Here is a 72,089-nt window from a genome sequence, read left to right as displayed (position 1 = left end):
TTCTAACCTAAGGAGACTAAAAACAAATCATTCTGTAACATTACAGAACCAAAGACAACCAGCACCCATAGTAAATTAGGAGAATATATTATAAAATACTCAATTTGATTCATAACTTAACTAAATAATTTGTGTAATTCTTGTAAATTGCTAATACTGTTTCTCCAGTTAAAAGTACTGTTCAGAAGTACTTGCTTGCTTTTCATCCTAAGTAGTGGCTACATGTCTTGAGCAATGTGTGAGAGTTGGAGATGTTGTTAATCTCAGGTACCACCATCCTCCTGCCCACTCCAATGTCCCCAGTCTCTGAAGGAGTATTGTGTCCATATCATGTTAATCTTGGATGCCTGTACCTCCTGTTTCTTGGATGGGACAGCACACATTGTGACTTTTCTGACAACACAAGGAGACATTTGTGGTGAGATCAGTCAATGAATGATTGTCTCAGCTTAGTTTCCAACAGCATGGTGGACCTCTTACCAGGATCACTAGTTTCCATCTGGGCTCCACCTAGTGATATATCCTGTGTCTCTTTGTTTGAAACAACCTTGTCCCTCCTTGCCAAAACTAGGCCATATTCCAAACTTCATACCAGATTCCCAACCATTTCCATGATTTTTTTTAATGCTATGTAGCAACCAAAGATAAGTTAGGAAAGTTAATTTGAGGGTTTTATTTGAATTGAAATGATCACACATTGGCCTGGAAGATTGAGGTTCAAGATCTGGAAAACTTTGAGATTTTGGTCTGTTGTTAACAGTCATCTCTTTCTTTCTTTCTTTCTTTCTTTCTTTCTTTCTTTCTTTCTTTCTTTCTTTCTTTCTTTCTTTCTCCCTTCCTTTCTTTCCTCTTTCCTTCTTTCCTACCTTCCTTTTTTCCTTCCTTTCCTCTTTCTCCTTTTTCTAATTTTTCTACCTACTTGTCTTAATTTGCTTTCTGTTGCTTTGATAAAACTCCATGTCCAAAAACAGCTTGGGGGAGTGGTATCCCATCTTATAACTCTCTGGCCAGAGATCATTACTGATGGTTGCTAAGGCAGGAACTCAAGCAAGAACCTGGAGGCAGGAACCAGAGTAAAGACCACAGAGGAAGACTGCTTCCTGGTTTGCTCCTTGTGGCCTGCTTTCTTAAATACACAGAAACACCTGCCCAGTGGTGGCACTGTTCACAGTGGACTGGGACTGCCCACATTAATCACTATTCAAGAAAATGCCTCTCCCATCGAGGAGCCCTTTGTTGGCTATTCAATAAGAAGTGGTCAGCCCTGAAGTCATATACACAGAAGAAAGCAAAAACAGACTCAGTAAGTTGTATGTATATGTTCATTCGCATATACATATAAGTATCCAACAATAATAATCAAATAAATAAGCCAGGCATGATGGCACACACCTGTAAGCCCATAACTCAGGGAGGCAGGGGCAGGTTGATCTCTGTGAGTTTGAGGCCAGCCTGGTCTACAAAGAGAGTCCAGGACAGCCAAGGTTACATGGTGAAACACCATCTCTAAAACAAAAACAAACAAACAAAGACAAATCAAAAAATTAGAGATTACAAGATTGAGAGTAGAGAAACTTGTGAGGAGTTAGGGAGACAGCTTGGAAGGGGCTATTGGGGAAAATGCGGAAGGGTAAGTAAAGTAATTCTGTTTTTATTAAAAATGTATAAAGCTTTTTTGAAAAAGTAAAAAAGTAATTTAAAAAAATACAAAGAAAATGCAAAAATAAAACATTGATATTACATAGTTAAAAATTAAATAGGAAAGTGGAAAAAAGGAAAAGTTCTATATAATTTCCTGTAGGCAGTAGGATGGAGGCATATTCTTTATAAAGGTTTCTTTTCCCAGATAATGCTAACCTGTGTCAAGGTGACAAAAAAGAATCAGGCCACTACTGTCTCTCCACCATCTCCTTTTTCCCACCCTCTTTTATGACTCTGACCTCTTTGCAAACCTTAATGGACCTAGGATATTTTCTATTCACTGGAAGAAAATGCTGGTACTAATCCTCTAGGTTTTCTTATTAAGATGCAAAAGGCTGAGGAAGAAAGATGAGGGAAGTTTCACTGACCATTTTTCAAGACCATATCCTGGTTTATAAGGCAGTTATCTTGCTGCATTATCCTATTTGCATATCACAAATGGAATATCTCCTTCCTTTTTTCATTCCAACTGTAATAAATGGTTTCCTTTTGTCATAAATCCCAATCTTCCTTCAGCAGATGGTTACTTTATGTCTATTATAGGCAAGCTTATGAGTTCATGTATTTAGAAAGGCAAAAATGGAAAGCAAGTTAATGATTCCAAGAGGCAAGGTGCTCCCTCTACATTCCCTTCTTCTAGCCTTGATGCTGAGACAGCAGCAAGCGTGAAAAATGATGATGCATTGAGGTCTCTGGACTCTTGTCTGGCTTCCCTTCTTGTACCCAGTGATTAAACTAATGTATAGGGTGTTATACAGCCACACACATGTGCAGTCAGACCATCAGTGGGGAAAGAGTGCTGTGACTAAACCCAGAGAATTTCTGTACTCATTCCACAGCCTTTTTCTTTTCCCATATTTGGTATGAACTGATTAGAAAGCACAGGTGATGGGTCCCTTCCTGACTAGGAATGCTAGGAGGTTTTTGCTAGTATGCGGAAATTGGAGAATAAGTCTTTATTCAGTTAGAGGAGAGAAAAAAACAAAAAAACAAAAAAAACCTGAAGTTGAAAATATAGCATGTTTCATTTTAGCCAAAGAAAACGAACCATGAGCTAAATAACTATAAACTGTGATTCTAGAATCCTGAGATATATTCAACTCATAGGAAGTAAGACAGATATGTGAAACCCAAATATGTCAGTACTATGTATCATGAACCCAGGTAAACACATTTCTCTGTAAAAGTTATTGAATCACCCAAGTATATATTTCTTCTTTAAATAGCATTATCCCTGAAGAGACGGCTGAGGTATCCTGTCAGAGGAGTCCTCTGAGAGGCCTTATCCAGGAAGCACCTCAAAAACAGATGCTGAGACTCACAGCCAAACATTGCATGGTGTGTAGAGATTCTTGTGAAAAAGTGGGAGGAAAGAGAAAAGGAGCCAGAAGTGACAGGGGTTCCTAGATAAGACCAACAGAGCCAAGGAACCAGGGCCCAGAGAGGCTTGCTGTGACTGACACATCAACAAAGGACAATCTTGACATAGGCCCCTTACAAAGATGTAGCAGACGAGCAGCTTAGGCCTCATGTGGGTCCTCTAGTAAAGGAAGTGAGGATTGCATTGGACACGAACTCACCAGCTTTTTGATCACTTTGCCCTGGAGGAACTGCCTTGCCAGGTCACAGGAGAAGAGGACATGCTGAGTCCTGATGCAGTTTGATGAGCCTGGGGTAGATGGGAAAGGGAGCTTCCTTTTTCTGACATTTTCACATTCACTAGCAAAAAGAGTCATTTTAAAAGTGTTTATCTTGAGAACTTTATATCTAGCACAGACCAGTTATATTCCTATGGTTAAGGTAGTTAAAATTCAATTTTAAAGAAATGTCACATGCTGATATGAAGCTGAAAGTCTTTCCCTTCTAATGTGTCTAGATCATAGGTTTTTCAGAAGGAGAAATCAATGACAATTTATGCTTAATTCCAAGTTCAAAATACCTTCTCTTCTGAAGCCATTTTTTTTTTAAATTTAAATATTGCCCACTATATGTATCTGCAAGCTCTTTTGCATAGAACTTGACAAGCCTTCTTGAACCAAGAACCAGGGTTGTTAAAAATTATTTGCACCCTTTTCATGCAAACATAACAGCTTCTTCAAGAACATTTTTTTTTCTCATCTTGGAATGATTCATAAAGCCTCTAATCCCTTAGTGTAATAGGATACTGCTCACTTACGTATCCCTAAGATCAGTAATGTCACAAGCCAGAGAAAGAGATAAATATATTAAAATGATTCTGCAAAACAAATTTCAAGGGGAGCAAGGATAAAAATGGAAGTGAATGTCGAAATTGAAGACTTTTTTCTTCGCGAAGAAAAGTATATTAGCTCTGTCTGTCAGAACACTTAATGCATAAATCCGCACAAGCAGTTCTGGCGATCACCCTGCCGGAATCCTTCCTAGTGTGCACATACCTACAATGTTCAGTTTTATTTCTGTTAACTGCAAAGTGAGAATTACATAATAATCATCTTGTACTGCACCATGGGCCAGCGAATCAGTAAGAAATCTGACATGAACTCAGTGATCTCATTGATCACCTCCCCCTGAGCGGGGAGCAGCCTTACCAGGCCACATAGGAAGACAATGCAGACAGTCCTGATGAGACCTGATAGGCTAGGGTCAGATGGAAGGGGAGGAGGACCCTCCCTATCAGTGTACTGGGGAAGGGACATGGGAGGAGAAGAGGGAGGGTGGATGGGGTTGGGAGGGGATGAGGGAGGAGGCTATAGCTGGGATACAAAGTGAATGAATTGTAATAAATTAAAAAAAAGAATAAAAAAAGAAATCTTATCATCTTTTCCTTCGGGGTCACTTCTTTTCGGAGGCACAGTGTCTGGCTTCTCTTAAAACTTGAAGCCTTGTCATTCCTCGCTGTATACTGAGCCCCTGCTGTCTGAGAGGCAGACTGTAGCCAGGTGTCAGCTGGGTGAGGACATCACATGGGACAGATTTTTTTTTTTAAGAAATAAAACCTTCATAGTTAAATAATGTCCTTTGTCCTGAAGGAGGAAAGTGAAAGGTAGGCAGAAGTTGGCACAGACAGATTGTTTAAGTAATTACATAAGGCCTCCTAGATGAACAGATGAATTGAACCTTAAAAGACAATCTAGATAAGCAGAGATGGAGAAAGATAATGAGATTTAGACATTATCTCATGAAGGAAAAATAATATCATAAATGGCTAGGGACTGGCATGCTTAAGACCAGTTTGCAGCTAGGCTTAATTCTATGAAGCTGTCAAATTTTTAGGAAAGAATCAAGGATTAGCACTTTCATAAAGCTCAGAGTTTGCATTCTAGAAGACAAGAATGGATATTTGCATAGGTCTAGTTAATGAAGGCAGTGGGATTGGCAAGATACTTGGCAAAAGGATTTTTCTTCAAAATCTTTTCCTTCAAAACCTTCTCAGAATATGACATCGGAAGCTCAATGGTATGTTTGTAACTTTTGTCTTATTATTGCTTTGTTTAGATATTTCTGGTCTTACTGGTCTTTTGTAGGTATATTATTGTTTCCAATTGTGGGTTTTGTTTGTGTCTTGTTCTCAATGATGTTTTTTTCTTTTTCTTTATTCTTTTGTTTGTTTGCCTGTTTACTTGTTAAAATAAGAAAGAAAGGAAGGAAGAGAGAAAAGGTGTGGTATTGAGTGGATAGGAAGAATTTGGGTGGAGTTAGGGGTAGGAAACCATGATGAGAATATATTATATGAAATTTTTTTTCAATAACATGTGTGTATGTGTGTGTGTGTGTGTGTGTGTGTGTGTTACAATAATGAATGGAAAGGGGGCTGTGAATTGAAGGAAGAGAAAATGTGTTACAAGGGAAGGACTAAAGAAACAAAATAATGGCATTCTGAAACTTAGACTATTCTAAGACCTCAGAAAAAAATGTTTAAAATTTGCCTTTTAAAGAGTCTTTATCATTATAGATTTTATGGGTTTGGTGACCATGAGCATATACCTAACTAAACACGGTCCTGGCTTTTATTACATTGAATTTTTTAAAAAAAGGAAGAATTTAATTCATATGAAAAAGACAAAACTATGATTAAATTATAATTATGATTAAATACCTGGTAGCCTGTGATACTTTGAGGCTATGTGGTTTTCATTATCCTTTTCCTTAAGATCTTTTTTGTTGTTTTTGGTAGGTCATACTATGATGTGGCCACACATAGACTTGTCAAATGGCTTAGTGAAAAGAGTTATTTGAATTAGTGAATTCATCTCTGTTCTTCAACCTCTCCTCAACTCTGTTCACCACCAACTGTCCTTGCCTCTGAACCAACACTCTGGAGTCCTATGAGAACATGTTATGCATTCCAAAAATAAATGAGGTCACATAGTATTTGTATTCCTGCTGATTCTCTTTTTATCAATTTTAATTGTTTATTTATTGTTGATCCAAAGATTGTTGTTACAAACCAGCTAAAAAGCAGCCTTATTCTTGGAACTCCTTGTTTTCAATTTGTTAAAAAAATATTTTTCTTTTATTGAAAATAGTTTTTTTTTTTTCTCATCTACTATATCCTGACTATAGTTTCCTCTTCCCTCTACTCCTCCTAATTTTTCCCACCTCCCCTCTCCTCTGGTTCCACCTCTTTCTGTCTCCCACTAGAAAACATTATTCTAAGAGATAAGAACCAACATGACAAAACAAAGTATAAAATGAGGGGGCTAATATCCAGTATATATAAAAAACTAAAGAAGCTGAAAAGCAACAAAACAAGTAATCCAATTAAAAAATGGGGAACAGAGCTAAACAGAGAATTCTCTGTAGAGGAATATAGAATGGCAGAGAAACACTTAAAGAAATGCTCAATGTCATTAGCCATTAGGGAAATGAAAATCAAAACGACCCTGAGATTTCACCTTACACCCATCAGAATGGCCAAGATGAAAAACTCAAGTGACAACACATGCTGGAGAGGTTGTGGAGAAAGGGGAACCCTCCTCCATTTCTGGTGGGAATGTAAACTGGTACAACCACTTTGGAAGTCAATCTGGCTCTTTCTCAGACAACTAGGAATAGTGCTTCCTCAAGACCCAGCTATTCCACTGCTAGGCATATACCCAAAAGATTCTCAAGTACACAATAAGGACATTTGCTCAACCATGTTTGTAGCAGCTTTATTTGTAATAGCCAGAACCTGGAAACAACCCAGATCTCCATCAACGGAGGAATAGGTACAGAAATTGTGGTATTTTTACACAATGGAATACTACTCAGCAATCAAAAAAAGAGGAAATCATGAAATTTGCAGGCAAATGGTGGGATCTAGAAAAGATCATTCTGAGTGAAGTATCCCAGAAGGAGAAAGACAAACATGGAATATACTCGCTTATATAGACCTATAAGATATGATAAACATAATGAAATCTATACACCTAAAGAAGATAATCAAGAAAGCAGACACAGGGTATGATGATCAATCCTCATTTAGAAAGACAAATGGGATATGCATTGAACTTATGACAGGAGTCTACCGCAGAAAGCATCTGAAAGACTCTACCTAGCAGTGCTCCAAAGTAGATACTAAGACTCATAACCAAACCCTCTGCAGTTTTCAGGGAATCATATGAAAGAAGGGGAGTTTGATGTGGAAAGGATAGGAGCTCCACACGGACCAAACATATCTGAGCACAGGGTCTTTTCTGAGATGGACACTCCACCAAAGTCCATGAGAGGATAAAACCTAGAACCTCTGCTTGGATGTGACCCGTGATAGTTCAGTAATCAATTGGTTTTTCATAGTAAGGGGAACAAGGACTATTTCTAACAGAAACTCAATGACTGGCTCTTTGACCTCCCCACCTACCAAGGAAGGAGCAGTACTGTTAGGCCACAGAGGAGGACTTTGCAGCTAGTCCTGAAAATACCTGACAAAAGGGAGTCATATGAAAGGGGAGGAGGTCCTCCCCTATTAGTGGACTTGGAAAGGGGCAGGGAGGAGATGAGGGAAGAAAGGTGGGATTGGGGAGGGAATGAGGGATACAGCTGGGATACAGAATTAACAAAATGTAACTAATGAGAAAAATAAAATTAAAAAAAAAAGTTTAGACAGGAGTCAACACAGAGACCCACAGCTGAATAATGTACAGAGAGTGAGAGACTTTGGAACACTCAGCCCCAGTATGTCTTTACTAAACCCTTCCTTTCAAGGCTCACGGATTTTGCAGAAAATGCAGAAAGATTGTAAGAGCCAGAGGTAGTTAAGGACTCCAAGAAAATTGTGTCTCCAAAGCATGACAGAACTAACACACATATGAACCCACAGAGACTGTGGCAGCATGAACAAAACCCGGGTTCAAGTCATCATTGAGAAGAGGAAGTGGACATGGTGTCCCACCCCTAACCAAGAAGCCATTTGCAGCTGACACCTGCTGGCAAAGGGGAAAGTTTTCTCCAATGGAGTGTCACGAGTATACCAACCAAATTGCAGGGTCGGTGCCATACACGGTGCAGGTAGCCAACAGGAAGTGAACGCACATTTTTTTTTATGGGTATCTTGTTCCATTTTATTTCTTTGGCAATTTTGTTTTATTATTCTTTGTTTGTTTTGTTCTTCGTGTTTTGTTTGATTTTTATTTATTTTGAGAGGTAGGCAGAGAAAGAGAGAGAGAAAGTGAGCATTAGGTTGGGTGGGCAGGGAGGTAAGGAAGATTTAGGAGCAGCTGGAGGACAGAAAATGTCTTACTCCTGGAGTTAGAAGGTTTTTTTTTTTATCATATGATATGTTGGACTCTTTATGACCAAGAGCAAACAGAAGTACAGCCATCACTCAGTGTCCAAGTATGATAAAAAGAGAAGAGTGAACGAGAAACTAAAATTAAATCTAATGCAATGGTTACTTCCACCACAGACCCTCTAAATTCAAGACAAAACGAAGAGCCCATTTTAATCAGCCCCACCCTTCTTTTTTAATACCACATTTTATTTTTTAAAGCAACTTTATATTTTAGTACAGCATAGGCACTTTCTAATTTTAAGAATGGTCTGGATGGTGTTTGCATAAAGAAGTGGTGACATGACAGCCAAGGGGTGAGCTTAAGACTTGTGACCCAGGACAAGCGAGATGGCCTGCCGGCAGGACAAGGTCTTCAGTGAGCTACTCAGCTAGGGGAATCAATCCCTGTGTTTGATTTCCCTTTTTATTTCTTTCCTTGTGTGCTGTTTTAAAATTCTGTGCAGCTCCCTCCTGATGTATATTCAGCAGGATAAAGACCTGTAGAATCTTTCTCTCATTTTTCTTACTATTCTCATTTTATATATCTAGAGACATTTGTTATCAAGGCCTAAGAGTGGTATACAAAACAAAAATCATTCAAATGAGTTTTTGAATGGATATTTTGAGCACATGACACAGACAGCGTTTCTATAGGTCAAAAAAAAAAACAGCAAAGTATAAAATGAAACATTTTTTTTTATATCGAAGTTGGACATTATAACCTAAGAGGAGGAAGTTGCAAGTCCCAGGAGCATGCACAAGAGTCAGAGATCCACTCATTTTGTTCTCACAGTCAGGAGTTCCATAAAATTGCTAAGCTTATAGCTTTAATACACACACAGAAGACCTGGTCTAGACTCATGTAGGCCTTGTTCTTGCTGCTTCAGCCTCTGTGAGTTCATATGTGCCTTGTTTAACTGATTCAGAGGGCCTTGTTTTCTTGGTGTCCTCCATCGGCACTGATTTTTATAATCTTTCCACCTCCTCTTCTGCAGGATTCCCTTTGCCAAGAGGACAGATTTGAATATAAATTAGACTCTCTTTCTGAATAACGCCTGGCTGTGAGACACTGTATCTGTTCCCATCTGCTGCAGGAGGAAGCCTCTGATGACTGGATAAGGCACTGATCTATGAGTATAGCAGAATATCTTTAGCAACCCTGAGTCGGACATAGTGGTGAACACTCTGTGTAGGCTCCAGCTTGACTTCTCCATGTTCAATGAGTTTTATGGGTGTTGTCCTTGACAAGGGGGCTCTGCTGTCAGTTTTTGGAGACCAACCCTTAGCCTTAGCAACAGCCTGTATTGTTTGGGAATTTCCATGGAACCTTGTTGGCCAACAACTCAATTAAGTGCAATCCAGTCTCTTCACTGGAGGCCTAGCCTGACAACAAGAGATGCCAGACTTATGTAGAAGAGTTAATGCTAATACTCCTTAAATTATTTCACAGAATATAAACAGACAGAACATTATACAGTTTGTTTTATGAAGCCACAGTTAACCTCATACCCAAACCACATACAGACTCAGCAAAGAGAATTATAGACCAATTATCTAAACGTAGATGCAGAATTATTCAATAAAATACTTGCAAACTGAATCCAAGAACACATCAAAAAGGTCATGTACCATGATCAAGTAGGTTTCATCTCAGAGATGCAGAGATGGTTCAATATATGAAAATCAATTAATACAATCTACCATAAATAAACTGAAAGAAAAAACATGATCATCTCATTACATGCTGAACATGCCTTTAACAAAATCCAACACACCTTCATCATTAAAGTCCTCGGGAGATTAGGGATACAAGGAACATACCTAAACACAATAAAGGCAATTTAAAGTAGTCTTATAGCCAATAGCAATTTAAATGGAAAGATACTAAAAGCAATTCTTTTCTTTCAGTTTTACCTCAAGCTCCATACCACCTTAGTTATTCTTCTTCAGAGAAGTTCCCATTTGTGAAAAGTTCTGTAAAAGTTTAAATTCAGTACCACACAAATGAAAGCTGGCAATTAAAACCAGACACATTTAAGTAAACATGTATGTACTTAAGTTTTGAAGTCATATTATATCGATACTATTTCATTTCCTCCTTTCATAGTCTCCCATGTATCTCTCTAAATTTCATGGCTTATTTTTCTCTAATTGTTGTTACAAACACACACACACACACACACACATTCATAAGTACAATTTGTTCATGCTATATAATGTTACCTGTATGTATATTATCTCAGGATAATAAATCAGGAGCAAATTTTTTAAACCTTTTTTATTTTTAATTTTTATTAATTATAGTTTATTCACTTTGTATCCCACCTGTAGCTCCCCCTCCTCCCCTCCCAATTCTACCCTCCCACTCTCTTCTCCACTTGTGCCCCTCCCCCAGTCCACTGGTAGGGGCGGTCTTCCTCCCCTTCCTTCTGATCCTAGTCTATCAGGTCTCATCAGGAGTGGCTACATTGTCTTACCCTAGGGCCTGGTAAGGCTGCTCCCCACTGAGGGGGAGGAGATCAAAGAGCAGGCAAATCATTTCATAACAGGAACTGTCCCTGACATGTTCCCTTTACTAGGGAACCCACTTGGACACTGAACCGCCATGGGCTACATCTGTGCAGGTTATCTCCATGAATCATCCTTGATTAGAGAATCAGTCTCAGAAAAGACCACTGAGCCCAGATTTTTTGGTTCTGCTGCTCTCCTTGTGGAGCTCCTGTCCTCTCCAGAGCAAAATTTATAACCAGTCAAAATGCAAACAACAAGAGACTGTGTGACTCCCAATCAACTAATGCATGTACAACATAATTCCTGCACCTAGGGCTCAGGGATCATTGTCAAAGGGGGCATTGCAAGGTTGTAAGAGCCAGAGGAATAGAAAGTTTGTTAGGAGACTGTGTCTCCTAGAAACGTCATTTGGATTTTGTATTACCATACCTTCCCTCCATCTGGAAAGATATTCTAATTAATGCATAATAACATAATCAAATTTTGGCAACTGCCATTGTAAGGGAAATCATATCAAACAGGTCTGCTAATTCCCAACACTGATAGTCTATTAGGTTGTGAAGTTATGAGACCCAAATGTATGGTTTGTGGACTTTCAATTCAGTTCATGTTAAATGATATTTGGATGTAACTAGCTTCTTGTTTCATCTGTTGAGATAACTATTATTTTAGTCAACATATTATCCATTGATCTCCATTTTTTCTTTTGTACATTTGATTGTATATTTGTACATATAACAAATAGTGTTTAATACAACGTTGAATGGTAAGACTCAAAAGTAGACCCTTACATAAATGTGTTCTGTGTTTCTGCAAACATTTTGGAAAACACCAGTTGTGAAATTAATTTAATTGTGCTATGATCAAAAGTTATCAATCTAAATTGAATGATGTCAGATATCATGATAATTACTAGATATTGATGCTTTGAGCACTTACCATTTAAGAACCTCATCTTAATATTTTCACAAGATTAAGCTATATTTTTGTCTACAATTTTCTTGTTAAGCAAATATTTTATAGCTTACCTACAATGTACATATTAATTTTTGATTAATATGTAATTTTTGATTCATATGTACATTGTAGGTAAAACAACTCTGTCAAATAAATCATGAACTGAATTAGTTTTTAGTTTTTTAATACTCTAACACAAATGATATCATAAATATAGGCTAGCAATTTTTTTTAGAACAGACTTTTTTAAATTTTTTATTTAACTTTTATTAATTACACGTTATTCATTTTGTATCCCCCCATAAGCCCCTCCCTCCTCCCCTCCCAATCCCACCCTCCCTCCCCTTTCTGCATGCATGCCCCTCCCCAAGTCCACTGATAGGGGAGGTCCTCCACAAGGACCAAATATATCTGGGCACAGGGTCTTTTCTGAGACTGACATTCAACCAAGGACCATGCATGAATATAACCTAGAACCTCCACTCAGATGTAGCCTGTGGTAGGTCAGTAACCAATTGGTTTCCCAAAGTGAGAGGAACAAGGACTATTTCTAACAGGAACTCAATGACTGGCTCTTTGGTCTCCCCACCCCCGAAGGGAGGAGCAGTCCTGTTAGGCCACAGAGGAGGGCTTTGCAGCCAGTCCTGAAGATACCTGATAAAACAGGATCAGATGAATGGGGAGGAGGTCCCCCCCATCAGTGGACTTGGAAAGGGGCACGGTGGAGATGAGGGAGGGAGGGAGGGACTGGGAGGGAATGAGGGATCAGGACACGGCTGGGATACAGAGTTAATAAAATGTAACTGATAAAAAAATAAAAAATAAAAAAAATTTAAAACAAAATCTAATAACATGGTAGTTTTGCTAGTTTACTTAAATATGTTAATGTGTTAGCAGTAGCTTCTTGTTGTCTTCATAAATCTTGTATGTGTAGAGAGATCTCTAAAACAATGGGAATGACACATAGGAAAACCTGGTGAGGAAATCTGAAGAGCAACATTTTCTCTGAAGAAACTATATGAAGACATTTATACTTCTGAAGGACATTGGGAAGCTGGAACATAACTGGCTGTGAGAGAGGGCTGTGTGCTGAATGTCTTCTCCGTTTCCCAAGCCATTTTCTGAACTTCTAATTCATAAATGTGACGGTATTTGAGGGTAAGGCGAAGGATGAGTAGCCATCATGAATAAGACTGGTGCTTGCTTAAACTGTCGAGGAAGCTTTCTTTCTGTTGGCTCTCCACAGTGTGAGAAGAAGGCCATGCATATGAATACAGTTGTCTTCCCAGAACACCTGATCTACTGGCACCTTGATATTGACTTTCCGAGACTCTAGCATAGAATTAGTATACAATATTAAATACACATTTCACATATTTCATACTTTCGTTGAGCTTCAGGACAGGGTTCAGTACTGATATTATCCCTATATACATCTCCGTTGTCGTAAGGTTTAGAATACTCCTTTGACTCATTTTATTTTTTAACTCCGCGAGTGACTATGTTAGAAAAGGTATATAAACACAATGTTCAAAACTGTCCTCAGTGAACCTTGACATATATCTTAGACAGTGTAGTTCTGCATATAAAAATAACAGAGGAAACTTCACTCTTGGAGGAGAGGAAGCCTGAAATCCTATGGAGTTCACATACTAACTTTCTTCAAGTATAAAGCAGTAATAATAACAACTTTTCAAGGAATAAACTGAAGTAAGTTAAACAAAAACTCTACTGTATTAAGAATTCCCATTAACTGTTTAATATAGCCTGAATTAGATATTAAAAGTGGAAAAAATCACATCATAGAAAGGAAAAAGTTTCCACATCATTGTTTCTAGCAGCCCACACATTCTTCCCCAACATAAACATTTTGACTTAAAAAAATACAAACCAGCAACGACCCAATACTCCTTTGGATAACTTGTAAGTTTGCCATTTGTATTGTTTTTTTAAGTTAATATAATTTATTTTAAAGTCCTTAAAGAGATTAGAGAGATGCTTTAGAGCCATGATTCTCAACCTGTGAGTGGTGACCCGTCTAGGGGTCTAATGACATTTTCACAGTGGTTGCCTGCCAGATCTCCTGAGCATCAGATATTTGCATTGCAATTCATAACAGTAGCAAAATTATAGGTATGAAGTAGCAACAAAAATAATTTTATGATTGGGATTTATCGCAACATGAATAACTGTATTGAAGTATCAAAGCATTAGGAAGGTTGAGAGCCACTGGCTGAGAGGTGACAGTAATTGTTCTTATTGAAGACTGAAGTTCACGCAGCAACCGTATGTTGCTAACAACTACATTTGGCAACAGCTAGAGGAAATTCAATATCCTCTTCCGTTCTCCATGAGCACCAGGCACCTTGGTGTTTACCACCTCTGTGGTAAACATAGATGCACGCAGGTAAAACGCTCACACCCACAAAAATAAAAATTACTTTTTACAGCGAATGCCCTCTTCCTCTGGCTCTTACGGTCTTTGCAACCATCTTCCATAGTGATTCTTTCTTTCTTTCTTTCTTTCTTTCTTTCTTTCTTTCTTTTCAGAAATGTACATGAATTCAATACATGCTGATACACTGTATTCCCTTAATGTTTATAGCATCAGTTGTGAAACAAAATGATTTAAAGAAAATATATTTATCTTTATATTTGAGATACACTGTATTGATACACTGTATTCCCTTAATGTTTATAGCATCATTTGTGAAACAAAATGATTTAAATAAAATATATTTATCTTTATATTTGAGATATAAAGACACATAACATTTAAAAAGCAAGTCCTACTTATTTAGAAACTGCAACATGTGATAACAAATACTTCTTTTTTAATTAAATTTTTATTTTTTATATTAATTAACAGTTTATTCTCTCTGTATCCCAGCTGTAGCCTCATCCCTCATTCCCCACCCTCCATCCCAATCTCCCTCCTTCTTCTCCTCCCATGTCCCTCTCCAGTCCACTGATAGGGGAGGTCCTCCTCCCCTTCCATCTGACCCATCTCACCAAGACTGGCTGCATTGTCTTCCTCTGTGGCCTGATAAGGATGATTTCCCCCTTGGGAGGGGGGGCTCAAAGAGACAGCCACTGAGTTCATGTCATAGATAGTCTCTGTTCCCCTTACTAGGGACCCAACAAGTACTTCTTATTGGAAGGGAATACGATATACTTTATACAAACATATATGAATTTTATTTTTATTAAATTTTTATTTTTTATATTAATTATAGTTTATTCACTTTGTATCCCAGCTGTAGCCCTTCCTTCATTTTGGGATAGGCCAACTCAAAGCCCTGAATCAGGGCCTGGAAGGTATGTGAGCTGGTCAGCCTGCCAGCTCTCCAGCACACCAGGAGGCGCTCTCCAGCCATGCCCTGGCTAGCTCTCCCAATGACACAGCCCGCTGAGGGCAGAGTCAGCTCTGTGTCTTTCATGTTTTTAGGGGTGGCTCATCAGTGCCTGTGCCAGCAAGGCCAGCACTACTGTGCTGTGTAGTAGATGTGCAGAATCCTCTCTCCTGATTGCTGAAGCAGGCAAAGGGCTGGACCAGCCTTCCCACTCTCACACTCTTGGGACTAGATCACTGGCAACACCTGCAACCAAGGACAAGTCTACTTTGCTGCTCATGGAAGGTGCAGAACCTGTGTTCCTCTGGAACAGGGACAGATCTCCCACTTTCATGACCCATAAGTGGCCACAGATGAAGTTCGGGATGTGGAAGGCATCTCTCCCTTGTCCGTGCTACGTCACAGCAGACAGGTTACAAGGCCAGTTCTCCCAACTTGGGCCAGATCAACTGTGCTCCCACCCCAGCTGCTAGGATCAGCACTATGTGCTGTCCAGGTGTGGTACAGGGCCCACTCAGGTGTTGCAGCTCATGAGGGGCAGGGCCAGCTCTGCTCTTTCATGACCCTGGGGCCAGCTCTCCCATTTACTGCAGGTGGAAATGGGAGAGGGGGAAAGAGCTTCTTTCTCTCATCCTGGTTCATTCCACCACATTACAGAAGAGTGGCACATCCTCAGGGCCAGCTTATCGTTAACTACTGTTACCAAGGCCATCTCTACTGTGCTTCCTGGGTGAGGTACAGGCCTGATCTCCACAGTACTATAGCTGTCAAGGTGTAGGACCAACTCTCTTGCTCTCTTGCATTCAAAGGCCAGATCTCCCATGATGCCCTGGAAAAGTGGTGGGGCCTGTTCTGCAGAGCTCTCAGAAATCAAAATGCCTCTAAACAGCCCAGCATAGGAACATCTGCTGGACTTTGGAAGGAACCAACCACTGCTACTGTAGGCCCATTGATACAAACATGGCCTTCAGTGGCAGCACAGGCCAGGACCTCTCCACGGCCTTTGCTGACAGCACAGTTACCTAAATCAGGCTGTTCTTCATTACTCTGGAGTCTTCACTTGTGCCTGTCTTTTTGTGTCTCTCTTCCATTTCACTCCCACAAACTTGCTCATCTTATTAATACCTAGGGTCTCTGGTTGCCTAGGTTTGTCTCAGGGGTAGTCTCAGGAGTGCTATGTCCTGCCTATGTCATGTGACACTGGGGAGGGGTCATCTTGGGCATGCTCTGTCTGCCCAGACCTGGGTGGTGCTAGACAGGTTGTCTACCTAAGCTTGTTGCCTGCCTGGGCCCATGGCACTGGACTCGTGGTCGTCTTGGTTTTGCTTCCTTCCTCAGGCAGTTGTGGCTGCAAAGTTTTCTTTAAGAAAGGTCATTTAGAATGAAGTTAGGAATTATGCTGGTTTAGTAAAATGATGTTTATAAGTTCTCCTCTACTGTTCAGGATGTGACTAGCCCTAGGTCGTTGGCTAAGCTTCCAGTACCTGACATTATTTTGTTCTTGTTGATTAGTACAATTAATTAAAGTCCAATTAGAGAACTATTACTGTCATATCATACCGCCACCACACCATTAGGTTTATCCTGCTTGGAAATTCAGAAGCTACATCAATAAAGTCTCACCATCATAACTGCCTAAACATGAGCTGAACAAGAACAGCAAAAATATACATGTTAACATTAATAGAGAAGAGTCCATGAGGTCTCAAACCTCCACAGAGAACTACAGCAATTTCAAAACCAGGAGAAAGTCTTTCCCAGGGAAGAACACATTTATTGGTTACTGAATACTGAAAGGTTAGCCCCGAAAACACATACAAGTAGCATACCTACTGAGTATGTTTTATTTAGGAACAATAACTAATGAAAGCAGAAGTCATGAGCTTGAAACAGAGAAAGGAAAGGCAGATATAGGAAGGAGTGAATGGAGGAAAGGAAGGTTGAAATTATGCAATATTATAATCTCATAAAAGAAAAAATAATTAAACTAAAATTCTAAACAAATTAAACAATAAATAATTAAAAACATGTATTTCAGTAGAAATTTATGCTCACAGAATTAATGCCGAGGTAGTATAGTTTTAGTTCTCTGCACTCAATTTCAAAATTCAGCCACTTGTGGCCATGCTGCTGTTGAGTGCAAACATTACTTGTGTATTTTAGGCACAGATATTTTATCAGATACATGGTTTGTAAACATTTTCTTCAGGTTTGTACCTTATCTTTATTTTTGAAAGCTGTGTTCTTGTTATCTTCCTGTGATCCAGGAACTGTTTGGAATATATATTACACATAAAAGCCTTGAGTCCTCAGGCGACTGTGATTTTCAGTTTCTTAGACCTTTTGTGTTCTAGATGGCCTTGACAGTATTGCACACTGCTGGACATGATACCTGAGGTGGTGAGTTTTAGGAGGAACCTCACCGAGGCAAAAGCCATTCTCATACACATTTGAAAGCACATGAACTATCAGTCCCTATATGACTTATTCTTGACACTGGGCTTCATCAATGGGCTTGAGGGCTGACGTGCTTTCCTATCATGAAATCACTCCTTCTTTCTTTGTAATCTTTGGAGCAGTCACAAGTATAGTCTACATTAAAGCAAAGAGAATAAGTTCTACTTATTTAAGATGAATTATCTACAGAGCATTCATTTGAAGCTCTTTCCCGTTAGACATTCCTAAATCCTTCCCCACTTATTTATACATTTATTTATATCAATACAGTCATACACACACACACACATACATATATGTCTGTATGTATACACATACACACACACACTCACACAATTCTCCAAGGAAATGACACGTTTTATTCCATTCTAAAAGTATTAGATATTAAGAACTGAGCACCAGGTACACCTCGTTGTTTCTTCCTACTTGGCTATCATAGTAGGCAGAATAATTAGTTACAGTGTGTATTAAAATACACACACAAATATGTATACAAATATGTATATATATATTTGCACTGTATGATATATTGTCATACATTTATATGTACACATATGTACATATATACATAAAAATCTACAACAAGCATTCAGTTTGATAACTCTAGCTCAAATTTACTACCACGTGGATTGTTTTAGCTTCCTCTCTTGCTTATTTGAAAGTTTTGCCTAACAGCAGGATGCCTGATTCCAGTTGCCATAAATGTGTCTTCAGTAGTTACACTTCAGGAATGTTTACTGACCTATCAAGGTGAAGCCATTTGGAAAAGACCTTATCCACTACAGCACAGTGATTATGCACAGTTTATTTCTCCTCTAATCTTATAGATTTACCTATTTTTAAAATTACATAGGTTAGTACATTTTCCCTTATTAGCTTCAGTGTAGTTGTTTCATAATTGAATGACAAATTATCTTATTTTGTTACATTTTATGTTCCACATTGGAGACCTAAGAATTTTTTTTAAATTTTTGAAATTTGGATGTAATTTATTTTATTCTTTTTGCTATAAGATTTCATGAACATTTACAAACGACTATAATGTGTATATATATATATATCAGTACTATATAATTCAAAATTGTTTCAGCAACTCTAAGAATCCCCCAATTTCTTCCACCCTACACGAATCGAACTCCTGACAAGTGCTAAACTGTTTCTTTTATAATTTTGCCTATTTTCAGACTTTCTTGTGATTGGAATAATAACGCGTAGCCTCTGTAGATTTTCCAATTGGTAATAGGTGCTTGAATTTCATGTATGTCTTTTCTTGAGATGATAGCTCAGTTTTTGTCACTGCTGAATGTTATTCCATTGTATGATATGCCAGATTTGTTGAACATTGTAATAATGTATGGATAAGCTTTATGTTGCCTTTGTGGGAGGCTTAGAGTGGTTGGTGGGCAGGACTTTTCAGGGGACGCTTGTAGAGCAGTTGTTTTAGTGTCCATCTGCCAATAGATACTACATTTGCTAGTACTTTATCAGCAACATTTCTTTTCAGGTCATTTAATTACTTTAAAAAAGTGAGAGCAAAGTAAAAGCACATCATTGGGATAGCTTTAATAGTTGTTTGAAGGGCATGCTATTGGAAGGGTTAATAATTTTCACACTCAGAAAAATAGGCTCATAATTTTGTGGAAAATGAATGCATAGGAGAAGCAGTCTGCCCTAGGCAAATTCTTCTGTTCTCCAAAAAATGCCAAATATTCTCCATGCTAGCACCAGTGTTGACTATTTATTGAGTCATTTTTTCTGTACAAAAAACCAAAACAAAACAAAGCAAAACAACAACAAAAAAACCGACCAAAACATTATGTAGGCTTCTTTATGTTCAAAATCTGTCTGTATTTTAATACAAAACATAATAAACTTTACTTAGAAATTAAAAAAAAGAATAGTTTTGGTGAAATGAAAGAGATTACTTTAAAACAATTAAAAAATGTAGTCAACTATCACCCAAATATGCATGTTCTTCAAATTACACTGAATAAAACCTGGGAAATCTGTTGGCAGATTCTGAAATCTATCTTAGCTTGTTAGAGATTGCCAATAGATCCCACTACAGGAAAATTGGAGCGTGGTTTGCCTATTTGGAAACAGGATGGTGATGTATTTTATTTTCTCCAGGAAAGATTTACTTGTATGTTTTTCTCTAAACTTGAGAGTACTGATTTATCTTTTGATCACTCCTGGATTTATAGCACTCCATCTGCTTGATTCACAACCTCTGCATTATTTTAGAGTTGGAAGCATCCAACTGAAAAATCACACACAAAACAAAAATGAAAAGTTTACTATATTTGTGAACCAATATTTTCACAGATAATTTTAGAGCAAACGATACTCAGAATATTACCTAAGTAGCTTCAACGGTGTGAAATTCCGAACAGCTTTCAAGGGACAGACGTCTGTTATATCTGTAAAATTTTAAAGGTTTTACTTTTATTTTGAACTATGTGTGTGTGTTTGTAGGTGTGTGCATATGAGAATAGCTGTTCGCAGAGGACAGAAGAGTGTGTCAGATACCCCAGAGCTGCAGTGATAGGAGGGGCCCACTGACATCAACTCTACAAACTGAAAGAACTCTGCTTCTCTGCAAGGAGAACTGAACCATTTCTCCAGCTCTTGAAATCTAAAAATATAAATGGCAAAATAAGGGCTTCACTTATGATATTCACTTATGGGTTTGATTATCTTTGCTCTATTATTATTCCTTAGAAGCCTGTTTACTTTATTTTTACAAAAAAAAAAAAATGTGTCCGGTCCCCGGGAAGTGGAGTTTTAGATGGTTGTAAGCCACCGTGTGGTTACTTGGGACTGAACCTGCAAGAGCATGCAACAATCTTAAACCACGGAGTCATTTCTCCAGCTCCCTGCTGGCTAGTTCTTAAAAAAACATCTTCGTCTATTGGATTTGTGGTTTGCTTTTTATTGTAGAGCTTGGTAACAAAAATACTTCACATTCTTTCTACTCCATATGGTGAATATGGTGATCTTAAAAGTCATATCTGTTAGTGTTTGAGATAAGTCTGAAAGCGTATAGTTCTATCGGTATTAGCCATTGTTATTTCTTGGTCTGAATAATTAAATAATGTACCATATACCAGAGAAGACATAAGAATTAAGACAACTATTATGTTTCAAAGTGATGTACAATTTTCATGAAAAATATTCTCTAGAAGATATATAGATACATTCAATATATAAAACCAGCTTGTGTAGACTATAGAAAACAGTTATAGTTTTCTTTAATCACCCAAAATATATTCATTAAGAAGAAGAACCTTTTTAGAAAATAAGAAACAACAGTCAGCTGGAGCTTTGTTATCGCTACTTCATAGTTAGTACTAACTTAACACTTAAACACAATTTTAAGTCCTTTCAGAAACTTAAATGAAATAAAATGGAAGTGTTTTTTTTTTTTTTTTCCAGGTCATTCAATCAAAGTCCTAATAAGGACAAAATTCCAGAAGCTTGGGCTGTCCTGTGAATCCTCAGAAACAGAAACGAAGCAAGAAGCTTCCCGGGACTTTATGGACTGATTTGGTGAGTGGAACTATGTTGCTAAAAAAAGTTTCATGGAGCAAAACATGGAAAAGAAGCTCCAGTCAATGCAACAGTTAGGGCAGCATGGGGTGGAAATGTGTCTAACTGTACAGAGGAGCTTCCAGCCTTTGAAATTCTGCACACCAGCATATATAGCATTTCCTAAAGACTCTAAAGTGAAGAATAATGTCAGTAATTATACAGGTCTGTGGAAGGAGTAAAACACTTGCTCATCGAGTATGAGCTAAGAAGCCAAGACAGAGAATTCCCATATCTGAGAGATGCTTATGGAGTTTTCAAGAAAGCACTCACGTAAAATCAGCGGCTTTAGTCCTGTTTGCAGAATGATGATATGCTCTTTCCTTTGCCAGTATGACTGGAATTCCAATTTTGCTATGTGTAATAAATGTTCAAGTATTTTATTACTCCCTCATAAAATTCTTTTTTTATTAGGCTTTAAGCTACATACTACCATATTAATGTACCCTGCATTTTAGGTAGGAAGAAAACAAAGGACCAACAGTCTAAAATCTGCTGTGTTGTCCTAATACTGCTGGCTCACTTATGTTTTGAACATCAGTATAAATTTTCGTATATATGCTGCTGTTGAAGCATAATATGCTTCAGTGTGTTTGGACCTTAGTGTATGCAGTTGTGGACTATGATCAAATTTAAATTTGGGGGAAAAGGAGAACTTTATAGAGGAGAAGTTTGTATCCAGGGAAATTCTTTCTCTAAATTGCTTCAGTTCTTCTAACAGAAATTTGTATATCAATTATTTGTCAATAATCACATTACTTTAAAAAAGAAGAAAACAATAGGCACAAGACTTACATCTTTAAAAATATTCTAATTAAAATTCAGCATGCTGTGTTTCATGGTTTTCAGACCAAAAACCTGAAGAATGTGTGGAACAAGAATCAAAAGAAGGTGGAATCATTCTTATTTCTGTTTTCCTGGGGAGTTTTCTGGATTCTGCTCTCCAGAATTCAGGCAAGGCATACACTTGTTTGTACATATGAGTCACTCACTCAAGAGAATACAAGCTCTTCCAAGACAGATAACATGTCATACTTTTTTTTTTTTTTACATTTCTAACATATTAAACATGGTGTCTACATGCTACATGTTAATTATTAAGTTGATAGACCCTAGAATCACCTGGGAAATAAACCTCTGGGCATTATCTGTGTAGTATTATCATTGCCTTAATTGAGGTGGAAGGATCCATTTTGGCTGGAGGAAGTCTATCACTCCATGGACATAGAGTGATGGACTGCATAAAATAGAGCCAGAAAGCTGAGCACTAGAATGCTTGAGGATGCAATGTGACCAGCGGCTTCAAGCTGTGCCATATTGAAATGCCAGCTATGATGGATTAACTTGTGAGCCAAATAAACACTTTTCCCCTTAAGTTGATTTTGTTAGAATATTTTATTACAGAAATAGGGAAAGAAACTAAAGATGTAAGTATGCCTGAATGAATGTGAAACATTATTTTGGTAAAGCTTTAACCATTAACAGAATGATCTTCCATGACATTAATACAAAATATAAATGTATACATATGCAGACATCTGACACAAAGGAGTCAGAAATCAATCCAAACACAAAATTAAACAAAAGAGGGAATCTAGCTTTTCCCTACTTCATGACCTTCTGTAAGTTTTTTTGTAACCTTCATTAAAAAGACACACACACACACACACAGAGAGAGAGAGAGAGAGAGAGAGAGCACTCTTCTGGCTTTACAAATGGAACCATAAGATCCAGGTTAAAATAATTATTTGTGGGATAAAAAAGAAAATAAGAATCAGATCAACTTTAGTGTGACATGAATACAGAAAATTTAACAAAGAATATTAATCCCATCCCTTCCATAGAATGATTCTGAAATACTGACAACACAGGAAAGATTGTTGAGAATCAATTTCTGGACATGCATTCAGAGGCAAGCTAAACACTTTTGCAAATTTTGGTGAGTAATTAGAAGGGCAAGAAAAAGGAGCAGGAACAAATGACTAAGTAGAAGAATAGTGAGCTACAGGCATCACATAGAGTTGGAGCAGAGATATCACATAAAGTGAAAGCTCAACTGAGGATTTTATTAAGACCCCAAGTAACATGTTCTTCATATCCAGCTTACCCATCTATCTACCTACCTATCATCTAATCATAGTCTGGGGTCAGTTGGTAGGGGAAGAGGGTTCCCCCTTTCTGAAGAAGAGGGGAAGGGGTATGGGGGAAGAGGAAGGGAGGGTAGAAATGGGATGAGAGTAGGGAGGGTCTACTATCAGGATATAAAACGAATAAATTTAAAAATTCAATTAGAAAAAAATGCTAAAACTATATGTTGTTCTCTCTGAAAACTGGTGGTCTTCTGTTTTGACTATGACATAACCTCAGGCATCAGGGTAAAGATTTATGTTTGCATAACAGAGTTCATGCAAACTTTAATGTTTTGTATAATATACCAGCAGACAATCAAACATGCTAGACACAAAATGAACTGAATTGCTCTTGATATTTCTTATGACACAAAATTGTTAAAAATCACCATATGATCGTGGTTCAACGAAATAAATTTGGATCAGCAATAATAACAACAACAACAGCATCATCAATAAAAAGAGTTTCCTAAGAAGCTAGGAAATGTTTGGAGTATTATATAAAATTTGACTGTAGTTGTGTGTGTGTGTGTGTGTGTGTGTGTGTGTGTGTTTTACAATGAAAACCAAATTTATCCTTAAGGGTTCAAACCCATTAGAATTCTATTATAATCCCGTGTTTTAGAATAAAAATTTCTTAACAATGGTGCCCTTGATATCCCACTAAATTTACCTCCTTTACACCAATGGACACAATCTTAAGTGTTGCCTCTGATGAACACTTTAGGAAAAACAATCTAAATTCAATAAGATCCAGAGGCATGACACATAGCACTGCATTAGAACCATTTTAAGACATCCAATTTAGTTCTCTTTGAACTTCAGAACAACTGTTGAACATTATTTTCATGGCTTGTTTGCTCTCTTTAGATTCACCAATGAAGACAATCAGGAAGTTTTATAAGAAACATTTTCTTTAGTTGGTTCATTTTATTATCACAATATTATATGAGACAGAAATGACTACTTGTCATTATAGTTCATTTCCAGACTGAAAAGACATCACTATGAGTGAAGTAGCCAATGCAAACCAACTATCCACATCAACATGATTATGCTGAGATATTTAAGCTTCATTTCAGGTAAGTGAGGTGCCCTCACAGCTTTAGGATATATTCAGATACATCAAATGCTTATTCAGATGTTTATAATGGAGAACCTCCTATAATACTTCATAATTACAAAGTGAATTTTAAAAACAGACTAGTATATTTCATAGTCTCATGGATCATTTGGCATTGATCCAAAGATGCAACAAGGTTTGATGAGGTAATATATAACATAACAAGTTCACACAACACCCATATGAGTTGAATAATGAAGATATCACTACTGAATAAATTTTCTGTGTAGAAAGACTCTTATCATAGGTGAGCTGCAGAGCTAGCAGCAAGAATTATCCCTTGTACCATTACAGAGTAATGCAGAAGGCTTTCCTGGAGGAACAAATGATTCAAAATATTCTTAGTAGTTGTCAAAGGAGCCATTTCCTAAGTATTAGTGCCTTAAAATCTGCCTTAAAGTGTTCTCTGAATGTAAATACTAATAATGATAACTTTTAGGGAATAAAAGCCAAGAAATCAGTAATGGGCTACTTAAAATTATAATAATTTACTTCCATCAGGTAAAGCGTAGTTGGACATAAGTCACCATTATTACCCCTGTGCTACTTTTTGAAAACATTCTACAGATTAGTAAGAACATATAAAACACTATTATCGCCAAGTGACAAGTCTTACAAGAAACTAATTAGTCAGAATTGATTCCTTTCTCTCATAGTTCTTTGAACTGAGTTCAAATGTCAGAAAGAATGTAACATTAAATATCACAGACTCCAACACCTTCCATTCCTAAATGTGGCTTTATTCTACTGTGAATAACAGAAGCTGAGTCATAAGAAACAAAATCCCTCCCAGAGCTTTTGAAATGTGACAGGACTCCTGGTTTCTTAGAGTACAGTGATCATAGTAAGTCCACTCTGCCCAAGCACTGACACCTTCTTAGCAGTGCAAAAGAAGCATAATAACAAAGGTTACTGCACAGGGTTTCCAATTCCAGTGAAGCATCAGAGATCAGGTTGAAAGAGGAAATATATTAGGGGAGCATTTCTGGATCCTTGGACATCTGGAAATTGACCCTCCATTGCAGCAAATTCAAGCAGAGCTTGCGAAGACCAGCTATGGCTATTTGCATTCTGTTTATGCAGACCTGGACCCCCCTCTACAATCTAGCCTCAGGTAAAACCAGAAATAAGTGCTTCCAGGCCAGACTTCCACCTACTCAGACTCCACACCTAGAGAATGTAGACAGGAATAGGTGACAGTGTTCTTCTGTGAAATGGAAGAAGGGTAAAGCATGCCTTCCCGAATTCATCCAAAATTTCTGCTCTCTGTACTTTTCTCTATTCCCAGGACTATAATCCAAGTAACACTCTTTGTACCCCATCCCACAAAGATATGGCTAATTCAAATTTTGTATCAGAACTTTAAAAAATTTTTTTGTGTGTGTGTGCATTAATGTGAAGGTGTCAGATCCCTTGATTTGGTGTTATAGACAGTTGTGAACAGCCACATGGGTGCTTGGAACTGAACCTGGGTCCTTTGGAAGAGCAGACAGTGCTCTTAACCATTGAGCCATCTCTCCAGCTCCTTATTTCAGAACTTTAAAAAAAATTGTTCTTCTCAAGAAAATTCTCTTTCTCCACGTGTCTTAGTCTGAAATCAATCTGTGACATCCTTCTGGGAAGTGGGAAGGAGATGGAGGGCCTTCTTCTTGCTTCCTTTTCAATAAGATTTCTTTTCCTTTAGTATTTCTCACCAGCAGAGTAGAGGACAATAGGCATTTCCCTGGGGTTGTTTACACAGAGCTGTGGGAACCTGGATCTCGTCACAACACTTGGGCTCTGGGACTTTTCATATTGTACACCATGCTACTGAAGGGGCAGAGAGTGGGGGTCTGTGCAGTCTGTGACCATGGTCAGTAGTAGCTCTAAATTATTATTTAAAATCACACTCCATCTTGAGTACGAAATCATATTTTCATGAGTCACAGTATATGCATTATCAAAAGGATCTCCCCAGCCTCAATCAGAAGAGCCTTCCCCTACAAAGAACAACAGTGAAAGCTGACTCTTGGACAGAGGCTGTCCAAGATGAACAAGCAATGCTTTCTGACCCAGCCATAAACAGGACATTAATGGCTGTTAAATCAGGGTCCATGAATATGTAAAAGTTGTAAAACATCTGGAAAAGGAAAAGAAACTATCATTCTCTAGACTAAACACAACTGATTAATTTTGAATATATTTTATTGTTTTTTGTGAATTTCATATGTTGTGATTTAATCAGATTCACCTCCCCTTGTTCCAAACTCCTCTCAAATTCACCTCCCCTTCCCTACCCACCCAATTTTGCATCTGGTTTGAATGTGTGCCATAGGCCCACAGGGAGTGGCACTATTAGGAGTTGTGGCCTTGTTGGAGTAGGTGTGGCTTTGTTGAAAGAAGTGTGTCGCTGGGGGTGGGCTTTGAGGTCTCAGATGCTCAAGTCAAACCCAGGGTCTCAATCTCTTCCTGCTGCCTGCCAGTCTGGATACATACCTCTCAGCCACCTTTCCATCAGTGTCTTTTTTTATTAGATATGCTTCCTCCCATGAAAATAATGGACTAAACCTCTGAACAGTCTCAATTAAATGTTTTCTTATAAGAGTTTCAGAGGTCATGGTGTCTCTTCATAGCGATGAAACACTAAGACAGCCCCCTTTCGCTTTAAACTCAACAAGTGCAATTTATGCTACCTGTATCTTCTTAGATGTGCAACCTGCCATTAGGGTATTGGCCTTTTAGGGTCTACACTTTTAGAGAAAATTAACTCTCATATCATTATAAAACCATACACTACATAAATCTCATAAATAATTGATATATAAAACAACTCAGAGTCAAATACTTGTTAAGGAATCATAGATAGAGAAAAATGTTATTTAGAAAATAAAACTACTATAAAAATAGTCTCCAAAAGGGTCTGGAGAGATGTTCTACAAGCTCTGAGAGAACAGCAGATGTTGGCCTACACTTCTATACCCGGCAAAATTATTAATCACAATTAATGGAAAGATACAAAACACAGATTTTTTTTTGCTTCTCAAACAGGCTGCGGTAAGTATGAAGGACTACACTTATTTTTTACTTGAAAAATAGATTTTGAGATAAAGGTTAAATATTTCCACATTTGTGTGTGTGCGTGTGACTTATTGGCTAAGTTACAGCATGCAATAACTGTCACAGTAGTGAAAGGTTTAGATGCAGATTTGTCATTTTATATTTGATTTAAGTATGCCAATTAGTCACCTGTTTTGTGATTTAGCATTACTGGTTTAATACTAATTTTTAAGGTGATTGTTTTTCAGCCAGTTAAACATGCACTTTGCATCTTTTACCAGCACAGCACAGCTGTAGAGAAAGAAAGCTAAAGAGTCAGTTGTGCCTTGGATTGCCAGAAAAGTGGTTTGGCAGCTCACCTAGGTCCTTACATCCCTAAAGCTGGTATAGTAGCTGGCCTTCCCGCTTTATTTTGCAGATACCATAAAGACAAATAATATAGTTAAAGGGACCTAACTATGTGTGAGCATATATATATGTATATATATATATGCTTATAAATATATTTATATATAAATATATATGTTTACTCTGATATATATATATATCAGAGGCAGAACTATACTCATTATAATAATGATAAAAATGAGCAAATTCAAAATATAAATAATAAACACAAGAAAATTATTTTTATATTGAAAGCATATGGAAACTTTGAAAGGGAGAAATAACGAACTGTTCAGCTGGGAAAATTTGAGAGCACTAATTCTGCCAGAGGCACTGCAGGGTGTGGTCATTTGTGACACCCATTTCTGGCAACTTTGAGATGAGTCAATGCGAGGTTGCACCTTTCCCATCAGCCTTTGTAGAAAAGTCTTCTCTGATGTTTCATACTAGGTGTATTTCTTCTCCGGCAGGAGTGAAGCCAGGGCCTGGTGAACCAAGTAAGCTCTATTTCTCTGGTTTCAGTAAATGTCTATTGTTTGAAATTGAACGCTGAAATGGAATAACCCTGTGCACACCATCATGAGTAGGGCAACAGTGCTCCGCCCCTTCCTTCTTCTTCAGCTAGCTGCCACAAGAGACAGACGGCAGTGGCTCCCAAGAGGCGAGTTGCACCACTGAAGTTGGACATGTTCTCCCTTGAAGGCAAAACTGTCATCTGAAATGCTCTTGGAGTGTGGATCCCTTCCCCTCTCATAGTATCTCAGTTCTACTGTCTCCTACCCAGGAATGCTTTTCTGACGGACCTTCTCAGCCAGGTTCTTCTCCAATGATTTTCCTTTTTTGCAGTTCTAAACTTATCCAGCAAAGCCCTTATATTGGTTGTCATTTTATACTTATCTGCAAGATTGATGAATGCCTCTTTTGCTCCCTGGAAAGGGTAAATTAGGCAGGATTGATTGATTATCATATATATATATTATCAGTAAATAAATAAAACGTTTGAAATTTACTAGAAATTTAGTTAAGTTTCACCTTCAGATAAATAGAGCAATTATTATTATCTAAAAGTTGTTTATATAAAATTCAAAATTGGTCATGTTGTGAATTCTGCAGAATATTATTTTTCATCACGGTTATATCTTCAGGACTTACTGGAGTATCTGTCTATAAGAGTTCAATTTTAATATCGCCACGTGGGGAGACTGCAGATAGCAAATAAAGTACTGTGAATTTTTAGACAGTTATCAGCACATGAGAATACATAGTTGTGTCCTTAAAGTGCATTGTCTCAAAATTTCCTTGAATCAAATTTTATTTCATCTTATTAATACTATTTCTACTTAAAGGGTAACAGGTATCATATAACTGCCATAGAATTTACTAAAAATCACATTTGAGACAAAATGGTTCTCCTAATTCTCCATGGTGTTGACTGGAAGGGCATAAGAAACTTAGAGATTAGAGAACTGCTTAGGAACGTCCAGATGCTGCAGAAGTGGTTGGGGAACTCAGGAACATTCGTCACAAAGGTGAGTGTGCTCAAGGACTGAGCTTCCCCCTTGTTTCTATAATTGTGTGACATAATTGTAGTAAAAAACAGAGGCCTTAGCTGGTAGCCAGCCTACCTGGCACACTGCTTCTAAACGAGAAGCATGACACATGTGTTTGTGAGTATTTTCAGAACACTGAATTCTGAAGTAGTGTGAGAAGTCGGTAGCCAGCCTGCAGAACAGTCTTCTCTCTCCAACTTCTCCTTTCATGTGCTTCTTCCGGATAGAGACCCTGCTGGTATGAGTGCTCACTGTCCAATCTAAGGTAATCTGCTAACCAATAATGTATAGGGGATTAAAGAGCAGACAATGAAAGCTACTGACAATCAAATGATTTAATGTACACTATATAGAACAACAGGCCCAACACCCTATAACATATGTAGTTTTGCCGCAATCATCTTCTGATCTATGTAGTGCTAGCCAATTTTATTGTTTCATTGGAGAACATTATTAATAAAACACATTGTTCTATGAGGTATACTTACATAATCACTACATATAAACATATTTCTAATTTATTTTGACTTATTTACTTTAGTTTTTATTTGTGGAAATTTTTTCTATTTAATTTTATTTATATATTTATTTATTACAATTTATTCACTTTGTATTTCTGCTGTAGCCCTCTCTCTCACCCCTGCCCTCCTCCTCCTATGCCCTTTCCCTAGTCCTGTGATAGAAGACCTCCTACCCTTCTGTCTGACGCTAGCTAACCAGGTCTCATCAAGGCTGGCTGCATCATCTTCTTCTGTGGCCTGGCAAGGCTGCACCCTCCAGGGAGAGGTGATCAGAGAGTCTGACACTGAGTTCTTGTCAGAGAAAGCTGTGGAAAAATTTTTAAGAGAAATTCTAATTCTAATCATTATGAACTTATGTGGTTTTGTGTTTCTTGATTCAGTTCTTAGGATTGTGACCAATATATTTACATTTTCAACTGCATTTATTTAAAATTACTTATAATATTTTATATTATCTTTTTACTGCATGTCTTTTGCAATTATTAATATTGGTTCTTTAAGTTCTCCTTTCCTATGACTTCTCTGTAGACTCTCTTATCTTTATTAGTGAACTTTGAGTTTCCTTCAAGATGTAGTTATTTATTTAGGTGTAAAAAATCTTTTGATGAACATTTGTTCTCTGTTTCATTCACCAAATGAAGTTTCTGAATGATCACTAAATCTTTCCTGTATAGGTTCTGTTGGTATGGAAAAATTAATCAGATCAGGCAATCCTCCTGTTTCTAACTCCTTAACATTAATATTATAGGTTTGCTATTGTGCTTCCTAATGAAACCCTTTTTGAAAGTAGAATTAACCAAGATTGATTAGGTTACCAAGCAGGCCCAGGGACATTAACCTAAATCTGGCAGGAACCCAAGTCTATATCCATATCTGGAAAATGTTCAGAGAGTACAGGAGTACTATGACTGGCACTCCTTCCGAAGGAAATCCTATGCACTGTAATCCACAACCTAATGTTAACACACTCCCAGAGCCTCTAGGCAGGGAGAACTCAGAAACGCCATGGTTGCAATGGGGTGCTCAATGAAACTGAAATATTTTACCAGATCTGATGTGAAGCTCCTTTATCTTCTTTGTTGGCATGTGTCATGTTGATGGATATTCTGTATAAACTGGGAACACTTCCATCTAGCAATCTAAAAGAGAAGACACGTAAATGCACCATCTTTCCATGAACTGATCAGGATAAGTAGAAACCAGTGATAGGCAGTCTTAGCTACTTTCCATGTGGCCATAACAAAAGATTCAAAAGAGGCAGCCAGGCGTGGTGGTGGCACAAGCCTATAACCCCAACACTTGGGGAGGTAGCGGCAGGAGGGTCTCAGTGTCTTCAAGGCTAGTTTGGTCTACAAAGAAAGTCCAGAACAGCCAAGGTTACAGAGAGGAACCCTGTTTCAAAACAAAAAAACAAAACAAAAACAAAAGATTAAGTGGGAGGGTTTACCTTGGCTTACAGTATGAGAGAGCTCAGGCCATACGAGTAGGGTAGGCATGGAGCTGCTTGTTCACGTCTAGATAGATCCCACTCACCTGGTTTTTTCCTTTTTCTCCCTTTTTAAGTTGGCAGAAAACATTTTCTTCTTTTATCTAACTAACATATAACCTAACAATAAGTATTGAACACTTTAAATTATTTTTGAAAAAGTCACACAATATGGACAACACTGGCATAAAACTAACACAGATTGCCTGCATCATTTCCTCAAATCCTGGCATAAAAGGTATTCGCTACCACACCTCTTTCTTGATATTAAGGTCTGGACTGGTCAAGGGGTGAGAGGAGTTGTATGGAGTAGGGATATAACTCCAACAGTTCCTCCAGGTTCCCCAGAAATGTGAATGCAATCCAGTCTCCAATGGCATTTAGTCCCTGAAAGGTACCTAGGTTGCTGATTGTCCCTAAAACCATCAAAGAAACCAAGTTTCCAAATGCAGCCATGTCTCCTAAAGTACCCAGGTTTCTGAACACCAAGAACCTGCTCAGTGCATCCAAGTCATCAGATGCCTTCAATTTCCTCAGTGAGCTCTAGTTGACAGGGTTCCATAGAACCTATGCTGCTATCAGATAAATATGGTGACCAAGTCGGTCCTATGGCTCCAGGGAAGTAGTGGAAGAAATGCACTGTGTATTCCAAGGAGCAAAAGCTCCTGCTGCAAGAGCATTTTGATAAGTTCATGTATGTACCCAAGCCTAGAGCAATGTGTAGAGCTGACCTGAATGATTTCTGTGACAGAGTATGCAATCCAGATCTGGTTCAAGAATCACCAGTCTAAGTACAAACAGAAGAATTCCCAGAATGTTCCAGAAAGATATCAAGAGATAAACAGAAGCTCTAAAGCTGTTGCTGAGTCAACCTGATCTCCTGGTCCATTGTCTGTGGTTGCTTTTGTCAGTGGAGGGTCCCTTTGTCCAGCTTCCAACCCTGTTCAATCAGCAGCAATTGAAGCCCAAACCAACACAGTAGTAGCTGAATCTCCAGGTGCCATGGCACCTGTTGCTGAAGGGCCAGAGAATGCTCAAGAATCAGCTCCATCTTCTGAGGAGCTCTGGCGATGAATCATCAAGTATTTTGATACATTGGAGGACAGGTATACATTTTCCCTTTTAATTTGGAATGAGCCTTCAGTCCATACCATGGTACCATAACACCCATGTTCAGAGTAACCTCCATTAATCCTCTCTGAAAACAACCTCATGGACATGCCCAGAAGTGTGTTCCTCTGTTATCTAAGGTAAACCAAGTTGGAAATGAAGCTTAGCCCACTTGTTGCTTAGGTTCATACAAATGGCTTAATTAGACTAGTACTGATGGTCACTAGTATATGCATGTAATTAGGCATAATACCGAGAATGGTTTATTAAAAGCATTCATCCATGGTACACAGCCTGATTACAGTATCCACGGGAATTTGCGATGTACATTATTGGTGGATCCTTCCAGGATTAAAAAGTGGTTGGAAGTGGAAAGTAAAGTGTGCTTTTTTGATGTTTTCATTTAAGCGACTTAAGTTGCTTACATGAAAAATGTTAGGGGCTATAGCAATAGGTTGGACCTTATATATGTTGCCCTTACATACACTGAGGTACAAATTGCTAGCAAGAGCTAGTAGAATAACAACTTGCTATTCTGGTCACTAACAAGAAAGAGACTGCTCATAAATATGGGCCAGATTCCCCAAGGAAAGGCCCTGTGCATAGCTGGCAAGTAATATTGATGTTGGTAGCCCCTGGAGACTATAAATGAGTCCAGACAGGAATAGAAATTCTGGACAGGGCTTCGCACAGATGGTAGGAAATGAAAACACTATAAAAGGACTGGAGCAGACAACAGGGATGATTGGGAAGGCCAAGTCACGTACCTTCCAACTAAGAAACACCAGAGCTCATGTCTAAGAGTAGGAAGAGGAACATAATCCCTGGGGAATGGTAGGATGGAAAATAAGAATGGGCAGTGTGAGCACTTGTCTACAACTGGACAGATAAAAGTAGAATGGTTTAATCCATACCTTCATGTATGTGTTTTCATACCTAACACGAAGGGGTCAAGAAAGTTTCCTCATAAGACAGATTTGTTCAATTTTCTGCAATACCTTGAGAGATGAACTGGGAGAACCTGGTATTTCTACACTGTTTTCTTGCTATGACCATGCCACTTCCACTCCTCTTTTTCTTACTTAACATAATGGTTTAGGGACAAGAAATGCAACTGTGGGGAAGATCTTTAAAGAAACAATAGTTACAAAATAACTTTAAATTTAAAGATTTATTTTAAAAGACTCATTATTTATTACTTTTTAAAAATTGTGTGGTTGTGGGAGAGATGGATGGGAAGAAAAAGAGAGATAGATAAAAAGATGGAGGAAGAGAAAGAGAAAGAGAGACAGGAGGTCTCTGAATGACAGAGGACTCAGATACTCCTGCATCTGGAGTTGCACGTAGTTTTGATCCACCTTTTGTGGGTGCTGGAATTTAAACTCAGAACCTCTGTAAGAGCAGAACAAACTCTTTTTTCTTTAAATTTTATAATTGTCTTATTTCTTTTGGGTTGGGCAGACTCACCTGTGCTGTCTCAATAAACTCCCCCTCCCTTTCCCAGCCCCCAGCCAATGCCATCGCCTTAACCATTCCTATCTGGGCTACCTTCCATTCATAATCTTATAAATCCTTGCTTATATTTTTCATCTTGGCATTTCTTTTTACACTATCCTTGGAGTCCTTTTCCCAAGCCCATGTGGTTCCTTCTCCATGCTAACCAATCATGGTATCCTCAGTCCTCCTCTTTTCCTGCCCATCTCCAGAACAAACTCTTAACTACTGAGTCATCTCTCTAGCCAATTTTAAAATTTTATGACATAATTTCTAAGTATCTAATAAGCTGCCTTGAGTTTTCATTTGACGAATTTAAGAACTAATAAAAATACAGTTAAAAAACGTAACTGTTTTGCTTACTGGTTATGACTCACTGATTATGTACCCCAGCAATCTGACCATGTATGAATGGGAATGGGCTTAGGGGGAAGTACTTGCTGGACTGTTGTTGCTGTAGATAGCTGGACCTATACAGTGGCCAGCAGTCCCAATTTCAAATAATGAACTGGCCTGATTTTCAGTGATGGAGGGGTTGGAGGAGCATAGCAATTAGCCACCACAGGACTGTTTGAATTATGTTTTTCAGGCTACATATATTGGTATATGACAATATGATAGAACAAGCATAATTTTTCTGCAGTACTGACACTGATGAGCACTAAATTATACTTCCACTTGATATAATACTGTATAAATAAGAAAAGAATGGCCTGTGAAAGAGAAGGATTTAGTAACTGCATGATCTTTATGTTATATAACCTATGTAAATAAGAGTAAAATAAAACACAAAAATTGTGTATGTTCCAGTGACACTGTTAGGAAGACTAGTTGCGTTGTTTAGAGTTATCCCTGTTTTGCACTTGCAAATCAGTTGTATATTTACAAAGTTATTACTGATGAGCAATAGAAACACATTACTGAATGCAGAAGTACAGACCAATGTCATTGTTTTGCTGTAAGAAATCCTTAAGCAATGATTAAAGGGTAGATTTTGCAGAAAAAAAATTTTCTCTTGCTTAAGAAAAGATTTGAGCTCTGTCTCTGACTGTTAAGAAATAACTTCTATGTCAGAGACAGCCCCTGTTTCTTACTAGAGAACCCACTTGGAGACTAAGCTGCCACGGGCTACATCTGTGCAGGGATTCTAGGTTATCTCCATGCATAGTACTTGGTTGGAGTATCAGTCTCAGAAAAGACTACTGTGCCCAGATTTTTTGGTTCTGTTGCTCTCTTTGTGGAGCTCCTATTCCCACCAGGTCTTTCTTTCTCCCCTTTCTTTCACAGGAGTCTCTGCATTCTGCCCAAAGTTTGGCTATGACTCTCAGCATCTGCTTTAATACCCTGCTAGATAGAGTCTTTCACAGGCCCTCTGTGGTAGGCTCCTGTCCTGTTCCTTGTTTTCCCCTCAGTGGCTCTCTCTTTGGTCACTTTCCCTTGAAGGGCTGTGGGGCAGCCTTACCAGGCCACAGAGGAAGACAATGCAGCCAGTCCTGATGAGACCTGATTGGCTAGGGTCAAATGGAAAGCGGGGAGGACCTCCCCTATCAGTGGAGTAGGGGATAGGCATGGGAGGATAAGACAGAGGGAGGGCGGAATTGGGAGAAGATGAGGAAGGGGGCTACAGCTGGGATACAAAGTGAATAAATTGTAATAAATAAAAAATAAATTAAAAATAAAAAGAACTTCACAAAGAGAAATAACTTCTAAGTATGTTTGAATTTCTTTTTTCTTTTTCTTTCAACGTGTACTTATTCATATATTTAGTATGTGCATGTGTATGTATGCACATGTCACACTGTAGGAGTTGGTTCTTCCCTTCCACCACGGGGATTCCAGCAAATGAACTCATGTTGTTAGGCTTCATGGCATGTGCTGAGCCACTGAGTCATGTTGCTGGACTGTCTTTGCTTTCTTGAGTAATAGAAGCACCTTTGCTGTTCATGATGAGGCTCCTGGAGCGCATCAGATATTACCACTAATGAGGTAATTTATGATAGACTTCTGGGCCACATGATATCAGCTAGACTCCCAGAACATGAAAAATTCAGGACTGAGTGTAGTGAGCCAATCAATCACCAACACACTGTGAAGTCCTCAAAACCACAATGTAAGCACAAGTGAGTCTCCTTAGGTTCCTAATGCTCAATTCATAGTCACTCGTTTTTGTTGGGACAGTGAGATATTCTGAGAATAACTGAACTTTCTTTACACTAAGAACTCTTCTGGACACTTGCCTATGCATTTCTTCCTCTAGGCTCATCTTAATGAGTTTTTCTTTATAGTAAACGGTAACCGTGGATTATAAATTTAGTGAATTCTGTAACTCCTTCAAGTGATCTTTCAGACCTGAGAGTTGCTCATGTGACCTAGAATTTCAGTTGCTGTTAGAAGGCTTAGGCAAACATGGCAGTCAAGAAGCCTCTGGTCTTAAATTTGCACTGTAGATAACTTCAGTGTATGGTTTCTTCAGTGTGTGTATATGTGTTCAGAAATGAAGAAGTCCATGCTTATGTTATTTTAAACATCCTTGTAACTATTTGAGGAAGCCACGAAACAAAGCATTCCAGGCTTGTTTAATAAAGACTAATCTTTATGTTATGAAGAACATTTGGGCAGAGACTTCTCTACACTACACAAGAAAGAGTTTGTATGCTGCAGTGAAATTTTCAAGGTACCAGCAAAGAAACTGATCCACCTTTCTCCTTACTTGTTGTTCTCCTTAATTGGTATCATATCTAACTTCACAAAACAGTTACTCTTCTCTCTGTATCAGTTTGAAAAAAATATACAAGGGCTAAAATGAGTTATCATAATCAATATACTGTCTACTGAAAAATAATAAAAATATGAAATAAAGGGAAAAATTCTTAGCAATGATTTATAAAAATATAAAGAATTATTTTTTTAATTTCTGAAATTTCAAAAATGTCTCAATTTATTTATTTATTTATCTCTCTATTTATTTATTTATTTATTTAATTTATTACAATTTACTCACTTTGTATCCCAGCTGTAGCCCTTTTCCTGTCCCCTCCCAATCCTTCACCCATCTCTCTTCTCCTCCTATGCCTCTCCCCCAGTACACTGATAGGTGAGGTTCTCCTTCCCTTCCCTCTGTCCCTAGCCTAGCAGGTCTCATCAGGACTGGCTGCCTTGTCTTCCTCTGTGGCCTGGTTTGTAAATGCCAGCAGAAGACTTTGGCTGAAAAGAAAAAGCAAAATAAACCATAAGCCTGGAAGATAACCTTTGTCAGTCTACCAAACAAAAGAACATGGATTTATCTGTAGTTCAGAACAGATTCTTTGTTGAGGTAGCTTCCTCTTGGAAACAAATCAAACTCAAGTGGAACACAAGTTCCTTGTTATCTCATTTGTAATTTTACTGGCTTAGTCTTTACACCAACTCACTCTTTCTGAGAACCTGAGTCCCCAAATTGTCATCTCTTAGAACCTCTGCTACTGAGTCTATGGAACTTGAAATCTTCCCACACATTCGGCATGATGTTGACACTGCCTTCTTCTCTTCATATGGATGGACACTGGCTTGATGAGACCCAGAAGGCTTTTCTCATCCTGCCGTCCTTAAGCCAATTCTTCAAGGTTTGCCAGGATTCACTGCTTCCACTTAGGCCTTCTGACACCTATTTCGTATCTGATACAAGCATGGTTTATCATTGAGATAGATTACCCTCATTCGTGGGACAATTACAGCCATTCAAAGCACCATTGTGAGTATTGAACCAATATGTTTCTGTTAATCTTTAAAGCAAAGTATTGAGTGCATCAGATTCCTGTCATCTGTTTCCCCTTCACCCAGCATGTTTCTCTTTGTCAAGTGATCACTGTTTTTTTGTTTGTTTGTTTGTTTGTTTTGTTTTGTTTTCCAAGACACTGATTCTCTGGCTGTTCTGGACTCACTTTGCAGAAATCATGGAGATTCACCTGCCTCTGCCTGTAACACCGTGCCTGGCCAGGTAAGTGCAATTTTTAAGTTGGAATTCTGCCTATTTCTTCTCATAGGGTCTGTTCTCTCCTGTTTCTACATGCATGTTGAGAATTCTCCTTTACCAGGAACTTTGTGGAATCTTATAAATGTTTTCAAATTTAATGTCCATTTTAAAAATCAAGTGACATCGTGTTTTGAAAAACTTTCTATTATTTTTTATGAGTTTCATATCGTGCATCCCAGTCCTGCTTATCTCCCCACCCTCCCATATCTGCTCTTCACCCTTGCAGCCTCCACCCAAACACACACACACACACACACACACACACACACACACACACACCCCTTCAGAGTCAGCTTCACTAAGCTGCCCAATTGAGGCTCAGGACCCACTTTTCCAAGTTTTGCAGCTTGCAAAGGGCTAGACTAGCTCTCCTGCTCTCATACCTTCCGGCTGGCTCACCTGCGCCTTCACCACCAGGGCTCAGCTCCACTGTGTTGTCCAGGTAAACCTCAGGGCCTAATCTCCTGAGTGCTGAGAGGTGAGGGACAGTGACAGCTCCCCTCCTCTCATGACCCCATGGGCAGCTCTCCTGCTGGTTGTAGGTAGCAAGGGGGTTGGCACTACTGTGCTGCCCAGGCAAGGTGCAGGGCCTGCTCTCCTGAGTGATGTAGTGGTGAGGGCCAGGGCTAGCTCATCAGCTCTCATGACCCGGGGCCAGCTCTGTGGACTGCAACAGGTAAAGAGGGGAAAGGGGGAGGAGGGCATCACCCCTGCACCTACAAAGCAGCATCGTTTTTAACCACTGGTACTATCTCTGTGAGCAGCATTTAAACAAGCAAAAACAGCTTACTTCTTGATTTTCTTTATTGAACAATAATCATCATTAATTTTTGGTTGTTGTTGAGCTTCCTATGAAGTCCAGCAATTTTCTGTAAGAATGTGGGAATTTTCCAAGAAAATAGGCTTATGGAGCTATTTTAATTATACTTTAGACTCTTCAGTAGGAAAGCTCAATCATTGGCCTGACTAGTTCATTTCATCTTAGGGATATCTTACAAAATTATATTTCTGGTAGTCCTTTGAGCATATGGGTTAGAAGAAATTTATTTGATTCTATGTGACAAGAACCAAGGATTTACCAGTAAACAAATTGCTTTAGAAGTAATACATTTATTGAGCTTAGGATAATTTTACATTGGGTAAGAATAAGTTACAGTTCTAAGCTTACTACTCGGCTTGCATAGTTAATAAGAATTCGGTGCATGATACAACTATGAGGTAGGATGGTATTGTAATTATCTCCACTTTGCAGGTGAAAAGACTGAGAAACGGAGGTGAGACACTTTGTTTTGCTTTACATGTATGGTATGTTATGGAACCAGGGTTTGGACCTTCATTTCAGAAACTGTGTCAGACTCATTATTAATGTGCTACAGCACAGGCCTTAGATATATCTCTGACTTCATTGGCCGTTAAGACAGACCATTTTCCAGAACACAGCTTCTAACCTTAAATTTGAATATTTTTTACACTTGTAGGTTTGGTAAATTTATCTGCTTGGTACTTGGGTCTTTATGCTCACCAAGCTGAGAAGTTTCTCTGGCTGCTGTTTGAAGGGTTGCTCAGCTCTTTTATGAAGAAGCTCATAAAATGGCAGATCCTCATGACTTAAGAGAAACTCCATGAAGTGTAGTTATAAGTACTAGGGTCTCTCGCATATTCTGATTAATGGTCTAAACAGTTTTCCCATGAGTCCCAAAGTGAGACAGATCTCCTGTTACTTGCAGAGGTTAGTCAATCATTAGTATACTGTGGTCTCTCTCTCTCTCTCTCTATCTCTCTCTCTGTCTCTCTCTCTCTTTTCTTTATGTTCCCACTGTTAATCTATAATTCTTCAAAAAACCTGTGAAAAAAGTTACTTGCCTTTTGCAATGTTTCACTATTAAGGGGAAGTCATGAAAAATATTACTCATCCAAGATTAAAAACAAACAAGCAAATAAACAAACAAGACCATTAACAGACTAAAGCCAGGACCATTGAAATACAACTTGGTGAACCAATGAATTTTATTGGGCTCCCTCACAAGAATATGGATGAAGAATTACTTACAGGCGCTGAAATGACTCAAAGACAGCTATATCTCTAAATGCTATGCAAGTATGTGTGGTAGCTTGGAAAGTGTTTCTTTCATGGAGCTCAGGAGTTTTTAGTCTCTTCAAGGCAGCTTGGATTTTCTAACAGTCCTTTCTGTTTATATAAGCTTGGAGAGTGCGTATCCTAGTGTATCTGACAAGTTCCAGGGACTTATTTAAATTATTGAGTTGTTTCCTTCCCGAGTTTAACAAGCTTTCCTGGAGGATGGAATATGGGATCTCCCTTTATAACATTCTGCACCTTAAGCTTTTCTTCGAGATGGAATGCTTTATCTTGGAGGAAACTGACATACAATAAATATTCTATGACATCTGGTGTTGATTTCTAAGCAAGGCAACTAGAAGAGATGCTGTCTAGTTGCGTGCTACATTGCCTTTCCGGAATCTTGCTTCCTTATTATTTGCTTTCTGCTAATTAAGGCCTTTTATCTCTATGCTAATTAAGACATTTATTTGTTGAAGTATAGGCTTAGATACTTCTAAACACTCCAGAATTCAAGAGAGACATGCATTTTTCTCTTTTCTACAGCATTCCAGTAACAAGAACTACTCATGACAATGAGGCATCTTCATGAAGATATCTTTCAAGACCACCCATATACTTTATTTAGAGGTCCAAAACTTCGAAGACTTCATGTTTATGCTGATCCATAATTCTGCCAAGAAAGAACACAGGAAAAAGAGTGATTTTGATCGTGTAAAAAATGGTAGTAGAGCTAAATATAGCTGCAAAGGAAGCTGAGAAATTTAATTTCTACCCGAGCATCCATTTCCCTGCTACATCCATGAAAGTAGACATTGAGAAGAAATTAAAAGGTAACTGGAAATAATGTCCTGTGCTATTATATATTTATTTCTAAATATAAATTCATATCTATGCATATATTTATATACGAATCATGTTTAAAAGCAGATATTGATTCATCTGTTTTGAGAGGTTATCCATACCAGAATATAAATGAAAATGAAGAGTATAAAGAGCTGTCTTATTTAATGAATAATTTGTTATATTTTTCAAATATCTATACCAGATACGCATGTCCACAACAATTTGACCTATAGAAATTTGAGTAAATTCAAGTACTTTTGTATTTCAAATGCTGTGAGTTTTTAGCTAGTGTATATTTAATGATGTTAAAAAGAGTTTCATTCCAAGTAATTGTTTTCTCTCTCCCCATAGTTTATTGCAATATATTTATTCCTATATTTAGCTTTTATAAGAATCTTTGTATATGAATTGTTGTACATAATTTATAATGTTCTAATCTTTATAATTTGTCAAGCATAAACATATGCTGACAACTTCTACTCCTATGTTTGGCTGTTCTGTAGCTCCTAGCAACAGAGTTGGCACAGCTGCAAAAGAGAAAGAGAAGCTACATTCATTTTCTGAGGATGTTGTAAAAAAATAATACTACCTCAAACCCAATAACTAAAAAAACACAGAAATTTATTCTCTCCATCTGGAGGCTAGAAATTTGGAGCTTTGTGGCCATTTTCTCTCTAGGACACTGGAGGACCATCTGTCCCTTGCCTCTTCAGGATCCAATGACTGTCTTCACATTTTTGGGCTTGGGAGCTGTCTTCAGATTACACACTCCCTTCTGCGTTTGTCATCATTGTGTATATCAAAACATCTCTGTTTCTTTCTCATGATGACACTTGCATTGCTTTTATGGTCCATCAAGATGATTCAACATTACCTGCTTATTTTAATATAACTTAACTTCATTAAACCTGAAAAAGTTTTTCTTTCCATATAGAGCAATGTTTATAATTTCTAATGAAAATGTCTGTTTTCTTTCGTTTTCTTCTCTTCCTTCCTTCCTTCCTTCCTTCCTTCCTTCCTCCCTCCCTCCCTCCTTCCCTCCTTCCCTCCCTCCCTTCCTCCCTTCCTCCCTTCCTTCCTTCCTTCCTTCCTTCCTTCTTTTCTTTCTTTCTGTTTTCTTTTAGGTGGGTGAAGATTTTCCACAATATATCCTCTGTGTTAGCATCTATTTCACATGGAAAATTCACTCACTCATCCTAACACCTAGCAAAATCTCAACACATTGCAGTTTAGCTCAATTTAATTTCTCATGTAAACCCGATAAGCTCAAATGCCATTAAGACAATCAAAAAATAATTACGTTCTCATTGTGATTCATCCTAAATCAAAATTTCTATCTCTGAGCCTTTAAAAGTATAAAAGAAACTGTCTCATTATATGGTGATAAGGCAGGCATGTATTTCCAAACATTTCTAATACCAACAGGCAGATTTTAACAGTACTCATATATAGATATTTGTATATAGATATAACAGATTCTTAACAGGCTGCTTGATTGTAAACCTTTGCTAGGGGACAAGAGTAATGGTCACTATTCAATATCAAGTTCTTACACGTCCATACTGAAAACTCTTGAATGTTCATCAAAAATTTATTAACTGGAAATGTTTGACAGAGTGGCAAATGGTGAGGGACAGAGCTTGGGGAAGGAAAGGACAGTACTTAAGACACACTGGAAAGAGTCAACTGATAATTAAACCAGGAATGCAAGCAGTAGAAATATTACTAACTCTGTTTAAAAAAAGACCTGGAATGACATTCAGAACATTTTTTTTTTATTTTTTATTGATTACACTTTATTCATTTTGTATCCCCCCTGTGGTTCCCTCCCTCCTCCCGTCCCAATCCCTCCCTTCCTCCACCCTCTGCATGCATGCCCCTCCCCCAGTCCACTGATAGGGGAGGACTTCCTTTCCTTCCTTCTGACCCTAGTCAATTAGGTCTCATCAGGAGTGGCTGCATTGTCTTTTTCTGTGGTCTGGTAATACTGCTTCCCCCTCAGGGCAAGGTAATTAAAGAACAGGCCAATCAGTGCATGTCAGAGACAGTCCTTGTTCCTATTACAATGGAACCCACTTGGATACTGAACTGCTATGAGCTACATCTGTGTAGGGGTCTTAGGTTATCTCCATGAATGGTCCTTGGTTGGTGGATCAGTCTCAGAAAAGACCCCTGTACCCAGATTTTTTTGTTCTGTTGCTCTCCTTGTGGAGTTCCTGTCCTTTCCATATCTTACTGTTTCCCACTTCTTTCATAAGATACCCTGCCCTCTACCCAAAGGTTGCCCATAAGTCTCAGCATCTGCATTGATAGTCTGAAGGGCAGAGACTTTCGGAGGTCCTCTGTGTCAGGCTCCTGACTTGATCCCTCTTTTCTCCTTCTTCTGATTTCCATCCTCTTTGCCTTTCTGGATAGGAATTGAGCATTTTAGCAAGAGTCCTCCCTCTTGATTAGTTTCTTTAGGTGTACAGATTTTACTAGATTTATCCAATAATATATGTCTATATGAGTGAGTATATACCTTGTACATCTTTCTGCTTCTGGGATAGCTCACTCAGGATGATCTTTTCCAGATCCCACCATTTACCTGCAAATTTCATGATTTCCTTGTTTTTTATGGCTGAGTAATATTCCATTGTGTAGATATATGTCAATTTGTGCATCGATTCCTCCATTGAGGGGCATCTGGGCTGTTTCCAGCTTCTGGCTATTACAAATAAGGTTGCTATAAACATGGTTGAGCAAATGTCCTTATTGTGTACTTGAGACTCTTTTGGGTATGGTTGGATCTTGAGGAAGTGCTATTCCTAGTTGTCTGAGAAAGTGCCAGATTGCTTTCTAAAGTGGTTGTACAAGTTTACATTCCCACCAGCAGTGGAGGAGGGTTCCCCTTTCTCCACAACCTCTCCAGCATGTGTTGTCTCTTGAGTTTTTGATCTTAGCCATTCTGATGGGTGTAAGGTGAAATCTTAGGGTTGTTTTGATTGGCATTTCCCTGATAGCGAATGAGGTTGAGCATTTCTTTAAGTGCTTCTCTGCCATTCGATATTCCTCTTTTGAGAATTCTCTTTTTAGCTCTGTACTCCATTTTTTAATTGTACTACTTGATTTTTTGCTGTTTAACCTTTTTAGTTCTTTATATATACTGGATATTAGTCCTCTGTCAGAGATATGGTTGGTGAAGATCCTTTCCCAACCTGTAGGCTGTTGTTTTGTTCTGATGACAGTGTCCTTTGCTTTACAGAAGCTTTTCAGTTTCATGAGGTCCCATTTATTGATTGTTGCTCTTAGAGCCTCTGCTGTTGATATTCTGTTCAGGAAGTTGTCTCCTGTGCCAATGAGTTCAAAGCTCTTCCCCACTTTTTCTTCTAAGCGGTTCAGTGTGTCTGGTTTTATGTTGAGGTCTTTGATCCACTTGGACTTTAGTTTTGTGCAGGGTGATAAATATGGATCTATTTGCATTTTCTACATGTAGACATCCAGTTAGACCAGCACCATTTGTTGAAGACTCTTTCTTTTTTCCATTGAATGGTTTTGGCATCTTTGTCAAAAATCTGGTGTCCATAAGTTTTTGGATTTATGTCAGGGTTTTTCTATTTGATTCCATTGATCCACCAGTCTATTTCTATGCCAGTGCCATGCAGTTTTTAGTATTGTGTTTTGTAGTACAGCTTGAGATCAGAGATGCAGATACCTCCTGAAAATTTTTTACTGTAGAGAATTGTTTTAGCAATTCTGGGTTTCTTGTTCCATATGAAGGTGAGAATTTTTCTTTCAAGGTCTGTAAAGAATTGTGTTGGTAATTTGATGGGAATTGCATTGAATCTGTAGATTGCTTTTGGTAAGATGGCCATTTTTACTATATTAATCCTGCCAAGCTATGAGCATGGGAGATCTTTCCATGTTCTAATATAAAACAATTCAAAGAATCAATGAAACCAAGAGCTGGTTCTTTGAGAAAATCAACAAGATAGACAAACCCTTAGCCAAACTAACTAAAAGGCAGAGAGAAACTATCCAAATCAACAAAATCAAAGACGAAAAGGGGGACATAACCACAGACACTGAAGAAATACAAACAATAATTAGGTCTTACTTCCAAAGTCTATATGCCACAAAATTTGAAAATCTAAATGAAATGGACAATTTTCTTGACTGATTCTACATGCCAAAGCTGAATCAAGACCATGTAAACCAATTAAATAGTCCTATATCCCCTAAGGAAATAGAAGCTGTCATCAAAAGTCTACCATGCAAATAAAAGCCCAGGCCCAGATGGTTTCAGTGCCGAATTCTACCAGACCTTCAAAGAAGAGCTAACAGCAATACTCTTCAAACTATTACACAAAAAGAAACAGAAGGAACACTACCAAACTCATTCTATGAAGCCATAGTCACCGTGGTACCTAAATCTCACAAAGACCCAACAAAGAAAGAGAATTTTAGGCCAATCTCCCTCATGAACATCGATGCAAAAATACTCAACAAAATACTTGCAAACTGAATCCAAGAACACATCAAAATATCATCCACTACAACCAAGTAGGCTTCATCCCAGGCATGCAGGGTGGTTCAATATACAAAAATCCATCAATGTGATCCACCAATAAACAAACTGAAGGAGAAAAACCACATGATCATCTCCTTAGATGCTGAAAAGGCATTTGACAAAATCCAACATCCATTCATGTTTAAACTCTTGGAGAGATCAGGGATACATACTGAACATAGTAAAGGCAATATACAGCAAGCCTATAGCAAACATCAAACTCAATGGAGAGAAACTTAAATCAATTCCACTGAAATCAGGGACAAGGCAAGGCTGCCCACTCCCTCCATATCTCTTCAACATTGTTCTTGAAGTCTTTGCTAGAGCAATAAGACAATTGTAGGAGATCAAGGGGATATGGATTGGAAAGGAAGAAGTCAAAGTATCCCTATTTGCAGATGATATGATAGTATACCTGAGTGACCCCCAAAATTCTACCAGGGAACTCCTACAGCTGATTAACACTTTCCTGATTAACCAGGAAAATGGCTGGATACAAAATTAACTCAAAAAAATCAGTAGCCCTCCTGCATAAAAGACAAAAGGGCCATGAAAGAAATTAGGGAAACAACACCCTTAACAATAGCCACAAAGGACATGAAGTACCTTGGTGTGAACCTAACCAAGCAAGTCAAAGACTTGTATGAAAAAAATTTCCAGTCTCTGCAGAAAGAATTAGAAGAATTCATTCAGAATATTAACCTCAAATATAAGTAGCCTAACTTGTGCCCCCTATCTTTTCAGGATTTCCTTGGTTATCTTTTCCTAGAAATAATTATTAATGGTGTGTCTATCCACTTAAATGTTCCCCACAGAAATATGTATTTGGAGGCATAAAGTGAATGCCAAAAGTTAATTTACACTTCTCACATATTTTTAAAATTCTATGAAATTGGAGAGAAATGTTTTCAGTAGTCATCGACATCACTTAACAAAACTGTATCATGAACATAACAGAAAAAATACTTCTACTTTTTTCTCTGATCTTTTTACAATGACTTCTTAGAAATGTCCAAAGTTAGATACATAATAGAATTTTTGTATAAATAGTCATAAGAAATCAAGGTTTAATTCTGATTGTCAGGAATTTTAAATTCCTGGAGGGCCTAGAGGTATGACTCAATGACTAAGAGCACCAGCTGTCTGCAGGGACATAGGTTTAATTCTCAGCCCCACATGGTACCATACAACCATGCATAACCCCTGTTCTAGGGTATCCAATGCCCTCTTCTGGCCTTTGTGAGCACTGAGCATGCAAGTGGTGCAAATTCACACACACGCTAAATAACCGTAAAATAAGATAAAATAAAATAAAATTGAAATAAAACAGAATTTGAAGGCTAGATGACTAGCATATTGGGAAAGAAGACCTTGGTTTAATCTCTATTGTGTGGACACACATATGAACACACACAATGCACATATGCATTCACATATACACAACACATAACTATGCACAATCACACATATGTGTGCATAAATACATATACACATAAGTGTACACACAGGTACACAACACACACATTTACATACACATGCATGCAAACACAGTAGGGTGCATACAGACAGATACATCTACACATCGATGCGCACACACACATGCACAAGCATTCACATAAGCGGGCACACCATTCCACACTCACAAACACACACACATTTTTTCCCACATACATACAAACACTCACACACATGTTCAGCCATACACATGCTCATGCATATGCACATACTGCCATGTACATATGTGAACATATGTGCACACAGATGCATAACACATGTACTTATATGCAGGCACACATACAAGTGTGTACAAAGGCCTACATGTGCACACACCCACACACACATCCATGTGGGCACACACACACACAAATACACATACAAGCATGTGCACATACACACATTCACACACAAATAGCTGCAGTATTAAAAATGTCTTACAAGAGTATTTTTGAACAAATAAACTTAGTTCCAAATTCCATTAGTTCATATATATTACTATCAAGGGCCATGTGTAGCAATCATAGTTCAAATCCATGAGATAGTAATGGTTAGCAATAAGAATGGAATCTAAAAAAAAAAAGTATATCTTAAACATAACAAAAAGGTCTAAAATTTGAGAGGCCAAAAGGGAAGAAAGCTCGAGGTCAAATTTTCTACAACCATCTTGTTTTTGCCAGTGGCAAGAATGGGCCTTAAAGTGGTGGAACTTCACTCTGTGGAACGTATCAGCACTGAGTAGATTCGAGAGTGTCTGGTCCAAATGAGAACCAAGGCAGGCACAGCTCCATTTGCTGTTGTGTCTGTGAAAGCCAAAGTCAGACAGGGGCCTCTTGTGGAGGAGATCAGGCAGACAGGAAGAAAAGGAAAGGATGGGGAATGGCTTGCCAAGAGGACTGCTGGGGACCCAACAGAGGACCAATTCTGACCCTGAGAATGAAAAGTGGAGATGGCCTCAAAGTATTTAACATGCTTTCAAGTTTACAGTCTGTGTCCTATTGCACTTATAGTCGTTCTGAAGTGCATATAGCCTCTGGTTTTCATGTTGGACATGCCTAGGAAAGACACTTTGAAAAGCTGCAAAGGATTAATATAGTTAGAGTGGCCTAATGTAGTAATTTCCACATCTCCTCAATTTCAGAAACAATTGTAGGAATGGTCCTAATATTCTGTTCGTTCGTTCTTTCTTTCTTTCTTTCTTTCTTTCTTTCTTTCTTTCTTTCTTCTCCTTCCTTCCTTCCTTCCTTCTTTCTTTTTTATTCTTTCTTTCTTTCATCTTTCTTTCTAGCATTCGAGAGCAATGTGCAGCCCCACTCCTTCCTAATGTGTTACCATTTTCTCCTAGGCAGAGCATCTTCAATGATGTGAAATCACAGCCTACTCAAGTATTAACTGGCAGTCCCAGTACAGTCCCTCAATCTAAGGCAATCCCTGACTCTACTCAAATCCCCCAGCTGTCTGACGAGACCATTTATATTGAATATATCAGTGGAATGTTGTTGCCCTTAGTTGTTTCATTACTTTGCTCTCTGGGAGCTGTTCCCTAGCCTCTATGTTTTGTGTAATTCCTATTCAAGTTTGTATATTTGTTTCTCATGGCTGGCTTCAGACTGGCTGTAACTGAATTTGATGAATAAGACTGAACTGACCGTGACATCCTAAGAGATCAATCTGTGTTCTCTGAATTCTTTTACTAATGCAGCTGTAAGCACACACAGCTTTTGGCCTTGTGTATATCAGTTACTACAATAATTTTGAGACATATTCACTGTAGTATGCATATTAACACTTTAATATTGTTAAGGAAATCTGTGCTCTAAGACAAGACAATATTGTTCTTTATCAATCCATTGATGAATATGTGAGTTCAGTCTAGTTTTAGGGTATCTAAATGAAGCTGCCATGAACGTGTTATGTGGCTTTAATTGGGCATACCTTTTCAGATTTCTTGGGTAAATATACAGCAGTTAAAGAGACGTATAGTACTGACAATATTTGCTGAACTCCTTGTCAAAGTAACTGAGTCATTTCATGGTTCTCTGAGAGTTGTGCAAGAGTTCTGAATGTGCTACACCCTCCCAGTACTTGAATATGGAAGATGTTTGAAACGTTGAGCCATTCCAGGGGGATTTTACTGAGTGTCATTGTAGCATTCAACTTGCACTCCACTAATAGCCATTATTAGGTAGCTTTGCATTTTTTTTATATCTATGAGCATTAATATGGAAAGAGGAAAATTCTATCTATAAGGATGTATTCATATGTAGTATAAACCATATATATTTGTGAATACACATAATTATATGTGCACAATGATGTTAAGGTAATAATAATATAATGAAAAAAGCTACCAACTTGATGAGGGGGTCATGGAAAGAGTTCAAGAAAAGATGCTGGGAGGGGCTAGAGGAGAAAAAAGAGGGAAGAAGTGATATACTGTCTATACATCTTCTTTGATTAAAAGGGCATATCTCTGGCTACTTTGCCTGTTCCTGAGACTCCTCTTTCTATTGGGTTGGCTTGTCAAGCCTCAGTATGAGAGCTTTTGCCTTGTTTTACTATATCTTGTTTTGTCATGTTTGGTTTCTATCTCTTGGAAGCTTGCTCCTTTCTGAAGAGAAAAGGGTGAGAATGGATCTGGGAGAGAGCAGAGATGGGTTGCAGAACTGGAAGGAGTGGAGGGAGGAGAAATTGTCATTAATATATATTATATATATTTTTTTATGAGAGAGGAATTTATTTTCAATTAGAAGACATTTAAAAACAGGAAAAAAATAGTCAGTTTGGGCCCCTGTCTTCTTAAGTTCTAAGGGGTTCATGCTCCACTTGAAATGAAGTTCTTTTAAAAAATTTGAAGAACATTTTTGTAAAGCTTAGCTTTTAAAAGGTACTTTAGATGACTGCTATTCTTTTAAGAATGAAATGTATTTACGGTTGGACAAGTGGAAAGTCACTAAGGCCCTGCCCTTTGCTTCACCCTGGAACTAGGCCTCCCGGAGTTGTCCCCTCCCCCCGACTCATCACACGGCTGCACTTTTCCACCTCCGTGTGCGCATGTCCTTGTTCACTACACGTGCTGCCATCCCGGTTTGTGCAGCCGTCTCCCACTCCCCCTGAGAGGCAGCATTTTTGTGTCTTGGCTTAATCAATTCCTCAAGGGAGAGCTTGCTTCATGGTGTGACTCTCTGGTAACTCTCAAAGTCCTGAAGCTCCTGGGCGCTCTTTGTACCCTTTCATTTATTATCTGTGTGTGTTGGGGGCATGCGCATGCCACACCCTCATGTGGGGGACAAAGGACAACCTGCAGGAGTCAGTTCTCTCCTTCCCCTGTGTTTATCCTAGGAACGAGACTCCGGTCATCTGGCTAGAGGGCCAGTTCCATTACTTGCTGAACCATCTTTCTGGCTCCAGATTACTACAGTTTCAATTTAACACAGCATTGACTAAATTTGCTGAGTTGACTCTGTTGCAAACTTTAAGCCTACATTTACCTCTGTGTTGTGTAGTAGATTTCTCCAGATGGAAACATTCTGTCTAGGTTGGAAACTCCTTAAACCAGAAAGTAAACAGCCCAATACAACCTCAGGAAGTCTGAGAAACTGACCAGATTCATTGGATTATATAAACATCAACAACAAAGACCACTGTCACTCTCAGACACTCAAAGTGAGAAAAAATATTCTGAGCTTTGACCAGCTGCGTGGAAGAGTTAGAGATAAGGAGAGCAGCCTGAAAGAGGTTTAGATCAAGTGAGCCCCCCGGAAGGAATGCTGCCCAACCTGTTGAACTGCTTGCAGATTGTGCAGAGTGCTTCAGGTTCAAAGCTTTTGTAAACTGTCACACACACACACACACACAAACACGGAGTACACATATAGGATAAAAGTTTGAAGCCTTGTCCCGCATAACATAGTTATTTAAACCTTAACTGACCATCAACATGGGCTTTCTGTTTGGGAGCTGTTTCTACAGTTGCACGGTGCTCTTTTTGCAACAAGAAAACTGTCTGGCATTTTCTTAAATACCTTTCTTATTTAGTCAATGCGTTTTTATGCGATAATCCTCTTGTTACTGCTGCCATGGCTCTCTGAACGAAACCTCTTCTCCCCTGACTAGACCTATGTTCAGGTTTGATGTGTTCTGCTCTTCTCATGGAAGAACCCTCCGCTACCCCTCTCACACAGAAGCTGTGCCAGGCAGAGCAAAGCTGTGGACAGGACTCTCCCACACCTTTGAAGATAGCTATATACTCACGTATTTAGAACTGAACTGTCTTGTGAAAAAAATGGAGGAAGGAGGAAGGAAATAAAGAGTAATGGTATAGAATAAAAGTAATGATATTTATCTTAAATAATATTTGAGTCATAGTTGAACTTTACTGTTTGTATTGCAGAAAATAATTATTAGGTCATGAGAGGCCTTATAATCATATAAATTATAGCTAAGCAGGGCATTAATGATTTGTAACTGTGGTGATTAGTGGTAATTATTAACTTGACTAAATTTAGAATCACCTGAGCATGCCTGTGAGGAGTTCCCTTCGTTACATTAATTGATGCAGGAAAGTCCACAAGGAATCTTGGCCTGTATAGAAGTGGAGAAGGATCTTGGATTATGTAAAAGTGGAGAAAGCTAGTTGAGTGCCACCATGCATGCATTCTCTCATCTTCGCTTCTGATTACAGACATACTGTGATGAGCTCCCTCAAGCTCCTAGCACTGTGGCCTTTCTTGAATGAATAAGGGACTGCAACTTTGAAATATGAGCTAAATGCATCCTTTCTTTTTTCTTCCTTCCTTCCTTCCTTCCTTCCTTCCTTCCTTCCTTCCTTCCTTTCCTTCCTTCCTTCCTTCTTTCTTTTTATTCTCCAAATATTTAGCTGTCCTTAAAAAAAATGACTGGAATACACAACTCCAGACAAACAAGGCTGAAAACGACATTCTTCTTGTCATTACCCACCCTATAGGAAACATAGAAATAATGCGTGTGATTGGATCTAGTTATGGAGATGTGAAATTCATTCATACAAATTTCATACCTAAATGAAAGAAGGAGAAAAAAAAAAGCAAAAAGGGGAGATGGACTCCAAATGCTTCACAGTGGGGAGTGTGGGAATGATTCAGCAGTAACCCAGAACCATTCGATGAACCATGGGCAAAACCTGGAAGATGACCTAGTCATGGAATGTCAGGGTTTAGCAGTTTCCGATTGCAGGCAACAGTCCTTGAGGTTCATTGTACCTGCAAGCTGTCTCCACTTGCCTGGGCAGAGGGCTCATGTGACCTACTCATGTAAATGATTGGGTGGTTTCTTTTGTTGGAATATTTTATTACAGCAAAGGAAAAGAGACAGGAAAAAAAGGCCATATGAGGCCATTGCTATCATATTCTGATTTGAGGCCTTTGGAAGGCCTCAAATTCTTTCTTGGAAGAATGTGAAGAATTTTAAAGCTTTGGGCTGGAAAAACCGTTGAATGTGAGATGCATAAATTAATGGGTTCTTCTAATGGGAACTTGGAAGTCAGTATTGCAGAGAAATGTGGACAATGGAGGCAAAGCTTGTGGGGCTTTGGAGGAAAACCAGGTTCTATCTGGAACTGGGTTCAGGTCATTAACTGGTATTTTGATGAAGAATCTGCTTTTATTCTTCCATTTCCAAAGAACTAGAGTGAAGTCACATTTAACGATAATGGACTCAGTTGTTTAATGATGGAAGGTTATGTAGGCAGGCTTCATGTTTTGGACAAACAGTGCAGACAACAAAACAGCTGTAACTGTTAATGGGATTAGTGTCATTAAAACCAATCTGGTGCTCTGCACTAGGCAGCAGGAAAGTGTTTCTTTAGAACGAGCAGTGAGCACATGGAAGTTGACATAGCTCTGGTCCAAGCCGAATAAGTTGTATCTTGAACTGGAGGCATAACTCAACAACCTTGTCCACATGGTACTTGGTTAAAAGACTCAAGGATAAAAAACTGAGGTGGCCATGAAGAACAGGTGATGGAATGTGCAGCGGGGCTGGAATTCCTGAGGAAAGACTCTAAGCAAAGCCGTGAAGGTGAAGCCTAGCGTGCGGTGGAAGAGAGGAGTGGAATACCAGAGATGAGAGGACCACAGGTTTGGGGTGCAGCTTGCCCCAGCGTGTACAGGTGCTCAGAGTAAGTAAGCTGAAGGGTGGAGCCAGGAAAGTACATTATGAACCCCAGACACTGGAAATGGAGAGGTAGGTTTTTTTTTTTTTTCTTTTCCTACTGGATTTGATTTGTATTGTTTTGTTTTGCTGTGGTTTGATTCTTTCTTGTGAATGTCTGTGTCACGAAACATTGGAAGTGTGGAACTTGTCTGTGGATGTTATAAAAGCTCACAGTTAAGGGACTTTGGATTTGTAAGGTGCTTCAACTGTTAATGACTATGTGCACTTTTGAACTTGAATTGTGTTTTGTATTATGAGTAGAACACAAGATCATTATGAACAAGGGATGGAAGGTTATGGGTTTAAAATAATGTCTTTGGATGTCAAGTGACAAGTACAGATTTCTAATGGGTAGTGATAACTGTAAATTTGACAAAGCCTTCACTTATCTCTGAGACTGGCTTCCAAGCATGCCTGTGAGGGAGTGATTGTCTTAAATACATTAGTCTGTGTAGGAATAATTGTCTTAACTGCATCAGAGATCCTGGACTGTGTAAGAAAGATAAAGTGACTTACTCACTCACTGTTCATTAGTTCTGACTGCAAACCAAGTGTGACTGGTTCCCTCAAGTTCCTGCTGCTGTGATTTCCCTGCCTCCAAGAGTTGTAACCAGAAATTGTGAGTTCCGCTGATTCTTTTCCCTTACAATGCTTTTGTCAGGCTATTTTATCAAAGCAACCAGAAAATAATACTATTCACACTGTATATTTAAGTTAGTCGACCCGTTTTTTCTTTTCTTTTTCCACAAAGCTTATAAGCCAATCTCATACTTTACTCTTTCCTGCCATCCTTGTGGCCATGGTTTTTAATCTACAAATCAAGATTTATAATGGAGAAAATGCTAGAAATAATGTCTTACAGTTAAGTTTAAGGTTTCTTTCCCCATGAATCCTTAGGAAACGTTTTTTTTTTCAATGCAGTTTATTCAGGAACATTGAACAATCCTCAGACCCCGGGGAAAGCCAGCCCATAGCTTAAATAGCCTCTGGGTAGCCAACCCAGGCGTGCCACGGGGGCAATGCAGTTAGGTCCACATACATGGAAGCAAGCCAGATCCTCGGCCTTAGCCAAATGTGGAGTTGTTCGTGACAGAGAGCACTCACCATCGGGAAGGTGGAAGGCGGAAACCAGCTCCATCTTTAAGGCATAGCATTCCGCAGCTCTCTGCAGTTCCCCCTTTTTGTTTTAGATGCATCAGGCAAGAGTAGAGGTCTGATCTCTGATATTAGAAATAAATTGGGACTTTGTACAGATGTTCATTTAGGTGTCATCCACCCAAAGAGCATCAGCGGGCATGGGAGTGTTAGCAGGCCTTCTGGTGTTGGTCTCCTTGGTTTGCCTGTGGTATATATGCAAGATTAGAGTCTCACAACAGTGTGATGCAGCCATGATCATTCAGGCCTTTACAGCCATTGAAGCAGGACATTCTCCCCAAGCATGGTTGGATACCATAAAAAGCTTAAATGATACGCTCAGGATGCGAGGCTAAGCACTGCACTCAGGGTCAGCCGCTTTGGACTTAGGAAACTTTTGAGGCCCTTTTCAGTGAAGTAGAAAGACTTTTGTCAATGCTTGGACAACGAGAGACAGAGACGGTCAGTAGGAAAGCTGTGAGAGCAGGTTGATATCTGAGCGCACTGCAGGAATTTGTGTTCAGATAAACCCAGATATCTGAGGGCAGAAAAGACGGGAAAATTTTACCAAAAACATGTTTCCTTCAAGTTGAGTATTACTCTGGTTATGGTGTATATGCTTGGGTTATGAAGTGCTTTAAAATAATAGGACAGGGACTAAGGGGAAATTAAGAAGACTCACACTGTAAAAATTTTATTTTTGACATTTTCATGTTTATTATCATATAAACACAATGCAAATTACAATTAAATTATTTTTTTAACAATTTCCAAAGGTCTCAAGAAGTAATTTTATTTATTTTGATATCTGGAATATAACTTACAGTTGGTAAACATTGTCATAAATTCTTAAACCCAAAAGCTATAGAGTTCTGAATGAAGACCAATATGTAAATAAGGACGTTAAGTGTAAATACATGAGAAATTAAGGAATTGTCACACTTCAATTAATATTTCAATACTCAAAACACTGAGGTTCCCTTCCACTGAAATTTCTAAGTGTGAAGACTTGCTAAATTTTACAAAGGCAGACTCCTGGTACATAATATTTTCTTCAAAAATAACTTTGGCTATAGAAAATGAACCTTTTGTCTGTGTGGAAGTACAATAAGACCCCAGACCTTACTATTAACTTTTAAAAACATGTATGAGACAATCTGTATACTCAAGATTAAGAAGCAATATTGCTTCCTTTTAAAATCCTTCATACATTTAATTGGTCATTTATTTACAGATAGCATACAGATCACATGTATTAGAAAATCTTTAGTTTTCAAATATATTTTATAGCATAAATTTATAAAATATACATTTGAACAATCACCAATAATTCTCAGAGAACTTACCTAAACTTAGTCTATAACTTTTACAATTATTTTACTGACACAAAATAATTGTACACAATTATTTTATTGACCTTCAATGCACCAGGAATTGGACATGACTAATCATTCAGTGAATTTGTTGTACTGACTCTCTTTTCAAAATTTTAAAAATTTATTTATTTTTTTATTCACGTTACATCCTGCTTGTAGCCCCATCTCACCTGGCCTTCCAGTCCCACCCTCCCTCCTTCCCCCATCCCTATTCCTCAGAAAGGGGGAGCCCCACTTCCTGTCCACCCCAGCTTGTCAAGTTGCATCAGGACTGAGCATGTCCTCCAAAAAGTGCTTTTTTTTAAATTATTTTGTTTAATTAACATATACTAATAAAACACTTAAAACCCATAGACTGCATTAGGATTTGCTCTTCTGTACACTTCTTTTTTTCATTTGTGTTTATTTATTTATTTATTTTCAATGATTATTGTTTTTATTTTTTATATTAATTACAGTTTATTTACTTTGTATCCCAGCGGTATCCCAGAAGCAAAAGGACACACACGGTATATACTCACCTATAAGTGGATACTAGACTTAGGAGATAGGATAAACCTACTAAAATCTGTACACCTAAGGAAGCTAAACATGAAGGAGGACCTGGGGTAAGATGATCAATCCTTACTCAGAAAGACAAATGGGATGGACATTGGAAGTGGGAGAAAACAAGAAAAAGGACAGGAGCCTACCATAGAGGACCTCTGAAAGACTCTACCTAACATTGTATCAAAGCAGATGCTGAGACTCATAACCAAACTTTGGGCTGAGCGCAGGGAATCATACTAAAGAAGGGGGAGATAGTAAGACCTGGAGAGGACAAGAGCTCCACAAGGACCAAATAAATCTGAACAATGGGGTCTTGTCTGAGACTGATTCTCCAACCAAGGACCATGCATGTATATAACATAGAACTCCTGCTCGGATGTAGCCCATGACAGCTCAGTATCCAAGTGGGTACCCTAGTAAGGGGAACAGGGATTGTCTGACATGAACTCAGTGGCTAGCACTTTGACCTCCCCACCCCCTGTGGGAGGAAAAACCTAGCTAGGCCACAGAGGAGGACATTGCAGCCAGTCTTGGTGAGACCTGATAAGCTAGGGTCAGATGGAACAGGAGGAGGACCTCCCCTATCAGTGGAAAAAGTGATTTTTTTATAAAGTTTTTCTAGGGAGAGGAGTTTTATAAATGGAAAATTTCTCCCCTTTTATTCTGTTTAAAACTACATCAAACCATTTAATTATAATGTTATCTAACATATAAATTGTATTGCTCTACATAAAATAAGGCACCATATAATCTTAGAAATATATTAGTGATGGAAAATCAATCCAACGCTAGACTATTAAAACACATTTACTGTAAAGAAGTTTTGAATGTGTTATGAACAAAGGGCTGGAGAAGTATGACATCAAAACCAAATCTTTTAATACTCACTCTATATCAGTTCAATAGCTATGTTACCTTAGAGTTTAAGCTTCCTGAACTACAATTTTCTTAACATTAAAAATGAAAACCATATCCCCAAACCTGTTTTATTTTCAATTTTTATGTGGAAGTACTTTATCATAGTTTCCAAGCTTTCTATACAAAATATGTTTTTACCCCTTTCTTTTTTTTAATTGAAAATAATTTTATACCATACAGTCTGATCACAATGATCTATTCCTCTTTCCTTTCAAGTTCCTACCCATTTACCCATCCAGCTTGATGCCTTCTTTCTGTCTCTCTCTAGAAACCAACATGGATAAGAAGACATTAGCACACTCACTTGGAAGAAACTAAAGCTCAGAGACCACAGTCAGGGTCATGCTCATGTTGATGGGAGAAGGAAGTCAAACGAAAATCTCTATAGTATGACTCCACATTAAAGTATCTATTAATTGGGCTGGAGAGATGGTTCAGTGGTTAAGAACCTTTGCAGAGGGCAAAGGTTGGGTTCACAGTGATGATATTTGGTGGTTCAACCTCCTGTAATGCTGGATCAATCAGGGAGCTCTGATGCCTCAAGCTTCCAAAGGCACCCACCATCCTGTGCACATATATTCCTGCAACACATGCACACAATCAAAAAATCAGTCTTACAGCTTGCTTCATTTATATAAAACTTCCCATGTATTTAGCAAAAGGATAATGCTAATTATTATAAATTGGTAGAAGGTCTTTAATGTTTGAGGTTCACAGTGCATACAACTTAGGATAGCTGAGAATACAACAGGAAAAAAGCACAGTAGTGTAACTTTCATTTGCCTGTTTCAATCGTTGTTTCGGAAGCTTAGTGCCTCCTTCTACTAATCTTGGCCTAGAATGTTTTCAGCCTCTGAGACTAACTGCTTGATAAGCTCACCGTTTCTCTTCTTACTGAGCTCTGGGCAGGCTGTTTCAATTCAACTGTTCTGGCTCAAACTCCTCTCCAATGCAACTTATTCAATCTGCCTTTTTTTTTTCCTCAGCATCTGAATTGCTCTGTTTGGATCAAAGGAATTCCATCAATCTGTTCCAACCTTCTGCCACCATCTTATTCCTTGTTTCATTCTGTCTGCACCTGTGTCTAGCTTGTTCTCTTATGCAACCTCTCTCTGTAAAACTCTCCTGACAAAACCCTCTTCTCTCTCTTTGCATTGTCCATTAAGTACCTTCCCTTTCCTCTCTGTTTTTTTTTTTTTTTTTGTGAGAATCAGACATATTAGATTCTGTCAAATCTTCCCTGATTTTTCACTTTTTCTGACATTCAATTAAACAACACTTTCAAACATGGGTGCTTCCTTCTACAAACTAACTTTACAGTCATTGTTTGGAATTAAAGACATGTACCTCCACACCTGGAACTAAACTTTTCTTTACTGAAACTTGCTTTCTACCAGGTTGGCCTTGAACTCAGATCTGCTCGCCTCTGTCTCCTGGATTAAAGGAGTATTTGTATTCCAGACTTAGAATATCTTTGGATGTGATTTCTTGCAAGAACAGCCATGTTATGAATTAAAATTCCTCTATACAGTAGTGATAATTAAACTATACATGCTGGTATCATATTATGTGTGCATCTATTTACACATTTTTAAGTGTATCTGGAGAGAGACAGAGGGAGGGAGGGACAGAGGAAGGAATGGAGATAGATAGATAGATAGATAGATAGATAGATAGATAGATAGATAGATAGACAGACAGACAGTCAAATATCTGTCACCCAGAACACATTAGGTTCTTGTAATGAATATGAGCAATTGTCTTTCATTCAAAGCTCTCAGAAGCAAGAAAAAGTCTATAGTCTTCAGCAGATCTCAGAGACTCACCTATACTCCCTCCCCCCTCTCTCACATACAAACACACATACTCACTCACACACACATACTACAATGCATACATATTTATATATACACACATCTATGCATACATACATATGTGACTACAGATAATGCTATATAATATCTGTTATGATTGACACAATAATAAATTGTTAATGCCTTGAGAGACCTTTTAAGTAGTATCTTAATGGAAGAAGTTTAAGGAGAATACTGAAGAATTTGTCACATTGATCTGATGAACGAGAGAAGAAAGCCAGGCAAAGAAACAGTTCTAATGAGAATTGACAAAAAGAGCATCCTGGGCCTTGCAATTTCATTAATGCTCTATTTACAGAGAGTAAGAAAAGTCTCACAGGTGAATAATAAACGGTAGTTATTGGCAAGTTCATCAATGCTAGCTAGCATATGGTATGCTGATTATTTTATTATTTATGAAATGTTGCTAAAATATTTTCACTTGAAAAAAATGTCAGGTGGACTTCCAATAAGATGGTAGATGTGAATCTTCTTTGTGAAAGTGAAGGAGACAGTCACAACTGAAAAAAATCTATTGCTATATCTATGTGCATTTATGTTGTATAAGTCTAAATATGTTATTACAAAGAGGGAATTCCTTGAAAGAAATGAAAGGACACTAGAAAACAACAGAGACAAAGGCATGTGAAAGAAAAGCCTGCAGAGCACAGCTGTGTGCCCCTGCTGGGAGAAGGGGAGATGAAGGGATTCCCGAGTGGAAAGAACTCCCCCTATTATTCCATGAGACCCAGAGGGCAGTGGTGTGGCGCCATCTTAGAAGATTTTGTTTGGAACTGGGTAAATCACTGGGCGGGTGGATTCATTTAGCCACTTGACCATTTCGCAAGTGTTTACTTTGTACAGAACTAGAGCATTTCACACTCTTTCCTAAAATTTGGGGACACGTGCTTCATCGATGATGGAACTGTCCATGCTCTTTCTGTGGTGAATTGTGCTCCCTGAAATAGTGCTCTCACTTGAATTTATGGGGTGTGGGCATCAGAGCAATTCCTGTCACATGATCTAAGCCCATATGCTGCGTGAAATTTCCAAAAATTTGCTAATATAAAATTATTTATTTCTTGTGTTTTATTATTTAAAGAGAAAATTTCATACTCTGTTTTCCTCTCAATGAGCCTTTATAAGGAGACTTGACAAAGCAGTCTAATCACAGTACTGGATTTTCTTTCAGTGTTTGGGCTCCATGATAGTGTATCTAGAAGGAAAACTATGAACTTTGTTGGGATCTGTAAAGAACTGAAAAAAAATAGGAAAAGAAAGAAAGAAAAAAAAGAAAGAAAGAAAGAAAGAAAGAAAGAAAGAAAGAAAGAAAGAAAGAAAGAAAGAAAGAAAGAAGAGAAAAAGTTCAGTTTCCTTGGTTCTGTAGCCAATTTTGGAATGTTCTTCCGAATTCTTTTAAGTCAGCCTAATTTATGGCTGAAAGTATCATGGTTACTTCAGTATGTAGTGATTCATTTAAACAGCTTTGGATTCCCTCTAAGATTTACATTGTAACCAAAGATGGTATAAAATAATTCTCTTTTAGAAGATTTATTGTCCTTGGCCTCTCTGACTGTTAGCCTTTTAAATGAGAGTCCTCGCTATCTTAACACTGGAAAAGAAATGTGTTTAACAACAACAAAAGATGTTTAAGTTGGATTTCAACACAATCTGAGGAGGAAAAAGTAAAACAGAATCGACTTGTTTATTTCTTGCAACATGCATCACTTCTACTTGCTTGGGAGGGATTTCATATCTGACATGGGCCTTTCATATTGTAGATACAGTTCAGCTACTTAGTAACAAAGACATCATCCGAGAAACAGATCATTAAACAAATTCATGGTGCAAATGTCATCACGATGTGTGCTGTAGTTTCATACAACTAGCTGCACAGTAGGAATGCTCCCATAACATCACGAAAGCACGGGAATAATGTATTGTCCTCCAGCATCATATCAGATACCACATCCATCCAACAGAAGTTTGCTAGTTGTGTAATCTTTGGGGGGAAATTCTGTTGACCATCAGATCCAAGGCCTTGGACAATACTTAACAAACACTGTACCACTGAGCTACATCCTCAGCCCTCTGCTACACTGTAGTCTAATGCTGCCACTTGTCTATGTGGCTGTGGTTTGTCATCAGCCAAACTGTTGATATGTGGTATACACAATTTAACTGTAAGATGATTAGAAGGAAAATATGGACTGGATTTAGGCTGAGACCTTAAGTCATTTCAAGGAGTCTAAAATACCTTAATCTTCTCATTGATCAATAACAATTATCTGGATTTAGCTGCAATGTGCTGAACTGTGGCTTAGTATTTTGAACTAGTGTGATTATGTCTTTGTACTGAAGCATAAGATCGTCCCTGTAGCCTACAGACTTTTGGTGTCGTGGGTAAGAATGCCTACCAAGGACAGGTAAATTAGAGATGACCACACGCTCACCAATACAGCAAGTGAGTACTACGAACACCCTACTGTCCCTTCAAGTAAAACATGGCTAACATTAGGCAAAGATTACATTTAAAAGCACCTAAGTTTGTTTCTACTTTTGTATGTTATAACATGATCAGTCAGTCATTCCTAGCCCCAGACATAGTGAAAATATTTTGTGGCATGAGTAGTCATTATTTGCTCTTGAATATAACAATGAGCTTCTGATTTTCAGGTTCTTGGACAGGCTTTGGCGTTTGTGGTACCGCTCTATTCTCTTCCATGACTGGCATCTATGCTTTGCCTCCCTTTGAAGATCCATGGACAAAACTGATGTGCACCACATGCTCTTGGTTTTCTTCTGAGCTGCAGAACTTACCAGACAGTTTTATTTTATAAGTAGGGGTTTGTGCAATATAGAAAAAAATCTTTGGCATAAATTAATAGTGTAAATAAAACTTTTAAAATGAGAAATTGCTATATGTATGACAATTGGCTTTACTTTTCAGCTTGAATCATCCATGGCCTCAAGGGAAAAATAATGCCTATGTTGTTTCTTTAAAACCTTAATAATGACACAGAGACCTTTATTAAAAGCTTCAGGCATTTGATCTGGGCAGAATGCAGCTATTCTATTGAGATAATAATGGCCTGGCCTGCTTCCCAGCCATATGGCCTGTTATCTGTTATCTTAGTATCACCCTGGCACCTCTTTCTTCATCTGTGTTTTGATGGCTTCTCTCCTCTCTCTCCAGTCCCCACCTGAGACCCCCCTCAGTGGGATTGGAAGTCCCACCTTAACTCTCCAGCCCAGTTGTTGGCTATTCTGCTCTTTATTTGTCTAATCAGAAGATGATGGAGAAGAATGTTTATAATATTTCAAGACAGGAGTTGCTTCATAGTAAGTACAATGCCAAAGTCCGGACTGCAAACAGATCTCCAGGCACAGAAACCAGCATTTGAATACACAGTGCATAAAATCATCACCCCAGCAATGTGTTGATGATGATGATGATGATGATGATGATGATGATGGTGTGTGTGTGTGTGTGGTGGCATAAGAGAGGTTTTTGATGATAAAGTAATACTTAGGGGTTGGTTGGAATAAGAGATAACTTATCTATTTGGTATACTGGCTATAGTGCCTAAGACCCATATTGCTGGAGGTGCTTAATTATTTGTAATAGCCAGAACCTGGAAACAACCCAGATGTCCATCAACGGAGGAATGGGTACAGAAATTGTGGTATTTTTACACAATGGAATACTACTCAGCAATCAAAAAGGAGGAAATCATGAAATTTGCAGGCAAATGGTGGGATCTAGAAAAGATCATTCTGAGTGAAATATCCCAGAAGGAGAAAGAAAAACACGGTATATACTCACTTATATAGACCTAAAAGATAAGATAAACATAATGAAATCTAAACACCTAAAAAAGATAATCAATTGAGCGGACATGGGGTAAGATGATCAATCCTCCTTTAGAAAGACAGATGGGATGTGCATTGAACGTATGACAGGAGTCTACTGAGCGCATCTGAAAGACTCTAACTAGCAGTGTTTTCAAAGTAAAGACTCATGACCAAACCTTTGGCAGAGTACAGGGAATCATAAGCAAGAAGGGGAGTTAGTCTGATGGGGAAAGGATAGGAGCTCCACAAGGACCAAATATATCTGGGCACAGGGTCTTTTCTGAGACTGACATTTAACCAAGGACCATGTATGGATATAACCTAGAACCTCCACTCAGATGTAGCCTGTGGTAGCTCAGCAACCAATTGGTTTCCCAAAGTGAGGGGAACAAGGACTATTTCTAACAGAAACTCAATGACTGTCTCTTTGGCCTCCCCACCCCCAAGGGAGGAGCAGTCCTGTTAGGCCACAGAGGAGGGCTTTGCAGCCAGTCCTGAAGATACCTGATAAAACAGGGTCAGATGAATGGGGAGGAGGTCCCCCCTATCAGTGGACTGGAAAGGGGCATGGTGGAGATGAGGGAGGGAGGGAGGGAGGGAGGGAGGGACTGGGAGGGAATGAGGGATCGGGACACGGCTTGGATAGAGTTAATAAAATGTAACTGATAAGAAAAAAATAAAATTAAAAAAAAGAAAGAAAGAAAAAAAAAGAACATAGAGGAAAGCAAAAAAAAAATGCTTTTTTTAATCAGAAAAAATTAGGTAGCAATAGTATATGGAGCCAAATTACAGTAAGGGATTTGTATAAGCCAGTCATAAAATATTATTTAACACTTTAGTAGATAAAGTCTTCCTTCAAGAAAGTGGCTAGGGCACAGGGAAATCATATGTTTTTCCTTACTGGACAAAAGCTACGACATACATTGTTAGAGAAAGACAGAGCAAAGAATGAATAGAGCTCATGTTAGGGGAAAATATACAAAAGTGGGGTGCATCTTGACCAAAAAGAGGTAAAGAAAGGTGTAAATTTTCAGGTGGAATGGAGATATACTATTTCTGTAGTTTAAAAAGTCCTTTAAATGTGGATGTAACATGGTAGCACATTTTTAAAAAATTAATTTTTAAATTTATTTACTTTACTTCCTCTCTTATCTCCTTCCTGTCCATATTTTTACATTTAGTGTTCTGTGTTAACAAGGACTGTTTTTCAAGTTCTTAATATTAGATGTTATATTTACTATATGAAGATAAAGGAAAATACTTCCTTTTGTACAAAAGTAATGTACTAATGGGTTCAACAACAAATATTAAATAAATGATAATGTCCAAAGTGATAGAGGCTTTGGGGACAATAAGCAGAACCACAAGTAGAATTAACAAAGCATGGGCCATTGTGATGAGATGGCCAATACTGAAAGGGAAGGAAGTGGAAATTTCTAGTTTCCTTGAAGACTCAGTTTAGTCATGTCATGTTTTACTGCAAGCTGGGCATGTGGTGTTTTGCCCAGGTTGGCTTGTGAGAGGGCACTTGATGTTTTGCTGTGAGCTCTCACGTGTGAGGGGTGAGACTTTGGCCAGCTGAGATCATCCATGGTTGGACTCTGAGGAGAGGAGACATATAGAGGCCCACACACAATTAAGCCTTGCTTTCGCTGTGCTGATCTTCTTGCTTCAACTTAAGAAAAATGTTCCAGAGAGCTTCTCCAGACTATTCAACTATTATGGCCTTTGCTGACTTAGTGTTGCTGGTTGGTGTTGGCTTTTGGCTTGGACCCCTGGTATCTTGACCACTGAGTCTGGTAATCCCTTAAAGACCCATTGACCCTTATCAGTATGAAAAAGATAAAAGAGGTCTACAGTCCTTTTTCCTACTAATCGCCTACCTAAGGTTGTGAGGGTTGGAAGGAAGGTAAAGGTGCTTAAGAACCTTACATGAAGTAGGTTTGGTGGAAAAAATTATTTTTTAATTTATTTTTTTCTGTTTAAATTTTGCATAAAATCAGCTATGGGTTAATATTAGGAAAGATATTCTGTCAACATTCATAATGATTGGTTTGGGAGACAGCAAGTAAATTCAAATACTATATAAAATTTCACTGAAAAGGACTAAGAATTAATTTTAATCTCACAAAATAATTTGTCATTTACTTTACATAGTCTGATGAACATCTAGCATACAGTAATAAGCAACACATGCCTATTTTAAATAATACTGCTTGTTTCTTTGATAAATTTGATCTATTTTATGTACACATCATGAACTCTGACTCAAATTGCTATTTTATTCAGTGTTATGTTAAACCATGAAAAATGGTAACCCAGAGCAAAACTAAGAGATTAGTTCGGAAAGTTCAGCGCTGATTCCTCCAATAGCTTCACTTGAAGGAGAAGCAATGAAATTAAAGCCATAATAAATAATAATAAGATTCTATCAATGAAATATAAACATTGAAAGCTTCATAAAGTTATATTAAGATCAAGTATCACCTGAATATATGGAAGATTTGTAATAAGATCAATATTATTAATTATAACATGAAAAAATAAAACAAAACTTGTAGATTTGGGATATTATATAATCTACATAATAACTATAGATATAGCAATTCTCTAAGAAAATGACATTGTTTACATGTATTTTTCACAGTCAAACTGCTTCAGTTATTGTTTTAGGAATGTTATTGGAATCTCAGATGTTTTCCCAGATTTTGTCAATAGAATTATTATGATCCAGTTTATGATGAAAGATTTATAAAATGATACTTAAAATAGTCCTCCCTCTTGTAAATGATAAATATTAATCACATTTTATTTGAGTAACACTCTTCAAAGAACTATACAAAGAGGAATTAATCCCTCAGTCAGTTTTAATTCTAAAATTAAAACTGATAACTCCCATTTTTCAGGAGAACAAAGTGAGTCAAACCTTTAATTTTATGTAGATTTCTTACTCTGCAAAGAAGCAATGACCACTAGAACATTCACATAACAATGACAATATGAGTATATATGAGTACATATTTATATGTAAGACAATATGAGTCTATTTATGTATATATATATACAGACTGCATATATATATGCATATATATATAAATATAGATAGGGACACAGAGATATCTATGGAGAAAAAGTGGGGAAAAGCCTTGACCTTGTTGGCACAGGAGACAACTTCCTGAACATAAGACAAAAAGCTCAGGCTCTAAGATCAACAATTAATAAATGGAACCTCCTGAAACTGTAACATTTCTGTAAAGCAAAGGACACTGTCAACAAAACAAAACAATAACCTACAGACAGAGAAAAGATCTTCACCAACCCTACATCTGACAGAGGACTTATATCCAGAATACATAAAAAAACTTGAGAAATTAAACACCAACAAACCAAATAATCCAATTAAAAAATGGGGTACAGAGCTACACAGAGAATTCTCAACAGAGGAATATTGAATGGCAGAGAAACACTTAAAGAAATGCTCAACATCCTTAGTCATCAGGGAAATGCAAACCAAAATAACTCTGAGAGTCTATCTCACACCCATCAGAATGGCTAAAATAAAAAACTCAAGTGACAACACATGCTGGAGAGGATGTGGAGAAAGGGGAATCTGGTGTTTTCTCAGAAAATTAGGAATAGTGCTACCTAAAGATCTGGCTATACTGCTCCTTGGCATATACCCAAAAGATGCTCCACCATTCAACAAGGACATTTGCTCCAAAACTTTTATAGCAGCTTTATTGTAATAGCCAGAATCTGGAAACAACCTAGATGTCCCTCAACAGAGGAATGGATGCAGAAATTGTGGCACATTTACTGGAATACTACTCAGCTATAAAATACAAAGAAATCATGAAATTCATGGGCAAATGGTGAGAACTAGAAAAGATTATCTTGGCTGAGATAACCCAGAAGCAGAAAGACACACATGGTATCTCCTCACTTGTAAGTGGGTATTAGCGATATAATATAGGATAAATATACTAAATCCACAGACCTAAAGAAGCTAAACAACAAGGAGGACCCTAGAAAGTTGCTTAATTCTCATTCAGAAGGGAAAAACAGGGTTGACACAGGAAGTGGTAGAAGAGAGGGAACAGGACTGGAGCCTACCACAGATGTCCTCTAAAAAACCCCAACCATCAGGGGATCACAACAGATACAGAGACTCACAGCCAGACTTTGGACAGACCACAGGGGGAGTCTTAAAGAAAAAAGGGGATAAAAAATACCTGCAGGGGACAGTAACCACACAAGGCAAACAACAAAGTCCCCCAAAAGCAGGGCATGGGGCGGGGCATGGGGGAAGGTGGCTAAAAAGATTGGTGCATAAACCAAAGAGCATACATAGAGAGAACCTAGACTTCCTGCTCAGATGTAGTCCATAGACAGCTCAGTCTCCATGTTGGTTCCTAGTAAGGGCAGAAGAGACAAGCTTGCTCCTTGATCATTTTTCCCTTGTGGGGTGACTTAGCCAGCCCACAGAGGAAGAGGATCTAGGCAATCCTAATGGTACCTGATCTGCTAGGGCCAGACAGTAGGGAAGGAGGACTTCCCCTATCAGTGGACTAGGGAAGACGGATAGGTGAGGAAGAGGCAAGGAGTGTGGGACCAGGAGGAGAAGAGAAAGGGGCTACAATTGGGATACAAAGAGAATAAATTATTTTAAAAAATGATAATAGCTATGCTGTGCTATATCATTCATCTATCATCCATCTATGTATGTATCTATCTATGTATGTATCTATGTATCTATGTATCTATCTATCTATGTATCTATGTATCTATGTATCTATCTATGTATCTATCTATCTATCTATCTATCTATCTATCTATCTATCTATCTATCTCCACATGGAGAACTAGTGTCTGTCTAGGGCATCCTAAACATCTTATTGATAATATAATAATACTAGGCAATGAGCATCTGTTTTTTGGGCCCTTGATTTTTCTTTCTGTTAGGCTTCTAAATTAGTGCTAAATTAGTTTCTTGGCATATGACATTTCTAAATACTGACCATAACTCTTACTAATTAATAACTAATTACTGTTACTTGGTCTTAAATGTTTTTAATTATTATTTAATAATTTACAGATATTGTAGTTTGAAATAACAGCTGACAAAAATTCCAGGAATAATTTAAATTGTAATATCTTGGATGTCATTTTAAATGAAAGAACCAGCATATGTCTCACGAGTCTTGAAGAGTTTAATATAATACAGCTAGCTGAACATGAAAATATACACATGAAAAAGATCTCATTTTTTGGGAGGTGGAGACACGAGGATTGTGAGTTTGAGAAGACAATGTGTTCTTTAGAGAGTTCTAGGTGAGCCTGGAAAACATGGAATGACCACCTTAAAAGTAAATACAAAAACAAAGATAGTTTCCTGTATAATTATTATATTACGAGTATTGAGAAAGTTTATAGCCTTACTTGCTAATCTTAATTCCCTTCATGTTTAGGTCACAGGTTCAATATGGGTATTTATTAAAGAAATATCTGGTCTTGAGTTACACATACCATTTTTTATTTTATTTTTTAAATTATTTATTAATTACAGTTTATTTACTTTGTATTTTTATACCATGCTTCTCTAAGAACTTTGGCAACCTTATCATTGTTAAAGATTATAGGGGTATATTTTTGGTAAAATATTTCTTCACAGTATTGACCTTTTGTTTTGTCACAGCTGGATTTAAGTTGTGCAACTTGAGAAGAAATATCACAATATCTTCTACAAGTTGAACTTAATATGGATGAGAAAAAAAACTGATAATCTTTTTGTTTTATTTGTAATTAAGGTTTCCAGGGGGGAGAGCTACTTTGATTTTAAGCAGATAAATGTGCCCTACAAAAATTTTCATTTACTCATTTATTTATATTGGCACATATAAATGAAGATTTTAATTAATGGCATATAGTCAATTTCTAATTTTCTTTGATCTTAAATTTTCATAGTTGGTCAATAGATTACCTTAAGGTACGTTTACTGTGTTTTGTTGGCATTTTCCATTATTTTATGGATATTTTAACTGTTTCCTTTTATTTTTTAATTTTATTTTTTATATTAATTAGAGTTTATTCACTGTGTATCCCAGCAGTAGCTCCCCCCCCTCACCCCAATTCCCTCCCAATCTCACCCTCCCACCCTCATCTCCTCCCAAGCTCCATTCTGGGCTCATATTACAATTTCTCTGACCCAACTTTGGCTAGAATCTTTTCTCCACAGATTTCTTTTTTCCTTAAGTGGAGAGTGCTTGTACAAATCAAGGTCTAAACTCTAGAGGTGTTCTTTGTTATTGGAGATAAGTTACCCCAGGACTCTCTCTCAGGGAGAGAGAGCTAAGGAATATAAAACACAGATCTTAAGACACACAGTCTCCCTCTCTTCCCTCCTTCTCTTCTTGTCTCGTCTTGTCTCTGCTCTTCTATTCTCCTCTCCTTTCCTCTTATCTTCTCTCCTTTCTTCTACTCTCCTCTCCTCTCTTATCTCTCCTGTCTCTGTCCCTGCTTTTCTTTCTCCCTCTTCTCGTCTCACTCTTTAAGTTGAAACAAAGTCTTGCTGTGTATATGTAGCCAAATATCACTTTATGCATTTCTTGTATTGGCCCTTTATACTTTTAATATGGAGTCCTTCCCACTGGAGTGAATCAGGATGTTTGGCAGACCTAAAACTGAAGGTCTAGTTTCTTAAAGTGTGCACTGAGGTGAGAATGTGAAATGCCCCATAAGCTCATACATTTGAATACTAGGTCCCCAACTGGCATCTCCATTTCAAAATGTTGTAACATTTTGAGGAGGTAGATCCTCACTAGAGGAATTGGGAAGAGTCAATGTCTTATAGTCCAGCTACAAATTTTGTTCAATCTGTTTCCTGACAGTAGATGAAATGTTATCAGCACATTTGTGCTTTTGACTTCATGGCTTTCTTATCATAAAACTGTATTCCTGGAAACTATAATCCTATATAAACCTTTTCTCCTTTAAGTTGACTCTTCTTGTGTACTTGGTCATAGCAGTGAACAAAGTAACTAATAAAGTCCGTTTTTAGATATAAACATGTATATACACATATGAATAATACACCCTAGGTACCCCATTATGTCTGCAGTGAAAGGCTATTTTTTATAAACAATTATTTATATTTATTTATTTACTTATATTGATTTAAGCAAATACTTATATTTTGTTTCTTCCTAGTATACTCACACAAATATTTGTGAAGCATTAGAAGAAAATGAAGCTCAAGAAAATTTTGTATTTTTGGAAAGAGGACAGATTTTATTAACCCAAGAGGCAATATTCATACAGCAAATACTGAGTCTTATACTTATCTGGGAGCCAATCCAGGCTCTGTCTTTTCCTGGATACAAAGTAATTTGTTTCCAAGCTCTTTACTTTTTCCAAGCATTACCTCACCTGGAAAATAGTTCTACAATACCTAACTCACAGAGTTACTATGATGAAATGAGGCATTATGTATCGCTCTTTGAGTTTATGACATTTAAGTAATCATTTGCCATTTGTGGTACATTTTCTAAGTGCTCCAAGTGTCTTCATTCAATTATTTTGAGTCATTTACCATAAAAATACAAAATTCGATGGCAAACATGTTACCAGAGTTAGACATCAGACCAGCAAGCATTAAAAGAATAACTCATGATTTTTAAGTTCTGTACAAAAATGTGGCTCTAAGCCACAGCATGAAAATGTTATTTTGACTGAAGAAATGAACAAGTGATTGTACAGGGGCAGCAGATCTTGAATAGACATCTCTGGGAACCCTGGTTTCTGAATGCACCTTGGGAGGCATGGTAGAAAATATGTTTAAAAATGCCAACAAGAGCATCTACCGTTCCCATGCCCTTTCATAGTTCAGCATTTTTCTTCTAAAGGTGTAAACTAATGCTGAACTTATATTTTTGTTGTTGTTGTTTGTTTGTCTGTTTTTGAGACAGGATTTCTCTGTTTAGCCTTGGCTGTCCTGGAATCACTTTGTAGAACAGCCTGGCCTTGAACTTATAGACATCCCCCTGCCAGTGCCTCCCTGAGTGCTGGCATTATAGACATACAACACCATACTTGACTCACCTCTACTTCTTAAATCTCAGCTGGACTTGTTGACTTGTTAGCCAGCTTAGTGTTGCCAACGACATTCTGTAACTTTTGGCATTGTCACCATAGTCTCAAGATTCCTTCTAAGTCTTTTGGAGTATTTATTCTTGAGGTGCCTCATGAAGACACCCATTGTCATTCTGTGAGAAGCCCATGCCCCCCAAAATGTTCAGGAATAGGTGCTATACTCCCCATCTGGGCTCCCCATTGATAATTCCATCAACTACTAAGCACGTGAAAGCATAGTTTAAATGATTTAAGATAACTATAGTTCTGTCAGACATAAGACTGTAATCACATACAAGACCTCAATGAGGAATACACAAGTTGACCCTGTTAGTCCACAGAAGCATATGATAAAACTGCAGCATTAGGTCACTAAATCATGGTGTGTTTTATTGTACAGCCAGAGATAACCAGACAGTGCAGTAGAATACTAAAATGTGTGTGTGTGTGTGTGTGTGTGTGTGTGTGTGTATATATATTTGGGACTTGGAAGAAAGTAAGCATAGACCTTTTTTTGTATTTTTCCCTCAATGACTTCTTTAACTAGAACTAGCCCATATGTACCCAGAGCATAGTTTGTACATAGCCAACTCTTGATTAATACTAATATCAATATTTTAATGGAATTTTAGATTCATATAACACACTAATAAATCAAGCTTTGTGGGCCAGTAAGATATCTCATTTGATATAGTAAGTGCTTGCAAGAAAATAGAAATGCAGTCAATTCTCAGAACCCATGTTTATAAAAAGGAAGCTGCACCTGGTAATACATACTTACAATCTCAGCGTTGGAAAGGCCTGTGATACAGGCATATTCTTGGGGCTTCTTGGCCAGCTAACCTGGCTTACTTGGTGATTTCCAGCCCTGGGAGAATCCCTTACTAAAGTTAAAAATAAAATAAAATGTAGGTAGCATTCAAGAAAAGATAGATGAGGTTGTCCTCTGGCCTTCATGTACACAAACATATATG

General features: G+C 38.0%; 1 long non-coding RNA gene across 1 annotated transcript; it reads left to right on the top strand.

Moving 5' to 3' along the window:
- Positions 1–37,610: 37,610 nt before the first annotated feature.
- LOC132652224 (uncharacterized) lies at positions 37,611–41,029 on the top strand. Its single transcript, XR_009589703.1, has 3 exons — positions 37,611–37,863; positions 38,061–38,109; positions 40,769–41,029. It is a non-coding gene; the product is annotated as an uncharacterized LOC132652224 (long non-coding RNA).
- The last annotated feature ends 31,060 nt before the right edge of the window (positions 41,030–72,089 follow it).

Source organism: Meriones unguiculatus, chromosome 2, assembly GCF_030254825.1.
Source record: "Meriones unguiculatus strain TT.TT164.6M chromosome 2, Bangor_MerUng_6.1, whole genome shotgun sequence".
In the NCBI taxonomy this organism is placed as follows: domain Eukaryota; kingdom Metazoa; phylum Chordata; class Mammalia; order Rodentia; family Muridae; genus Meriones; species Meriones unguiculatus.
Note: the sequence above shows the minus strand (reverse complement) of the source record. Positions and strands in the feature narration are given on the sequence as shown.